This window comes from Dermacentor variabilis, chromosome 4 (genome assembly GCF_050947875.1).
Source record: "Dermacentor variabilis isolate Ectoservices chromosome 4, ASM5094787v1, whole genome shotgun sequence".
Lineage (NCBI taxonomy): Eukaryota > Metazoa > Arthropoda > Arachnida > Ixodida > Ixodidae > Dermacentor > Dermacentor variabilis.
Window position 1 is genome coordinate 178,171,238 of NC_134571.1, and position 61,400 is coordinate 178,232,637.

The window sequence follows — 61,400 nt, forward strand, 5'->3', positions numbered from 1 at the left end:
TTCCATCGTGCATTACAGTGCTTTGGTCAACCACTCCATGTCGGTTCTTTTACGCATTGCAGAATGTGCACAGTGCATTAATTGACACGCTGTCTGGCGTACATTCTTGAGTGCAACTCTTTGCTTAGCAGTTCGCGACCATTTCTTGCTTTGCTTTGGCGAGCATGGTGTCGCAAGTCCTTTTGCTGCAACAGTGCCTGACGAGCCAGCGGGACTGAGTGACTATCGCCGTTCTTTAATGCGTATTAACTCCTTAGGTTGCATTTTCAGTGCTTCGCGGACAAGTCAGTGACGTCACTGATTTTCAGCGTGTCGTAGACAGCACGCATTGAGACGAGCCACACGGACCTTCTCTTGCCGCGGCTGGATTTCCTGCGCGGTGGCCCGTAGTCGGACTGCTGGTCCGATCCCCACCGGTCCATGCGGCCGCTATCCCAATCGCGACCGTCTCGCCGGTCGGGATAACCGCCACTGTAGCTGGGCCCATAGCACGTTGTACCTGTCGACCTTCCGGGGCCCGCCGCCACAGGGGGCAAACCACAGTAAGGGATGATACGAAACTAATGCCGCTACGAAAGTCATCTGCCGTGTCACACGCTATGCTGGGTGAAAGGCCGATTCAGTAACTATGGCATCAGTCTGTGATTGATGGTTTCAGTAAAAAAAAAGGACAGAAGAAACAGTCCTCGAAATTCTCTTCAGTAGCATACTCTCGGAGAAGCATTTACTTGCTTGACAAACAATCGGAATGCACTGCACCAATTACTACTCATAGAGACAGCGGAAGGCTGCTCTGCAGTTTCGCTGAGCAACATAAAACTCATTTCTGGCGTCTTTAAACTATATATAAGTTATAAAATAGTAGTTCAGTTTTATATTGCTGGGCAATATATAACTGAACCAGGCGCGTCTTTAAGGCGTCCTGGCTCTCCGAGAACAATGCCAATCCGAAGTCACAACATGCCGGCATTCCCATGCATACCACAGCGCAGCAGCACTACATTTACTTCTAGGTCCTATAGTGAGAAACTCTATGCTCGAGATCTCGCCATCAGCGAGTGATTCGAGCCACACGTCGTTCCGTTTGCAATGTGCCGCACGAGATCGATTGTTCGTGCCAGCCAATATATAGCGAAATAAAAACACGTATAGAGCTGCACTCAAATTTTGCATTATGGAGTATCGTAATCGTCGGTGAATGCTATTGTGCAGAAACATCTTTACCCGCCGTGGTTGCTCAGTGACTATGGTGTTGGGCTGCTGAGCACGAGGTCGCGGGATGGAATCCCGGCCGCGGCGGCCGCATTTCGATGGCAGCGAAATGCGAAAACACCCGTGTACTTGGATTTATGTGCACGTTAAAGAACCTCAGGTGGTCGACGTTCACTACGGTGAACGTCGACCGATGACGCCACCGATACCATATATGGAAACAAAGCGCTGCATGAGCGGAGGTCTGTCTGCGGCGGCTGCTCTGAATCGCGCCCACGCGTCACCCACGCGCTTCCTCTCGAGAGCTCCCGATTAGCGAGGCAGTCGCGCCACACGTGGCTCCATTCGCCACGTGCCGCACGGGACAGATTGCCAGTGCCAGCCAATATATTCCGAAATGAAAACACGTATAGAGCTACGCTCAAATTTCAGGTAATAAAGTATCGTAATCGTCGGTGATTTTTTTATCTTTCTTGCTGCGTACCATAAAGACGGGAACCACCTATTCTGAGAGATCTAATATTGTGCGGCTCCAATGGCGTCCGAAATTGCTTAATGTTTTGTGTCTGGTTTTCGAGCTGCTGCACCAAGAACTTAAGCCAAATCCCCCCTCCCCTCCCCGCGAGTGTTTCCTATTCTTGTGCTCTCTTTCGTTACATGCACAGGCCTCACAGACGGGAAAAGAAAGCTAGAAATATGGGGTAGGGAACAAGGCACTACTAGCTACGAGAATGTGCTCTCGTTTTCTCGAGCATGCCGGATGGCTGCTCACCTTGTACTGGTGTACATCGGCCCGGCTGGCCCGTACATCATGGGTGGCTGCTGCATGAATTGCGGCGGCATCATGGGCGCCATCATCGGTGGCGGTGATGGAGGGGGCGCGAACATCATTTGCGGTTGCATGGAGGGACCGGCCATTGGCTGGTACATCATCGGCGGCGTCATGGGCCGCATGTCGGGCTGGCTTCCACTGAGGACAAAGCGCCGATTTGTCAGCGTCAAAGTGAGCAAATAGCGAGACGAGTACTTTGTCCATGGGAAATATCTTAATGTTACAATACGTAACTGACACTGAATTTTGAATAAGTGTTTAGCGTTCTAAGGGGGGCGGAAAAGCAATATATGCCAGTTAGTTACGCATGTTAACATTAATTCTTTCCCGCGGACAAAGTGCTTGCATTTCAGTATTTAACAAACGTCTTCAAACACGTGATCGTCCCTCCCTTGTACACTCACTTATTGGATAGCACCGATTGACTGATTGGACTGGACTGGCCTTAGGGGCCTTGAGTGATTCGATTAATCAATCGATCACATCACCCCAGGCTGGTCGATCAAAGGAGCGACCGACCGATCGACCGACCAACCGAACGTACGGATTTGATTGAACTGGAATAACTGGACTGACTGGACAAACTGACATACTGACTGGGCCAGACTGGATCAAGGGGACTGAACTGACCGCTCGATTGCTCTCGCTGACTTGCAGATGACGCTAAGATAAAGGGCAACCAAACGAGATACCATATAGGGTTGTTTTAATTAGGTACTTCCTTAAAGTAATTACAGCAACTAAAGCACTGTATTTAAGCGAACCAGTACTGAGCAGCACATTTCTAGATCTGTATCATAAGAAGCCAACAGACACTGACACCAAGCACAACAAAGGGGAAATTACTTGTGCCTAATGGGGTTGAGACACCAAATGTTGACGCTATAAAATAGCCTGTTGTAGGCTACTTCTGTATGCGAGGACAGCGACAACGAGGTATTGTGCTCTGCAAGCATTCCAAAATAATTTTAATTCAGCTCCAAAAAGTCATTAACAGCTCCTTCTCGTGGTAGAGACTCATCGCTAGCGCGGCTGTTATGACGTGACAGCGGAGGAACGAAAATATTGACGTCGTAGCACACTAGCACAAAAACGTGACGTATGATGAGTAGCGATGAAATGCCGATTACGGAGCCTGCTGAACCGAGCGACCGAGCATAGCCTCCACTATGACCGAGCTACAAGCATATAGAAATCCTTTCTTAATTCAAAGAAGGGGTAAGGCGTGCATACACGGACACAAGAGAAGTGGACAACACGAACGCCGCACGGCGGCCTGCGAACGGCAAATGGCGTGCGGCGAGTTGCCGTGCCGGTAACGTGGACGGGGCTTTACGCGTTGAGGCTCCGAAAGGGACCAGAATATGTGGCATTCGTGTTGTCCACTTCCCTTGTGCCCGTGTCTGAACGCCTTACCCCTTCTTTGCATTATGAATCCTTACCAACTAGCTCAGCTTTCTGTCGTTCTAAAAATTCTTTCTGTATGCTACAGGCTTCTGGAACACTGTAACCGAGCTAACCCTAACCCCTGGCTAACCGAGGCGTTCACAGCGCTGTAGCGGAGAGCAATGGACGCAGCATCTGTGAGTCTGGCACTTGCCTGAGTTCCGCAGCTCGGAGCGGTCTTTCGTTCGCTTGGCGTTTCTTAACGTGTAAAGGCCCGTACACGTTACCGGCACGGCAACTGGTAGCTCGCCGTTTGCCGTTCTTGGGCCGCCGTGCGACAGTGGTCTTGCTCGGGAACGGCCAGATTGCCTTGCCGTAGAGAGGATGGGTTCGGGACACATTTGTGCGGCAGCCCTATGGCGAAGCGGCCAATCAGCGACCGAGGAGTGGTCACTTTGGCACCGACGGCAGCCTCACCGCCGCTGATCGTTCGGGGGCGCTAACATCGTCGCTAGGCCTTTTCCGGTTCACTTCAATGCTAAAGCTGATGTCGCATCGGAATGAATCACCGACTCTCACAAGCCGCAATATTTTGTTACCGTTGTCGCTCGTTGCAATAATTATAATTAACGCGACATGCACTTCGAGTCGCCAGTTGTTTACCTCTGCTGGCAGAGCACGCGTATGCGTGAGCAGACGACGCAGCATAGTTTTACGTCACTATTTCTTGTGACCCACGTGACTTCCTCTCCTACGACGTCATAGCATCACACGGGGCCCAGAAACCGAAACCGAAATCGCTCGGTATAATAATGCTAGTATTAAATTATTTATCCGGTATATATGAATCCCGCGGTGGTGTATCGTGCTTCCTGAAGCAGTACTTAACGCTTGAATCGAAGAACGCATGAACGAACATTTTCATGTATCCACCCCTTTAATAGATAAAATAAAGTAACGATAAATTAATGGAAATTAAAGTGGATGAAGAAACAACTTGCCGCAGGTGGGGAACGATCCCACAACCTTCACATTTCGCGTGCGATGCTCTACCAATTGAGCTACCGCGGCGCCGTTCTCCCAACCACTTTCTCGGGTACTTCTGTTTGCTAGTAGAAACCTGGGAGCGCTAGCCAGCGCCACCACTTATATACCTTGGCGGTGGATGTGGAACATCCTTTTCGCCGCAGGCGTCACGAGAACGTGACATTTTTGGGTGAAGTCCCCCCAAAATGCGAAGGTTGTGCATCGTTCCCCACCTGCGGCAGGTTGTTTTTTCATGCACATTCATTTCCATTAATTTATCGTTTCTTTATTTCATTTATTAAGCACAAGTAATTTCACCTTTGTTGTCTTTGGTGTCAGTGTTCGTTGGCTTCTTAAGATATGAATAATAAAAGATCGGGCCCCTCGGTTAACCGCCTTTCTTCTCGTTTATTTCTAGATCTGATCACACAAAACACAAACACAAATGTAACGTACAAATTGTAGCCATTGTAAAATGTGCAGGGCGCGTCATTAACCGCTAACTTCATGAAGGTTTTCGTCCACGTAAGCGATATCTAGAGCTTGGCTATATAAAAAAAACGCCTTTTCCGCTTTAGGAAGTTGACGGCGTAGTATACGTTGAGTGCTTTAAATGTATGCGTTGACTTGCATAACATGCGTGGGATTTTCTGCAAAGCGATAAGTACGTATGCAAGAACTTGTGCCCCATTTGACGCACAGCACGAGCTCCGCTTAAACGGCGGTATGCCACTCAACACTCTAATCAACACCATCTAAAAAGAAAACCGGCTTCGACACTTGCCTGCTTTTGGAGATATTCACTCGCGTCTGCGAGCTGATGTCGACGTGGATCCTGTGAAGCGAATGGAGAAAAAAGTCTCAGCATGAAGGAATTGTGATACTTTCATCATATCAATATGAAAAGTTGGTGTTTAGGTTTATTATGCACAAGAAGCATTGTCGAACCTTGGTCCTGCAAGATCGCTGGAAGTTCTCGGCAGATGCGGCCGACTACAACTGATGATGGTCCAACTGAATATTTGCGCTACTTTCGTCTGTAGCCCTCGGCATCGAACTGACATAGGTACCATTGGAGTGGTACGGGCTAGTTGATTACCGTTGCTGCTACTAGTACTGGAACATCCAGAGCGTTCCGGCATTCTTATTTCTCATCTTATGTCACGCCCGTTCCCTTGTGGACAGCTGTCTTGCGGGCCAAGCCTGGTGCGTGCGCAGCGCTTAGAATTGACATTCATGTGTTAATTTTGTGAATAAGTGGTGTAATCGGTGTAAGCCCATGAAAAGTTTTTCAATTTTGCTATTCGCATAACCGTTATTTGGCCTTGAGAACCATGCAATGCGTTTTCACATCCACGTAGTCCATGCGGCTGCGACATTAAGGCGCTGTGATGGCCAGACTGACTCCGCTAAGTGCTTCCGCCTTGAGAAACAAAGGACTTCTCATCTTACACAGCTCTCACTTCGTACATACAGGCAACACGACAAAGCATGCTGATGGCCCTGGCTGCATTTATTGCTCAGTACTGTTAGTATTAAAGCGGCAGATGCTATAAAAACCTTCGTGCAAACCGTGCCTGATACGTCTGCGTGCACTATGTTTTAAACTCTTCGATGACCTAAACCTTGATTTCGCGAGGCAGACGCGCAACGTCTAAGTCAAAGAATGGGCTAATATATCAGAAAAATTTTGATCTTCGTTTGAAATCTACCGTATTTCTCCACTGCAAAGCCAACTAATTCGGTACGAGTGAAAATTTAGAAACGCATTTTCACGTCAGTAGCGTTCATTAAAGAAAACATCTGCGCGTACAGGAGGTTGCTTTCTAGTAAATTTCCTCGCGTTGGTGAGAGAAGCGTCGGCCAAGGGTCGTGAGACGAGGGCAGGCGCATATACTGGTCGCTCGATCCACTGGGCCATCGTGTTAACTCTAAAGCAAACTTGCTGGCTAACCGATTGCGTATTTAGCTTTTTTTTGAGCGTCCGCTTTTGCTCATTGTCACCAAAAGGTTCTAAAATTTCTCTGACGTGGAGTAAAGGCGAAATCTCTTCCGGTATGTTGCCCTTGAAGAAAACTCGGCTCTTATACATGGGAGGGACTCTCATTAAGGTAATTCGGCAAATATAAATATGATTAATGCTCAGGCACATGACATCAAAGCCATGTGCCTGAGCACATGGCATCGTTGATGCCAAATATTCAGCACTTTTCTGCTTACGAATACCACATGGCCAGGGTAAACAATAAGCAACTTTCTTGAAAGTGCACGAATAATTGTAATAGTTGAATCTTTTGTCAAAGCCAAATAAACGTCATATTACTGCATACTACGAAGAAGGTACCTGTCTTTAGGTACTGTTCAATACGGCCACGCTGCCGCACCGAACAACGAACGTTTTACAGCTGTTCATGTGTCGTGTGGGGCTTCAAGTGCTGCCAGCGCATGTACCATAGCGATGGCAAAATTAGAATACAAGCCAGGAGGAAAACTTCAGTTCTGGCTAGCTGGTCCCATTCTGAGACTCTAGACAGCACTGTGCGAAAAAAATTGCGCGAAGGCAGGAAAACGTAGACCAAACACTCGTTTGCAAATATATAAACGGGGCTAGCTAGTGATGCGTAACGGCAAGGCACGCTGGTTGAAAGGTAGAAAAATGTCCCACGACACGCCCAACAGTACCACACGGGACACAAGACACACAGGAAACAAAACGCGACATTTACTGCCTTGTTTCCTCTGTTTATGTTTTGTTCCATCAACGTGTGTTTGCTCAGTGCAGTCCTGCGAGAACCCGCTTTGCCGTAAGCACAGAACTGTTGCGAGTATACTGCTGTTTCAACTACAACACAGTTCCAGCTTTCAGACATCTTCAGCTATTGCTTCACTGTCCTTATTGTCCGTGTGCGTTTTCTCGTCCGCACTTTTACGCGAAGCCTAGTCTCGAGTCCAGGAATGTCTGCGAACGACTTCTCCAGAGCAGAACGTAGGCGCCGACGTTCGTCGTAATCCAACGAACCCTGCCGGCTGTACCGGATCGCTCGTTGAAGTGGCCGCCACGCAGTGTAAATTCTTGCTTCAAGACTGGAAGCAGTTCGGGCGCTTGGACTCACCGTGAGTTACTCATGATTGATGCCGCGGAGTGTTCTTGTCGAGGTGCCGCTGGTCGCTCAAGCCTGGTCTCGCCAGGCGCCGACTAGCGAGCTGTCCTCGTCGGGTCTTCGGACGAAATCGGTCCCCCGCCGCCGTTAACTCCCACTGCCGCCGCCGCCACACCCCAATGCGCGTCTTCGTCTTCTTCTTCAGCGCTTCCATTCTCAAAAGGTGAATGACGTGTGCGACTGCTTACATAATATCTGCTCTGAATTATCAATGTCGCAATTGTTATTTGTTTCCAATTTTACTTTTACCGGTTCTTCATTCGTTCCTGCAACATTGAGTGCGCCCGGTCATCCGATTCATTGGCTCATTCCCCGGTCTTGGTGCGCGACATATTTCAAAGGTTTGTCATTATCATTTTCATCACCAAAAATGATTCATAAATAAAATAAATAGTAAATAAAAATAAATTGAGAGCAGGCGCTAACTTTATTTTTATTGCGATAACAATCGTGCGGACGCTCCTGCCACGCTCGCGGCCATTGTGTTATTTTACGGTAGACGATCCCAGCCATAGATTTTCGTGCCAGCCTGGAAGTGAGGGGAAGTACATGACTGCCTGAAGTTCCCCGGGATTAAAATGTCTTTGCAGCTTGATTATTGTAAGCAACATATCGCATTACGGCTGAAACAATTTGCAATGATTACGCGAATGCACAGATAACGATCTTCCTTGCTTTATTTAGAAAACTATGATTCCTTGCTAATTCAGAAAGACAAAGCCTGCTAATAACGTAAAAGACATGTCGGAAGGCAGAAGCATGAATATTAGAGAAACCGTGAACTAACCATCAGTCCCCACGCAGCTCGATATATATATATATATATATATATATATATAGTGCTGTACAAAGTTTACCATGTTACACAATATTGAAGGCACAAGAAATACAAAGCAATATCTGAAGCCACACGAACACTTGTTACCGCTACCAGAGCAACTGAAAACCGTTTATGACTATATATATATATATATATATATATATATATATATATATATATATATATATATATATGTGTGTGTGTGTGTGTGTGTGTGTGTGTGTGTGTGTGTGTGTGTGTGTGTGTGTGTGTGTGTGTGTGTGTGTGTGTGCGGGCGTGCGTGCGTGCGCACTCTCTCGAGGACCTGCTAAGGCCTGTGGGTGCACTCATTTCGTAGTCACTGCAATTTGTTTCGCCAATGATTCCATTGGTGGAAATGACCTTTTAGCGATTTCCACGGTATTGTGTCCATTTATGGCGACTGCATCCATCGCTCCCCGAGGTCGACAATTTTCTGTAGCATGGTGACAAGGAGCGTGAAATTGACAAAAAGCGTGTCTCGTGTTTCGTTGTTCTCTGGTCGTCACTCATTTTCTCACTAGCTAAACAACTGAGCCGATCAAATTGCCCGTCTACTCAATAACAAGTAGGTGCAAGCACGCGCTACATTTCTAGAGTTCGAGCTCGTAGTTTTTTTTAGGAAACTCTTTAGCCTTGGCGGCGTGGCTATGGTGTTGGGCTGCTGAGCACGAGGTCGCGGGATCGAATCCTGGCCACGGCGGCCGCATTACGATGGGGGCGAAATGCGAAAACACCCGTGTGCTTAGATTTAGGTGCACGTTAAAGGACCCCAGGTGGTCGAAATTTCCGGAGTCCTCCGCTACGGCGTGCCTCATAACCAGAAAGTGGTTTTGGCACGTAAAACCCCATAATTTAATTTTTTTTAGCCTTGGCGGCCTGCAACTCGCTGCGGGTGGCTTGGGAGGACGCAGAACTGGAACTTGCGTTGCGTGCACATCAAACAGAGCCTTCCTCGGTCGAACCTTGTGTTCGAGTGCGGGCACAAAAATATAATGTACTATGCATTGCGCGAAGCGCCTGACGAGACGCTGGCCTCAGCATATCTGATGGAATAGCCGCATCTGGAGGAAAAATTAATTGGCATACGCAACTGTAGTCGGCGTCAACGCAGAGCCAATCCTTCATTATTTCTAGAGAATGGTTTTATGAATAATGTAAATGGCTGTGTAGACAACGTTTATGCAACAAATATATGCTGTAGTATTCATATCTGTAATCGATAAGACAGAATGTTCGTAATGGTAAGATATGAAATTGAAAGCAAACTAAAACCCAGTGGCCAACATCCAGTGACATATAGCTGCAGCGGCTACCCCGTCGCCCCTGTGGCACATAATGTTAGATTGCGCAATCCATAGAGTCGGCGCTCTTAAATGGCGTCGCCCGCCAGCCCGCTTTTGCAAAAAAAAAGGTGGCTGCATTCGGAGAAAAATGCTTCGAATTAAGAAATATATCAGCGCATCCTATCTTCCCATGGCGAGGCTGAAGACTTCCTGCTGAGTGCACTCCGATATGTCCAGAGGTCGGAGCATCTGCACGTCTCATAGCATCGTTCTATTATCGAGGTTTCATTTATTGCACCCTTGCTAACTATAGCAGTTCACCGTGCTTCCACTCCTTCTCTCCTTGTCCCTCTTTAAATTATAAAGCTAACGAATAAGTGTCCCAATAGCATATCTGAGATCGAGTTTCTAAAATGGCTTTGGCTTCGTGTATTGTTCTAATAATTCACACTACGGCTCCGGTGCGAGCCGCACGCACTAAGGTTACCCTGAGAGGCCGCGTAGGTGCGGATGGCGTTGTTGCAGTTGTTGCGAGCTTCTCTTTGATTCGGAAATGCATTCGGTACAAAGGGGAATATATAACTTAGAAGTACAGAGCTCGGATATGTGAAGCGTCTGAAAATAGCTTTAGGCAGCGCCAAAACAGACGTCGATTCGAGCTGTCCGGACTGTAATGAGATCTATTGTTCCTTAGCGCACATGCTCTGGCAATGCCCCGCGTTACCTAACGGCGCTCTATCCAGCGAAGCCGACTGGGAAGAGGCACTCCGGAGCCCATCGCTCCAGAGACAACTAGAGGCAATCCAGAGGGCCCGAGAAAGGGCGGAACATCACGGTATTCCTGCCCCGACTTGGACGCGGCCAGGGGCTTCCGCGGGTCCCCGATAGGGGCCTCCGCTGAAGCTCCTCAGGATCAAATAAAGTTCATTGTCTGTCTGTCTGTCTGCCACGTAGGTTGAAAGAACAAAAGTAATGCGGTTTGCCGTCGCTTGGAGATACTGAAACAGTTTTTTTCCATTCCACCTAATTAAATACTTAGTCCAAATTAATTAACCAATTAAGTTGTCATATATCTTAATTAGGTGAAAAGCGTCGATGAGTAAAGTGTAGGGCGGCACGAAAAACTCCCGCTACAGGTTTTTGTTGCTGAATACGTGCTACTCAAAAGTGTTTTCCCGAGCCTGAAAGTAGGCCGCAAATACACGCAAAACTGCCGCGTGTCTGGTCGCTCGAGGCTCATTGCGTGTATTCGCGGGTTTCTTTCACGCTCGGAGAAACACTTTTATGTAGCACGTATTGGGCAGCAGAAAGCTGTATCGGGATTTTTCATGTGGCTCTACAATTTTCTCAATGACACTTTTCATCTACTTATAATACTTAAGAAATTATTATTAATCAGGGCTAATTATCTGATTAGGTGGAATGCAATAAATAATCAGAGTATCCCCAAGCGACGGTAAACAACGTTACCTTGGTTTTGTCCAGCTACGTGGCATCCGCATATTTTTAAGCTCTGACTAAAGTTACCTGCGACACCCTGTATGTATATATTATACAGCGCCCCTGTCCTCGATATGCGACTTCCAAGGATTGGTACAAATGGGCGAACAATTTTTCTTATTTTCAGGAGTCGTGTCTCTGTCACCGGACAGGGCACACATGCCTACACGTGGCGAACAGAATTACTAAACGTAAACCCGGCCTTAAGGAACAGGAACTAGCTAGTATAACACAGGTAACTATTCATTCAAGAATTATGTACGCGTACCCGAACTTGCGTCTCACCAAATCGCAAGAAAATAATTTAGAAGCCATGATCCGCAGGTTTCACAGAGTAGAGCGCAGAGTTGCGCCCTCTGCCAAGCGCTCGGACTGAAGAATCTCCGCGACGCACAACACGCTAGAAGAAAAAAAGAAAAGATGATGCGCACAAAAAGCCTTAACACTATCGACTAGCGACGCCTACCCACGGTCGCGCTATCCTGAGAAGCCTGTGGTACGAGCCTCGACATCTGCCTGATGTCCAGCGAGCTCCCCCACCGTGGACAATATTCAGAACAGCAAGGTTAGGTCCGCACAGCCAAGTCTGCCTGCTGTGTGGTAGTGGAGGCTGTTGCTTTCCTTTTAGTGAAGCTCTGGCGGAGAACACGGCTGGTGCTGTTGCTTGGCACGAAGCCGCTCGAGCAGAGCTGCATGCGCTTTTTTCGTTATCTTCTAGTTTATGTCGCAGTTCGGCGCGAGTTCTGTCGCGCGAGTTCTGCGACCTCAGTTTCGACATTGTCTTTCAATGGAACGGCATTGTCTTTCAATGAGAAGGTGGCATCGGTGTGGCATGAGGCCAAGCGTTCGCAGGTTTGTAAGCGCTTGGTTGAATCAGATTGGGCGCTCCAGCGTAGATGACGTTGGAGCCGCTTCCTCCCAATGTCGGTTGTGCGCAATTTGAAACCATCTCGTTCGTGGCTTCTTTTGGGCGGCGAGTGGAGTTACTTAGTGATTTTTGCGTCGGAATTCAGTTTCGCTGGACAGTTCGGGTCGGTCGCCGTGTGAACTTCTTCACAGTTGTGGAACTTGGGCGTTGTCTGTTTTCATTCATACATGCCTTGCTGCATGTAGGACACACACCGCTTCGTTCGGACAGATATCCTTTTAATGCGTGAGCATTCTTTTGCGTGTATTCCAGCGAAATCTCTCCCTCACCCGAAAAGTGTAATGCCTTGTATCTGCACAAAAATGCGTAATTTGCGAAGACAATTAATCGTTATAATATTGTAAGTGTAGATTATTGGTAGTTTTGTAAGCAATAAGGAACAACTGAAACCGAAATAAGGAAGAAATTGATCACAGAGAGTTCGTTAGTGAAAACTTTATTGAGCTCTGGTAATTGTGTTCTTCTGTGGCTGGGGGGTCTTCAGCCGCTGCTTCGTGCGTCCTCTTGATCACAGAGAAAACCATTCTCGTGAAGCCGCTTTAAAAGCTTACTTTCCCGCATTGCGACTGTATTTGCAGAGAAGCCAACTTTGGGGCTGCTTAGTATAAAAAGTCATTGATACATGTAATAATAATAATAATAATAATAATAATAATAATAATAATAATAATAATAATAATAATAATAATAATAATAATAATAATAATAAATGATTGGTGGCGTTAAAAAGACTGGTGACGTCGCCGTTACCATGTCAAGGTTGTAACCAAAAAGGAAGTCAAAATAAAATGAAGAAAGGGAATGTGCTACAGAAACTCCGAGAATTGTCTACTAATGCGTAAGCATTCTATGTCTCGGCTGTTACTTCGCTTTTGCTTACTTGCTTTTCCTACCTTATGCATGTGTATTTGTCCCGAATGCGATGGCAGCGATGACACACGAAGTTCGTAAATTAAAACTCGGGTGATGCGGCCGTAATAAACGACAGTGTTAGGGGGCAGCATCATTCAAATATCAACAGGCAGGTCCCACGTTTTCCTATTGGTCGCATGTCAAGGATGCGTTGGTGTTCACAGTCAATCTTCTAAATCACGCCTCGGCGCATGTCTCGTTCCGGTGCCTGATAGACTTGTACTGGTATCTGTCCGTGGTTCATGTCTAGGTGGGCTTAAGAAGACCATTTGCCAGCCTTTTGTCATAAACGAGCAATTGTAAGATGTTAGACAATGGTTGCGACGTGTACGTCAAAGGTATGGTGTTGACGGCAGCGGATGTAGCCTTCACGAAGTTGCGGTGGAGGTTCTCGATTGGTATAGTCGTGAGCGCCACATTTATCAGTGGATGTCACGACTAGCACGAAAGTTTCCGGCGGTGCTTCCTTCTTAGGCCGTGTTTGGCTGCGCTTACGCTGTTGAACTTTCCACGCTCCTTCGTCACCGTCATTGTTGAACGAGTCCTATGAGTCCGACGTCTAGACGTCATATACTCCATCTCAGCAGTTTTTTGTAGCACTGGAGAAGCTGCATATCTGCTTAGCCAATAGAAAGGCTGACTGTCCCTTAAGATGTGCTCATCCGCGCTGCGTCGTCTGCTCAGCGTCTGCTTGCCATCCTTTCGATACATCCTCAATTATTGGTAGAGTGACGCAACAAATGTCTTGGTGCTGTAACTACAGGCTGCGTTTCCATGAATCCTACAGCGGGGCTTCGCTTCATCGGTATGCTTTCTGAGCACTTCAGTGCTGCCTCCTTAGCTAGTTTTGGTAAGAGCGAACGCCCTGATAAATATTCATACGCGCCACACCGTCTGCTTGGCGTCTCTTAGGTGTTTGCTCGTCACCGTCATGACGTGTCATACTAGAGCGGAATAGTAAATTAATGATGCTGTGCAGAATTAGGCCTTCGTAGGGTTCCGCGTCGTCAACGCATCAGCAGCGCTAATGCTGTGGCGCCACCTGCTCAATGGAAATCAAACTACCTTTACTGCTCGGTGCCGCCTCTGTAGTCCTAGCAGTGTGAAAACGAACAGCTGAATTCAATAATAACGAAAATAAATGCTTAATGCTTTGTTCTCAGCGTGAGATGAGAGTAGACGATGATGGATTTTACCGTTTATTTGCTGCTGTAAGGGTGGACAGCCAGTAACAAGTGCTTATTGGGATAGAACCCGGCGGTCTAGGCTGCATTGGGAGCTGCAGTGTTGCCGTGGAATCACGGTTAGGGTGGCTATTAATGTTAACGGTGGCACGGCTGCTGGAGAATTCGGCCTGCAATCCCAATTCGCCCTTATTGCTGGTTGTCCGCCCTGACAGCAACAAACAAATGGTAAAATACATCATCATTTACTCTCATCTCACGCTGAAGACAAAGAATTAGGTATCTATTGTCGTTATTATTGAGATCAGCTGTTCGTTTTGACGCTGCTCGGACTACAAAGGTAGCGCCGGGCAGTAAAGGCTACGGTGTGCCAAGCGCATTTTCGTATCGAGTTTTCTATGCCGATCCCAGAAAACAGTCCCTGACTGGTGACGCCGCCGACGACGTTACGCTATGGGTACCGGGAGGAAGCGACGGACACATCGAGACAACGCTGCAAGAAGCGGTCAACGCCATCGAGGAGCAGCTGGGCGGGTCTGGACTCGTTTGCTCTCCGGCCAAGTCAGAACTGCTGGTGATTCCACCGACAGGAGCGGGCAGGAAAAGAAAGAACATGGAAGTCAAGTACGAGCGACCAAAGATCACGGTCAAGACAGCGGGAGGACAAGTGATACCGGAGGTCGAGAAGATTAGAGTGCTCGGGCTGCTCATCCAGCGAAATCGAGTCAACGGTGAAACGGTCAACAAGCTCGCGGGCAAAGCGGCCGCGGCAATGAGACTCATCAAGAGGGTGTCCAACAGAAGAGCGGGGATGAAGGAGGAGAGCCTGACTAGTCTCGTTCAATCCTTCGCAGTTAGCCACATAACGTACGTGGCCGCCTTCCACAACTGGAGGCCGAGCGAACGTAACAAGATAGACGCCACCATACGCAAGGCGTATAAGGCGGCACTCGGCCTTCTCGGAAGCACGAGCACCGAAAAATTCATGGCGCTGGGAGTCCACAACACGCTGGACGAAATAGCCGAAGCACAGAGAACGGCGCAACTCGAGCGTCTCTCTGAAACAAGAACCGGAAGAAAGATACTGCGGGACCTTGGCCTCGAGCCGAGGGAAGGCGAGCAGCAGAAAGACGTGCTTATACCGGATAGCATCAACAGAAAGCTCAGGGTCTGCCCGATCCCGAGGAACGTGAACCCCGAGCACAACAAGGAGCGGAGGTTGGCGAGGGCCAGGGCTCTTGTGGACCTCCACGCCAGAGAAGAAGGCGCCATCTACGTGGACGCGGCGGAGTATCGAGGGAGCAGCGACGCATACGCGGTGGTGCCTGTCGGGGCATCGACGGGTGCAACGAAGACCGCGGCGAGCGTCCGGACTAGAGAGGCACACCGGGCGGAGGAGGTGGCCATCGCCTTGGCCGTCTCCGACCCCGGATGCACTACAGTGTTGTGTGACTCTAGAACGGCAGTGAAGAACTACGCCAACGGTAGGGTATGTAGTGAGGCTGCGCGCATACTGCGCAAGGCCGAAGACATCGGACGCAAAAGCGCTGTGGTGATCAAGTGGTTTCCGGCCCACATGGGCAGTGACGTGTCGGAACGCGGGAACGTGAACCACAACGAGACGGCCAACTCGGCCGTGCGAGGACTAACCAACCGCGCAGCTGCAAGCACGGCCGACTCGGAGTGTTGGTCGCGGTGCAGTGCCAAGGACAAGATGACCACCTTCAACGAAATAGTGAAGTGGTACAGACTTAACAGACAGACTATGCCGCCACCTCACCCGGGGCTTACCCGGGAGGAGGCAGTGTTATACAGGCAATTACAGACGGGGTCCCTGCTCACCCCGGTGCTAGCTAAGCACGTGTGTCCGAGCGTGTACGCGAGTGACGTGTGTAGACTGTGCGCTAAGGAGAGAGCCACCGCGGCTCTCATCCTTTGGGACTGTAGTAGAAATCTACGAGAAGCCAGTGAGAAGACGACGATCCCGCCGCGGCTAGAGGCTGCAACGAGGACCTATGACCAAGATACACAACTAAAGGCCGTCCAGCAGGTCTCGGCAGCTCTAGAGAGGCAGCGACCTCGCGAAACCGAGGAGAAGGGGGGAGCACCCCCAGGAAGGGGATGGCGGCCCTCTCGGATCCGCGGAAGTAGCGAGGAACCAAGACCTCGAGGAGCACAATGCACGAGACTGACGTAGTGGCCGCGTCGCGGTAAAAGCTTGTCCTCCCTGCGTGGAGGGAGCCTAACCGACTCTGCAGGCATATTTACTAAAGTTGTTCTCTCTCTCTCTCTCTCTGGTGGAGCTCACCATTTTGATGCACGCGGCTAGCCGTATCTTTGCTTTATCCAGCGGCCATGCGGGTTGTAACCGCCATGGTAGTTCGCGTGTATACGTCATGCATGAGCAAAGGGCCTAACATATTACGTATCCCTGTGACGTATCAAGTGTCAAACAAAAGCAAGCCTTCTAATCCCGCCAGTAATCATGAAAGTGAAGCCCGGAACTATATTCTGCTGTACAAAGATATTGCCTGTGTACAACTCGCACCTTGGACCATGCTGCGAGTCATTTGTGTGAGAGAGTATAGCTTCTCAGCTGACCATGTGCAGGAAAACACATCCTCAGCTAAGACATGGGCAGTCTCAAATACGACCAATACAGACTGCTCTAGTCGTCGTGGCGTTGTCACATCAGATTGTTGGCTTGAGAATGTCGGTGCTGCTTGCGCTTGCGCGTCGTCTGCGCCGCTGCAAGGGGCGGACACGTCTTCGTAGACCAATGACGGGAAATAGCCGTCACGCGTTTGTTTCAATACCGCGCCGGCCGTCGTTGACAGGCTTGCAGTGCGGAGGGAGGATTACATCACGCAGCCAGCCTTAGCAATTGAATGCTCTCTGAAGTGGTGGTGGCGAGGCACGTGACCTGCGTCGAGATGATGGAGCAGGAATTGAGCTTTGCTGAGGCGTTCGGTTTCCAGTAGCTATGGCTGTCGTTATTATTCGGTGCGAGCTTAATCAGCTGGCCACCCGTGGCTCTGCCTACAGAGAGGGAACACTAAATCTAACGGCGCAGTTTGACGTGCGATCACTTGTTGGGCCATCAGGTTTGGCTTCAATCACGTTGCGGTATGCTCCCTCCTACCTTTTTCCTTCCTTTATGTAGAGCGGTCTCTGTCACGACGGTGGCGGCTACGGCTGCGTTCATTCGGCTGCCGTTAGTTGTTTGATCTTTGGCGTTCGCGTCTGTGTTGTTGATCACCGGTAGAGTGCTCAAAGCGTTCTTCAAGGGTTTCAGCAGAGCGTCCAGTTGTAGATGCTCCTGGAACGCCCTCTGGACGCTGCGTAGCCGCTTCTTCGCTCATGTTCAAGATTCAGTCATCGTTTGGCGACATCACAGTTGATCGCGCAGGGTGTTGTTCATGTGGTCGACAGGTTGGAGTAGCTTCGGTGCCATGGACTGGGCTGTCGATGCCGCCGGGGCCATGCAGTAGGCTTAGCAAGGCCACCCGCTGGTACGAAAAAGCGGCCCTAAGACAGCTGATGAGCAACGCGACTTTTCGAGACATGGATGACGCGACTGCGCAGAAGAAGCTAATCGACAGAAGAAAGTGAAACGTGAATAGCGCGCCAAACAGTCGAAGAGAGTCGTAGCGCCACGAACAGACGTGCGCTCGCATCCGAATTGAAATTTGATCCTCGTCTAAGTGTAGAAAAATTATCTGTGGGTGAAGTGTGGGAAACCGTTCACGTGGTGCATATATATATATATATATATATATATATATATATATATATATATATATATCATATGTAGGGCACCTAGGATATAGGACACACTTTTTATATGTATAGGCTGTGTGTTGAGCAGCCGCCTTGACAACACTATGAAGTGCGGTAAACGCGGTTTAAATCATGGATTCGGTCAAAGAGGTGCGACAGAATGGTGATCAATGTTTCTCGCATTTACTGCTAAATCACCAGGAAACTTCTTTTGCTCCTAGTTTATACTTTGTTTCTTCACTATCTTTTCCTGCCTTTCTATGGTTTAAAAATCCATCTTCCGCATTATAAACCTTCATTTGGTAGATGGCGCTCCATCGTGTCTCTTTCGGTTCAGTCTCGTTATTAGCGCTGTTTGCTTTGGGAGTCATGTACCAAATAGATCAACAATGGACGTAATTGTCTCAAGCGACCACGCCTACGTCTTCGGCTGGGGGCGCAGAGTGGAAATGACAGTAAGGTCGCTAGATAAAACTGTACGCTGTAAGTTTACGCTGTAACTGTACGCTGTAGCTTTACGCTGTAACGTAAAGCTATTCCAAACTTTTCCATTCCAATTCTGCAATCAGCCGTCCGCGATTGGTCAAAAACTTTTTTGAACCACCCCCACTTCGCCTGTCTGTCACGCGACGTCACGAAAACCGCGATAGGTTCCCATCTGACATAATGTGCGCTCACTGATTATGCACGATTTGACCGAACAAAAGAAAAACAGTTATCTCTGATTCGACGCCTTTTCGCCGTTAGACCTCAGCTACTGGTCAAAAGCTTTAGGGCTGCGCCCACTTCACCTGCATGCCACGCGACGTCACAAAACCGCAAGAACTCACGCGTCAAAGTGACGTGTACGCGTTAAAGATGCATTAATATGCCGAACAAAACTGAATTTTCTTCTGAATAGCCACAGACTGCTCCATTCCGAAAGCAATAAAAGATGGCTGCTGCCGATCGTTCAGGCACTCGCTACTCACACCTGACGGAGAGCATGGATTTATTTGCGTACAATAAAACTTTTTGCGTGACCGTATAACGTTTTCGAGCACTTTCGGCACCTTTACGACCTCGCTTCGCCAACTCTTCTTTGCTGACGATCCGTTTTAGCAGCATTCTTAACCTTCTGTTGCATGACGCCGCGATTTTCGACCAGCCGCCGCAAGCTAAGTAAGGGAAAGCGGACCAATCGCCCACGCCGCCACCACCCTCTTCATCCGGTTATCGATTTTGAGAGCACTTGCTTGGCCACAAGGGGCGTGCTCCTCGCCCCTTGTGAGCGAATTAGATAAGACAAGCCGCTCAGTGCAGGCAATGTTATTTGTTTTTCAAGCAACCAAAAGTGACCTTCTATAAATGAGGAGACAGTTCGATTGGTGTCTTTAGACAACTCTGCGGGTCAGCGTCCGATGCTTGCGTCGGCGGTTACCCAAATTTGACGCCAGGAGAGTGGAATAAAAAGATAGTGGGATAGTTGTACGTTATAGGGCCCCAGATTTGCTCTTTTTTGTCTAGGGACCTTCAATGATAGTTGTGTGTGTGTGTGTGTGAAGTGACTTTTAAGGAGAATGGAAAAAATAAGTGCAGTGCCGTAACTGTCTCTCACAGGAGGACACCTCAACAGCAGTGCAGGGGGAAAGGAGTATCGGGAGAAAAAGATCAAGAGAGAGGAAGGGAGATGGAGGCAAAAAAACAACAACATAAGCGAACGCGGGGCTCAGAGCCGCGCTGTTAGTTGCGTCACACTCAACGCGCTAGCTGTCACAAGGGAAGAATTCGAGCGCAATCCCCTTACCACGGCTACTACGGTGCAGTTTTTGCCACTGTCGTAGACTATACCATCTTCAGGATCAGCCCACGAAAACAACTAGACACAAAGAAATGATGGCGCTTAATTTCCTAAGAAGGCTAAACGCCTAAAAAACCGAGGTCCTTGATGTGTGAGGCGTACCGCTCGGCATTTTGCACTCGGATTGTGCACGACGCAGTCCAACGACGTCAGAATTTCGAGATGCTCGGATCGGTAACGCAGCGTGTTATTTGGAGGTATATATTCTGATGCGAAAGCGTGAAATGGCACACTGGGCGAAAAAGCCGGCGTCTGGCGCCTGTAGGAGAGAAACGGACGAGAAATTCCCACAGGCTGCGACGCCACGTCACGAGCGGGCCTCGACACTGCAGAGTGGGTTAAAGGCAACGCCTGCTGCCTCGACAGCGCGACAGCCGCTGCGTTAGGGTAACGGGCTGCTGGAAGCCGGCGCGTGGTCCGTATCGCGCTCTCACCCACTCGGGGCTTAGCTGCTGCGAGTGCTCGCCGGACGTCGGTGGCAGACTGCCTCGAAGGAGCACTCAGCGACATTCAGTTGCACGTTGAATGCGAAGAAGTGCTTAGGTGTCCTCGGATTTCTTCTGTTTAAGGGCCGACACACCGCCCACAGCTCAGCAGTCCCGGCCACAGGACGAGGCCTCGCAGCATCCGTCGCACGGCGACGTCGTTCCGCGGCATGATCGTCGGTCAGCCTTCTTAGGCCGAGTCATGTGTGACGAGCCATCTATACACCACGTCGTTTTCAGCACTGCGGCAGCGTGTACCTCGGTAATAATATTTTAGCGCGCAACGCAGCGTTGAAAATAGCGCTTGCGCATCGTTTAACTCAGTGGCGGCATGATGTTCGAATTAGTGCCACTCCACTGACCTGCAATTCCTCTTCTCCAACCAATCAGTGGCGCTCCAACATTCTCTCCTCTACGGCCGGAGCTCTTCCTTAAAGCGAATGTTCACCCTCCTTTCCAGAACGGCGAGGTGGTGGAGGAGATTTTGCGTCATACCCCATTCGCAAAGAACCGTTTCCCTTTCTGCAAAATCTTTCCGTACTTAAAATTAATAAATCATCAGTGGCAGTCAAATTTACCAACACCACTACGTTAACAGCACACTATTGGAACTTGCCAAGGGTAGTCAAAGTAGCGTTATTCCGGTGCAACGTGCACGCACTTATTGCACATAAGCAACTACTGTCCTATCCTGGAACACCAAGAGAACGCACTGACTACAGACTTCGAAGTCCTTTAATATTGTGTCTCTATTTACAATGAATTTGTGACTTGCGCGAATTTTAACAAAGAGGGTGCACTATCTGCTCCTCTTTGGTTGCAGGGACCGGCCTAGGCCTCTTTTTCTAGTTTGATCAGTTCGAGGATGCCGTCCTGCATTTCTCTCACAGCCTGGTACTCGGTGAGGCCCAGACGGCGCTTGTTGGAGATGTCGTAGACGCCGCCCTCGCTCTCCGTGTGCTCTCCTCGAGTACCTGCAGTGATAAGAGCAGGGCACAACAGTTACAAGAAAGAAATAAATAAGACGAGATAAAAGATGGTGTTGATTGGGCAAATCATTGAAAAGTATGAACGATGTCAGGGCATAAAGAAAATTTTCATCCATCGAATTTTCTGTTCCATGTGAGGTGATAGCTGTAACCACAACACACAGAGTATGTATGTATGTATGTATGTATGTATGTATGTATGTATGTATGTATGTATGTATGTATGTATGTATGTATGTATGTATGTATGTATGTATGTATGTATGTATGTATGTATGTATGTATGTATGTATGTATGTATGTATGTATGTATGTATGTATGTATGTATGTATGTATGTATGTATGTATGTATGTATGTATGTATGTATGTATGTATGTATGTATGTATGTATGTATGTATGTATGTATGTATGTATGTATGTATGTATGTATGTATGTATGTATGTATGTATGTATGTATGTATGTATGTATGTATGTATGTATGTATGTATGTATGTATGTATGTATGTATGTATTGTAACTGATACGAAAGGCGCGGACAAGAAAGAAGACGAAGAGAACGAGGAGCTTGAGAGGCCCGGCTGCGCTACGATCACGCTACTATAATCGTCCATGTCCTGTAAATAAAACCGTTTCTTCGACGTCTTCGTCCGTCCTTCCGGCGAAGGGGCGCGCATCTCTCAGTTGCAGAACAGAACTTGTCGGGGCAGCAGTTAGAATGGGCCGTTGTTCGTCTGCGTCGTGGGACATATTCAGCTCCGGTGGATTTGGTGGGAGTCCAGCAAGGCGACGGCTCCGTCGAAGAACTTGTGGTTCAGCCTCCGTTTTCGGGTGTCGATTACCCAGCACCTTCCACCACAACTGTTACGACGTTATTACCTTTCGTCGAGTAGGCGGCGAGTGGCTTCATCTCCTTGGTGTTTGTGCTGTGAGTGTTTTGTTGGCTGGGAAAGTGTTTATGTCGGAATTCTTTGTTGTTTCTCGTTGCTCGCACGATGTTATTCTTGGTATCCATTTTCTTGAACAGTGCGGCGCTTCCGTGGTCTGTAGTGGGGAAACATCATTGAACAAGTTATTTATATCACCACATTCCGAACAAAGCTCGGGTGGTCAAGACAGGGACACAGACACACTCAGTGTTCTTGAAGAAGTGATTGCACCATCGAGGTGCCTGACGCCCGTTCGTGTTTCGATAACTAGTGTTGATGCTGATTGTGTTCACCTTGTAGTTAGGCCTCTCCGCATAGACTGTGCTAAAAAAGATATACTTGTGCCCTGCTCTGTCGTGTGCATGACGAAAGGAGTCGCCACATTGTGGGCGCTGAACCGTTCCGCCACGCCGGTTGTCCTTCCTCGTGGTATGAAAATCGCTCTCTTCGATAAAGCCGCATGTAGCTCATAGCGGCACTAACTACGGACGTCTCTACAGCTTGCTCTCCTTGCGATAATCGCTATTCTGAAGAGCTAATGCTTGGCATGAATAGCAAGGCTTTCGGTACATCGGAACGGCAAGCACTAGTACAGGTCCTTGCCAAGCATGAGGCTGCATTCGGCTTCACGCATGGAGATGCACTCCTTCATTTACCGTCGTCCCGCGCTCGTCACAGAATAGATACCGGCTCAGCACACCCCATCCGCCAGAAGCCCTACCGAGTGTCATCGTCTGAGCGCAAAATTATTGCAGAGCAAGTCAAGGAGATGATGAACAAAGGTGTCGTACAAGAGTCGTCTAGTCCATGGGCAGCCCCAGTAATCCTGGTCCGAAAAAAAGATGGCTCCTGGAGATTCTGCGTGGATTACAGACATCTAAACGCAGTGACGAAGAAGGATGTCTATCCACTACCGCGAATCGATGACGTCATTGATTGCTTACACGCTGCTTCTTACTTCTCAACACTTGATTTGCGATCGGGGTATTGGCAAATACCTATGGACCCTACCGACAAGGAAAATACTGCTTTCGTGACTCCAGATGGCCTATTCGAATTTAATGTTATACCTTTTGGCCTTTGCAACGCTCCTGTCACCTTTGAAAGATTCATGAACGCAGTACTGCGTGGTCTAAAGTGGGAGATATGTATGTGTTATCTCGATGATGTTGTAATCTTTGGCCGCACGTTTGAAGAACATAACGAACACCTCAGCCTCGTTCTCGACTGCATTGAGAAAGCTGGACTGGTTCTAAACTCAAAAAAGTGTTGGTTCGGCGAACGTCAAACACTGGTCCTGGGACACTTAGTCGACAAGGATGGCGTCAGACCCGATCCTCGCAAGATTGAAGCGGTGAGCTCCTTCAAACCACCGCAGCCAGCACGTGAACTTTGCTCATTCATTGACCTATGTTCGTATTTTCGTCGTTTTGTTCCCCGGTTTGCCGACATCGTTTACCCGTTGACAAGTATTTTGCGACGAAATGCATCCTTCCATTGGACACCTTAGTGTGACGCATCATTCTCTCAACTGAAGCTTATACTAATGTCAGCACCCCTCTTGCGTCACTTCGATCCATCTTGCCCGACTGAAGTTCACACTGATGCTAGTGGAATTGGGATAGGAGCGGTGCTTGTACAACGTCACAGTGGCGCAGAACATGTTGTCGCATATGCCAGCCGTTGCCTGAGCAAATCTGAAAGAAATTATACGGTTGCGGAACAGGAATGCCTGGCAGCTGTTTTCGCCATACAAACGTTTCGGTGTTATCTTTACGGTAGACCATTCAAGGTTATCACCCGCCACCATTCTTTATGCTGGCTGGTCGGTTTGCGTGATCCCTCTGGTCGCCTCGCACGTTCGGCGCTGCGCCTCCAGGAGTACGACTTTGTGGTATCGTACAAGAGTCGCCGTCGTCACGCTGACGTAGACTGCCTCTCTCGGATTCCTCTTGCGACTACCGACTGCGATGCTGAGAATTTTGACGACTGTCTCGCTGCTGTTACTTCTACGTTTCCTGACGCGGCAGACTGTTAGTGAGAACAACGGAATGATCTTACCCTCGACCCGTATTTTGTCGCCCCCCGTACTTCTCTCTAGGGCTGCGGTCGCTTTAGTGTCCGTGATAAGTTGCTCTACAAAGCTAATTATTCCGGGAATGGAGCGCGTTTTCTTCTCCTTGTCCCTGAGAGTCTCCGCTCCGACGTTCTACGCGCCATGCATGACAATATGACCTCCGGCCGTTTCGGCTTCGTACGAACGCTGCACCGCACGCAGGAGCGCTTTTACTGGCCCAAGATGTACGAAACAACCAAGCGCTATGTCGCTAGTTGTGAAACATGCCAACGTCACAAGCGACCGACCACCGCAGCCCCGGGCCCCCTTCGGACATTGACACAGCCCAGTACGCCGTTCGAGCAAGTAGGCATTGACCTTTTGGGTCCATTCTCGTTATCTAACAACAAGAACCGTTGGATAATTGTCTGCGTAGACCATCTTACACGGTATGCAGAAACTGCAGCCATACCGTCTTCCACCGCTGCTTGCGTGGCGGTCTTCCTGCTGCGTTCCGTGGTCCTTCGTCATTGCCCACCACGTGTTATCATGAGCGACCGTGGTCGCGAGTTCACTGCTGATGCCATTGAAGAGTTATTTCGTTTGTGCACGTCACAGTTCCGCCATTCCACGCCGTATCATCCACAGAACAATGGCCTCGTTGAAAGGACAAACAGAACGCTGACCAACATGCTTGCCATGTACGTCTCCTCCAATCATAAGAACTGGGATGACGTGCTTCCGTTGATCACTTACGCATACAACACGACGAAACACGAAACCACGAACTATAGCCCATTTCATCTCCTGTATGCGAGGTTACCGTGAAGCCCTCTGGACACTTTCTTACCCTTCGTACTGCACAGTGACGATTCTGTATCGAAGACATTGTGTCTCGCCGAAGAAGCCCGTCGAATAGCTCGTCTTCGTAATCTGGACTCGCAATGTCGTTCGAAAGAGCGATACGACGACCGTCACGTACAAGTATCATTGGAAAAAGGTGACTTGGTCCTTCTTTGGACACCGCGACGCAAGCGTGGATTGTGCCAAAAGTTCTTGTCGCAATATTCAGGCCCATCTGTAGTTGTGGACCGCCTGAGCGAACTCACTTAGGTCATTGCTCGCCTCCTGTGCAATGGTCGGCGATAAAGCAGAACTCAGCTGACTCATATTGCTCGCCTGAAGCCTTTTTACGCTGCTTGCCCATCCTGACTACCCCCACGGGCTTCGTCTGCTTGCGGGGAAATGTAACGGATACGAAAGGCGTGGTCAAGAAGAAAGAAGACGAAGAGAACGAGGAGTTTGAGAGGCCGGGCTGCGCTACGATCACGCTACGATCATCGTCCATCTCCTGTAAATAAAACTATCTCTTCGCAACTCTTCGTAACAATATGTATGTATGTATGTATGTATGTATGTATGTATGTATGTATGTATGTATGTATGTATGTATGTATGTATGTATGTATGTATGTATGTATGTATGTATGTATGTATGTATGTATGTATGTATGTATGTATGTATGTATGTATGTATGTATGTATGTATGTATGTATGTATGTATGTATGTATGTATGTATGTATGTATGTATGTATGTATCTGTCTGTCTGTCTGTCTGTCTGTCTGTCTGTCTGTCTGTCTGTCTGTCTGTCTGTCTGTCTGTCTGTCTGTCTGTCTGTCTATCTATCTATCTATCTATCTATCTATCTATCTATCTATCTATCTATCTATCTATCTATCTATCTATCTATCTATCTATCTATCGTATTTGCACGATTCTGCCGCGTACATAAAGTAACGAAACCCGAGTCGACGCGTATCGAGATGAAACGATCTTATGGAACATACAAAGACATGCAGACATGCACATAGCTAAATTTTTACTGGTAGTCGCTATCACAGTCCGACGACACATCATTTTCGTTGTCTGCCGACCACAGAACGCCATCTTCAGTTCAGGCCGCATTCCACGCACCGCGGATCCGCCTTGCGATATCTCCGAGCAACAGCAAATCAAGGCTTAAAAAACAACGTCCATTCGATGGCAGTGTGGCAACTACATTGCGTAGAAATTTTTTTAGTAAGAATCGATTTCATTTTTGATTTTACTTAGAATTAATTACGATTGTAGCGTGCAGGAAAATTTTAACGCACGTTTTCTTCAATAAAGATGCGTGTTAGAATCGCGCAAATACGGGCATCTATCTATTATGAGACAGCACTCGAGGAACGACCTAGGCTGAACCGCCGTTTCCGAGTTCCAAGGTGCAGCGTACGTATGGGCGAACAGAGCGCGCGCAGAAGTCATGATGTGGATACAGGTGATCCGCTTATCTTCGCACTGTTGTTTTTCTACTGCTATCAGCAGCGTTATGACGCTTCTGTTATTTCACGAAGGGGCACTGCGGCATGAGATAACAGTTACGTAACCAATTTGGTAAGCTGTTGCGTAGGGGATAAGTTCTAGGATAGGTTCCGCAATTGTTCCGCTGCACTCCAGTCGACTCCAGTCGATTTGCAGCGTTCTGAGACGCATTATTCTATAGTTTCGAATTCTAAGCCACGAAATTTTATTCGGTGGCGACCAACCGTGTTTTCACTATGGTCACCGCAATGTTTACCTTTCTTTGGCGAACAAGACTGTGCCGAATAAAGACTTCCTTCAATTAGTCATCCTTCAGAGTCTGTCTGTGGGTGTACTTGATTTACATGTCGCTTTCACGGGTAAATTAACATTACGGAGCGGGAGGAACCGAACGGTTGCTGTATTTTTTCCCCTAATATTGAGCATCATTAGGCGCTGAACATTTCAAATAGAGTCTGGAATTATGAGATAAGGAGGGCTAGCCGCTTCTCCTATTCATTTATATTCGCCATAACGTTCGAATAAGTAGCGCTGATAAGAAGCAGGTCGTGAAATTTTTAATACATCTTTTGCTCAAAAGGGTGGTGTCATACACGAAAGAGCGGCCTCTCTTAAGGCAACGCCGTTCCTACGGACGCGTCCGAGGCAACTAACGCAACATTGGTTAACGAATAGCTATGTCAGGCAGGCTGCCAAAAGTGGTGGCGTTCACTCAACTACGCGCGTTTTGGAAGAGTTATTTATGATTTTCTTCTGGGCAGAACACTACACGCACAGTAACATTCTCAGTTGCTGTTACCCACGTTACATACAACTTAGAAACCTAACAAACGCAGTGTACAACAAACACGCTTTTACGACTCCTTCACGAGTGCACAACGTCGTCAGCGGCAGTATAAAGCGACAAGGTGTTGAAGTATGTAACGTTTAAAAAAATTCCGCGAGCCTCCGGTTTGAGTACGGAATGAAACAACCAGAAATGTGGTGCCATTGTTCGCTATGAATATGCTGCATGTTTGTAAACAATCAGAGCGTCGCTCTTTGCGAAACGTGTGTAGCAGGAAGCGGCGTACTGATTAACAGCCGCGCCTACTGCCTCGTCCTCACCGTTCGCGCATCAATGTGTAATTTGTATGGTTGTTTGCCAATAAACACAACAGTGCAGTGTCTTGTCAGCTGTGCCTGGTTTGCTTGAGGTCTTATCAGCGAGCCATGGACACATAAAGTTATGCAGATCCAACACACTGGGGTAATTAGCTTAGACAAAGTAGGCGTTTTCGAGGAACGCTTTTCTCAATTAGAGTTAAGATGCACGCACGCCTGTTACAAATACAACCACGAAACCCAAAGAGGAAGAAAGATCGACGCCGTCAGGACGGAAGCTTCTGGAACGAGCTTCGTCTTCTGTGTGCGTCCCTTAGAACGTTGAATAGGCGGGGCCGTGTCTAACCGCTTTCCTCCTGGGTCTTCAACAAAACCTGACGATAAAGTAGGGAACCTTTCCCCCCAGAAACTCCTCGGTCAACATAAACGTGAGGCGCTTAAGCATAGCCAGACAGTGCCGACCAAAGCCAAACAGTATCGCACGCACTAAGGACCTCGGTGGTTTTGCACGAACTGCTCGCCGCTATAAAGGGCGTGGTTCTGTTCCTTCTGCTGCCTTCTGTCTATGCTGACCCACTTTGCGTTTATGAGCACGTGCTCGCTGGTATCAAAGCTGTGGCATTCCAAGATAGTCAATGGGGCGGAATTTCGTAGGCAGCGTAAACGGCGCAGCGGTGGCGTAGAGATAGAACACCCGCCTCGCGTGCAAGAGGTCCGTGGTTCGAATCCCGGTGCCGGCAACTTCCTACCGGATTAAAAAAAAGAAAAAAGTATCCGCGTGTTGATAAAATTGAACAAACAGGCCTCGAGTGTGGCCTGATCCCGGTGACCAGAACCGGTAACGCACTCCCTCACCAGAGCAGGATTGGCCACCCTAGTGCAGTACTTGGCCACAACCTCCTATATGAACACAACAATCAAACCCCGGCCCTCAGTCCCCAGCAGCTGCGAAGCAACTGACCAGGGCGGCAGTCAGACCTGCGACGCAGCAGAGGGTGCTAAGAATCACTGGCTCCGGACAGGCCGCCATTGGAATATGAACCTGGCAACGTTTAACGCTAGAACGTTATCTAGTGAGGCGAGTCTAGCAGTGCTAGTGGAGGAATTAGAGGGCAGTAAATGGGATATAATACGGCTCAGTGAAGTTAGGAAGCCAAAAGAAGCCTATACAGTGCTAAAAAACGGGCACGTCCTGTGCTACCGGCGCTTAGCGCAGAGAAGAGAACTAGGAGTCGGATTCCTGATTAATCAGAATATAGCTGGTAACATCTTTTGTAAGATTAACACTAAAGGCACAAGTATAGTTGTTGGTTGCCTATATCGAAGCCCCGTATGTGGACACGAATGCATAATTGCCATACAAGAATATTTGCAGCAACATGCTCGTAATTGTCGTGTTATTCTTATGGGTGATTTTAACCTTGCCGACCTTAACTGGTCTACCATGCAGTACACAACAAAGGCTTCAGAAGCCCTTCTCGATATGATGTTAAATTTCAACTTGCGCCAAATTGTGGAATACCCCACAAGGGTGCAAAACGAGTCTCGGAGTATACTTGACCTGATCTTAATAAGTAGTAACTTTCTCTTAGAACAAGTGAAGTTAGAAGTAATAGAAGGAATATCCGATCACAATATTCCGATGTGTATCTTACCACTAGATTACAAAATATCAGTGCAAACCACAGCCCAAACTATAATCAATTTCGACAAAGCAGATGACGCCCACATACAAACCTATTTATCTCACGAATTCCAAGAGTTTTCGGCATTGGCCTCAGATCCTTTGTCAGATATAAATGTTGTCTGGATGCGTTTTAAAGACATAGTGTCCCACTGTGTAACCCATTTTATTCTTGTTAAATCGAAAAAACCCTTGAAAAATAACCCATGGATTACTCGGGAAGTAATACATGCAAAACGCCAACTCAAAAGGTTACGCAAAGCTAGCAAGGCAACAGGCAATACTCCATCTAAGACCCCTAGGCTAGCGCTTGCAGCAAAAAATTTCAAACAGAAATCGAAAGAAGCGAAACACCATTACTTCAACACCGTACTCCCCAGCTTTATAAAGAACAATCCACATAGATTCTGGAACCACTTTCGCCAAAAAAACACACTCATAACTCAGCTCTCGTCAAGTGAAAAAGCGGATAAAGCCAACAGATATAACCAATTCTTTCGTTCGGTCTTCACAAACGATAATGGCGTCATGCCGGACTTAGTTCCACGGACTGTTTCCACTATCGACCCACTCGTTATCACAGACGCTGGTGTTCTTAACCTTCTTCTTGCCCTAGACACTAAAAAAGCATGTGGTCCGGACAATATACCCAACCAATTTCTTAAAAGGTACGCACAGTGGTGCAGCAGATACCTCGGCCTTATTTTCCGTAAATCCCTATCGACATCAAAACTACCCAAAGATTGGAAAATATCTAAAATTATTCCAATCTACAAGTCGGGAGATAAATCCGTTGAATCAAACTTCAGACCAATATCGTTAACGAGCACGGCATGCAAACTACTCGAACATATAATTCTAAAACATTTAACAATTTTTTTTGAAAACGAAGGCATCCTGTCCCCTAACCAGCATGGTTTTCGCAGGGGTTTATCGACCATACCTCAATTAACAGAAGTCATACACGATCTCGCGCTGGGTATTGACAATCATGGCCAAACGGACCTAATCCTACTTGATTTTTCTAAAGCGTTTGATTGTGTTTGTCACACCAAACTAATAAATAAACTAAAAAGCATTATCGGAGACACAGAAATTGTTGCTTGGGTTCGTGGGTTTTTGTTTAATAGGTGTCAGTTTGTTATTTTCGAACATACAACATCAGATATAGTATCAGTTACGTCAGGAGTACCACAGGGCTCCGTGCTTGGGCCCTTGTTATTTCTCGTGTATATTAATGATATAACCACTAACATAGACTGTAAAATAAAGTTATTCGCGGATGACTGTATCATTTATAGAGAAATTAAAAATGATCAAGATCACTACTTTCTTAACAAATCACTTAGTAGTATTACGAAATGGTGCTCAGACTGGCAGATGATAATGTAAAAAAATCAGCATGTATGACCATAACGAGGAAAAAAGAACCTTCAGACTTCTGCTACACCATAAATGGTACAGTTTTGACTAAAGTACAAAAATATAAATATCTAGGCTTAACAATAACGTCAGACCTAAGGTGGGACGAGCATATTCACCACATTACCTCATCTGCTATGCAAAAGTTATTTTTCCTTCGCAGATCACTTCAACTCGCACCCTTGTCAACAAAACTCCTAGCATACAAAACATTTGTGAGGCCGATCCTCGAATACGGAAACACTGTATGGTTCCCTCACACCCAAACTAACATAAAGAAAATAGAAACAGTACAAAGGAACGCCATTCGATTTATCCATAACAAATTTAGACGTGAATGCTCTCCCTCTAACCTTCTAGCAATTTCTGGGCTCCTTACGCACGAAGCACGAGCGAAACAGGCACGTTTGAAATTTCTTTATCAACTTCTGCATAATTCTTTCAAAATTGACATTTCAAATTACATTTCTTATTCACAAACACGACCTACCAGGCACAAACACACAAACACCTTAGTAGAATATAAATGTACTAATAATGTGTTTAAATATTCCTTTTTTCCGGTTGCCATCCGTGAATGGAATATGTTATCGCCTCTCACCACTAACACAGAGTCACTGTCTCAGTTTGAATTAGAAATTGAAAAAATTGTTTAGCAAGTTAAAATTGCTGAGTGCTATTATTGATCGCGCAAACCACCATGTACTTGTGTCCTGTGTATGTAGTCGGGTATGCACTGTAGAATACCTCAATTGCCATTTCTTACTTCTTTTTGAAAGTTCGCATGTACTTTGTTTGGTGTATACATTTTGTAGTAAAAATTGTTCATGTTTTAAGGTGCAAAACTGACGTTATACATGTATTCATACTTAACATTATCAGTGTTCTTTGTTTATGTGCATATATATAGTGCCCTCCTGCTATGGTCTCAGTAGAGACTGGCAGTATTGTAAATAAATAAAATAAATAAAAATACAGGAATTCTATAGCGTTAACAAGAGGGTGGCAGGTCTTGTTGTGAAACTTAATCAGAGGTACAAAATGAAGATTGTACAGGTCTACGCCCCTACATCCAGTCATCATAACCAGGAAGTCTAAAGCTTCTATGAAGACGTGGAATCGGCGATGGGTAGAGTGAAAACTAAATACACTCTACTAATGGGTGACTTTAATGCCAAGGTAGGCAAGAAGCAGGCTGGAGACACGGCAGTGGGGGAATGTGGCATAGGCACTAGGAATAGCAGGGGAGAGTTATTAGTAGAATTTGCGGAACAGAATAATATGAGGATAATGAATACCTTCGTCCGCAAGCTGGATAGCCGAAAGTGGACGTGGAGGAGCCCGAACGGCGAGACTAGAAATGAAATAGACTTCATACTCTGCGCTAACCCTGGCATCATATAAGATGTGGACGTGCTCGGAAAGGTGCGCTGCAGTGACCACAGGATGGTAAGAACTCGAATTTGCCCAGACCTGAGGAGGGAACGGAAGAAACTGGTACATAAGAAGCCGATTAATGAGTTAGCGGTAAGAGGGAAAATAGAGGAATTCCAGATCAAGCTACAGAACAGGTATTCGGCTTTAACTCCAGAAGAGGACCTTAGTGTTGAAGCAATCAACGACAATCTTGTGGGCATCATTAAGCAGTGTGCAATGGAAGTCGGTGGTAACTCCGTTAGGCAGGATACCAGAAAACTCTCGCAGAAGACGTAAGATCTGATCAAGAAACGCCAATGTATTAAAGGATCTAACCCTACAGCTAGAATAGAACTGGCAGAACTTTCGAAGTTAATCAACAAGCGTAAGACAGCTGACATAAGGAAGTATAATATGGATAGAATTGAACATGCTCTCAGGAACGGAGGAATCCTAAAAACAGTGAAGAAGAAACTGGGAATTGGCAGGAATCAGATGTATGCGTTAAGAGACACAGCCGGCAATATCATTACTAATATGGATGAGATAGTTCAAGTGGCTGAGGAGTTCTATAGAGATTTATACAGTACCAGTGGCACCCACGACGATGATGGAAGAGAAAATAGTCTAGAGAAATTCGAAATCCCAAAGGTAACGCCGGAAGAAGTAAAGAAAGCCTTGCGAGATATGCAAAGGGCGAAGGCAGCTGGGGAGGATGAGGTAACAACAGATTTGTTGAAGGATGGTAGACAGATTGTTCTAGAGAAACTGGCCACCCTGTATACTCAATGCCTCATGACCTCGAGCGTACCGGAATCCTGGAAGAACGCTAACATAATCCTAATCCATAAGAAAGCGGACGCCAAAGACTTGAAAAATTATAGACCGATCAGCTTACTGTCCGTTGCCTACAAACTATTTACTAAGGTAATCGCAAATAGAACCAGGAACACCTTAGACTTCTGTCAAGCAAAGGTCCAGGCAGGATTCCGTAAAGGCTACTCAACAATAGATCATATTCACACTATCAATCAGGTGATAGAGAAATGTGCGGAATATAACCAACCCTTATATATAGCTTTTATTGATTACGAGAAAGCGTTTGATTCTGTCGAAACCTCAGCAGTCATGGAGGCATTGCGGGATCAGGGTGCAGACGAGCCGTATGTAAAAATACTGAAAGATATCTATAGCGGCTCCACAGCCACCGTAGTCCTCCATAAAGCAAGCAACAAAATCCCAATAAAGAAAGGCGTCAGGCAGGGAGATACGATATCACCAATGCTATTCGCAGCGTGTTTACAGGAGGTATTCAAAGACCTGGATTGGGAAGAATTGGGGATAAAAGTTAATGGAGAATACCTTAGTCACTTGCGATTCGCTGATGATATTGCCTTGCTTAGTAACTCAGGGGACCAATTGCAATGCATGCTCACTGACCTGGAGAGGCAAAGCAGAAGAGTGGGTCTAAAAATTAATCTGCAGAAAACTAAAGTAATGCTTAACAGTCTCGGAAGAGAACAGCAATTTACAATAGGCAGCGAGGTACTGGAAGTCGTAAAGGAATACATCTACTTAGGGCAGGTAGTGACGGCGGATCCGGATCATGAGAAGGAAATAATCAGAAGAATAAGAATGGGCTGGGGTGCTTTTGGCAAGCGTTCTCAGATCATGAACAGCAGGTTGCCATTATCCCTCAAGAGAAAAGTATATAATACCTGTGTCTTACCAGTACTCACCTACGGGGCAGAAACCTGGAGGCTTACGAAAAGGGTTCTACTCAAATTGAGGACGACGCAACGAGCTATGGAAAGAAGAATGATAGGTGTAACGTTAAGGGATAAGAAAAGAGCAGATTGGGTGAGGGAACAAACGCGAGTTGGTGACATCTTAGTTGAAATCAAGAAAAAGAAATGGACATGGGCAGGACTTGTAATGAGGAGGGAAGATAACCGATGGTCATTAAGGGTTACGGACTGGATCACAAGGGAAGGGAAGCGTAGCAGGGGGCGGGAGAAAGTTAGGTGGGCGGATGAGCTTAAGAAGTTTGCAGGCATGGCATGGCCACAATTAGTACATGACCGGGGTTGTTGGAGAAGTATGGGAGAGGCCTTTGCCCTGCAGTGGGCGTAACCAGGCTGCTGCTGCTGATGATGATGATGTAAATGGCGCCTGGATTGTAACGGTGGTTGAATAGATAAAGTATTCAAAGTAAGGTGTTATTATTCACTCATATTTTAAACTGAAGAGCGATAGGCCACGTCTTAATAATTAACACTTGCTAATAAAGTTAAACGTCTATCGAAAGCGCATCTAAAGTTTCATTATGGCGGCTGGCGTTCCAAACAGTAGACGACGCCGGCGTATTCAGCATGCAATGTTGTTAATGCGGCGGCCCACTTGATATGACCAGGCATCTACCAAATCTTCTCTCCTAAGCAAAAAAAAATGTATATATCTTTATTTCTTATTAGGCACTCAGGAGTAGCTTGCTAATTTACCTTAGGACGTTATCTCTACGGCATAGGCCAAGTAAAATCGCAACGCTTACAAAAAAAATTTCATCAAGTAAATTGCTGTATTATGATGGTACCGATGTTTACACGAAATAGAACGAGCGTGCGTGGAATTTCTGAAAATATACTGGCGCGTAACGCGCATAAGGGTTTATATGCAATAACATACTACATGCCGTTGCAATACAGATGTACAGCCAGTAGAAGCTGTCCGCCATTGATCAAGTACACTTAACCGCATGAGGCCGAAGCTGGCGCGATCAAGTATTGTGCTGAAGTCCCTGCGCTTTTGTAGCTGAAGATATCGCACCACTTGGTTCACAATATTCGGCGAAGTTAAGCTCTATTTGAGCATAACCAAGTAACTTTTGCATCTGTCAATGCTGTCGCGACTGTTCAATACGGTGGCTTAAATCTTCTGGGCAGTGTCTACTCTCTCTGGCCGTTACGAATTCCAGCAGTATGTCATAATATTAAAGTTTTCAGCGTTCTTGCTCAATTTCGCTGCGACAGCTAACTAACTGCCACACTAACTAACGAGGAACTGCAATAACAAACGACCAACATTTTACGCGCTAGCGTACATGCCTATCTGTGAAATCGGCGAGATTAAGTCAGATGCCGCAGAGCTTGGAGAGATAAGCGAGCGTCGGAGGAGGTACAATTTCTGGATAGCACAGCAAAAGACAGACACAAGACGCCGCCTTGCAGGTGGTTTTTTTGGGTACATAAGTACGACGGATCCCCGAAAACACATCTCGTTGTTTATAGTTAGCGCTTGTCTTCATCTTTGCTTCTTGCGTCCGTGTTTTGCTGCGCTATCTAGGTATCATTCCATGATGACCGATGGACAAACCCATATTGCCACCCTCGACGGTAGAGCAGGGCGCTTGGAGGTGGAGAGTAGGAGCGCGCTGCGGAGGGGAGAAGGAGGGTAGAAGGAGGCGCGCTGGGTCAACGCTGGGTTCACCTTCTCTGGCTGTTGCTACGGGCTCTGTGTGCACTATAGTGTTTCTCACTATATTACCTAGAGGGAGATCTGGCGCCACCGTCTATGGAAGTTTTCGAATGAGCACTGTGCCGTCATGGGGACGACGGTACATGGGTATGCGAGGTTTGTGTTTGCTGGTGTTGTAGGGGGCCTCGTCTAAATTAGTATAAAAGGTTTTCATTCACCCATATTACATTTCCCAGTGAAGCTTACTCACCTGCAATGCATAACCAAGCAAAGGAAGAACAGACGACAAACTTTTCCAAGGAGACCGCGAGTCTTTCAAGGCGTCCTGGCTCTACAAGAACGATGCCAATCCGAAGTCACCATACACCAGCATTCCCACGCATACAACCGCGCGGCAGCAGCAGATCTCCCTCTAGGTAATATAGCGAGAAAATCTACTGTATGCGCTACGAACGTACCAAACTCGTTTGGCGATCGAGAGGCCGAGCGAGAACGACGGAGCTGCCACGCAATCGGCGGCACACCTAGCGCGAGTCGGCCGATCCCGAAGTCGTGGGCACGCGCCGGGAACGAGCTGAACGAGACCGGCGAAAGGCGCGTGCTAGGCGGGCCCAGGAGACTTCTGTAGAACGTGCAAGGTGGCTTGCGACAATACCGGCGTGTCGGGCAAGACGGCACAGCTTTAGAAACTCCGCAACATTACCCATGCGCTTGCGCGGAACCCGGGATTACAAAGAGAACGTTTTTTCGTGTACGTATTGGTTTGAAGCATTGATGAACTGTGGAATATAAAGGCCTTGTGACGTTTCCTTTACAGTCACCAGCGGTGCACTGTCGTCGTTTTGACGGTGGCGACACCGCATGGCTTAGACGCAAAACGCGCGGCATGCTGCAGGCTAGTTCGCGTTTCAAACCATTCGTCGCAGCGTATCGACGCTGCTACGTTTCACGTTTTCGCACGAAATGCTCGCCGCAGAAGCGAATGAATGCTCATCGTCCACCGACACGAACGCACAACACGTGCACCCTACCGCAAGAAGCTAAAATCCCAACACCATTGTGGCGCCTTCATTAGTCCCGTTTGCGCGAGTGCGACAGTAGCTTGTCACATTTTTTAGCGCATCGCAGTAATTACTATGTGACAAAGTTTTATTTAGCGCATTGCCACTGATCCTAAACAACCTCGAACTTGTTTACAGCAATTTGGGTTGCATCGGTGATGGGAGGAGAGAACACAATACCAGTTATCTCTGTATCAACCCGACACGCCAGAGTTTACATGCACCACTCGAGACGACTTACCGCGTCTCGAACTGCCTTTCCTAGCACATCAATGGGATTCACGTTTGTAGCGCATTATCGCCGTTCAGATGAATGCGATGCGCTATAAATTTGACGCGCCACTTGCCGCATTCTTGTGAATGCCGCTAGTGAGGCCCCACTGTCGCATAGAGGCAAGTCTAATGGACAGCGGTCTAGTGTGCAGTGTTGGAGTGAGTAGTCGGCATGTGTCCAACCGGTACTCGCGAAGAAAGCTTCGCATTAACCAGCTGGTGACGGTGTAGTAACCATAGTAAATATAACTAATGAGTACTACTACTTCTTGGTTCCCTCTTTTGTTCAGGCAGGGATTGTTGGAAACGTGCTGGCAACAAAGGCCGATATGTTACCACGTCACGTGGTGACTTGTACATTAATTAGTACCAATAGAAAGTTCCCTTTCGGTGTTCTTCAAGCCTGTCCCCATTGTGACGCCGAACACACGTTAATGCCAACCCTTCGAGGCACATCATAAACAAGGGGCCTAAGTGCCATTTAACGGCATGAACAACTAGTGGGGGCCGAAGTTCGTTTGTGTGGCAGTTCTGTCTAGTTTGTTGATTTTCTGCATCGAAGCTTTATAAGCTGCACTGGTCATTTGCGTCCGAGCGCAACAAGGTAGGCGTGTTCATCTGCTATTTATGACTGAGCTGTTAAGCTTGCTACTGAGTAGAGCGTTTACTTTGCTTGTACGACCATCTGCTGGTTTTGTTTTTAGAAGCTGCTGCTACGGCAGACCGGTAAAACATCAAGCGAACGTTTCAAAGTTCGGCCAAATGCGCTTGATTGCGTCGTACCGAAGCGAGACACAGACGTACCTCGCACTTGTAAGTTGTACTTTGCCGCAATTTTCTCCAGCTTCTGTTTATTGGCGGCCAGCTTAGGCAGCTTGATGTGCACACTGGCACGGATGGTGGTGCCCAGGTTGGTGGGGCAGAAGGTCAGGTACCCAAAGCGGTTATCTCGCGAGAAGGGCAGCTTCTTCTCGATCTCCTTGACAGCTTTGACCAGACGACCATAGACCTGAACGAAACAGACAGGAAAGATACATTGACGGCCAGCCTAATGCCCAAGTATGCGAAGAAGTTATTATGGCTACAGAACATCGAGCCATCGATGACTTCACTACTTATGGACGTTTACACAATATCCCAGTGTCATGTTGGAATCGCCAGTTAAAGTTCAGCAGACTACGTTGCTTTGCATGGAGTGTGGTCTGTACGAGACACCAGAAGCATGTGTGGTTTTCCCCTAAGGGTATCATCACTATACGACGGAAGTTTGGCAATGTCAAAAGTCGCTGAAGGCGCTTCATATCTTGCACAGAGAAGCAGTTCTGTCATGTTAGAAACAACCGGATGCAACAAGATTCGTCGGCAGAAAGTGTTGGCGGCAGTGGAAAGTGCCAATGAGAGTTCGATACAGACTTCGTTCTGCAGGACATCATTGCTCGCAAAGGCAGTTTAAGACTACACAAGTGATATGGGCTTCATGCACAACGTGCGATCACGACGCACATAGTGCCCCTTACCTGCTTGAGGTCCCCTCCCTTCTGCATGGAGATGATCCTGAGGTGGTCCTCCTCATTGACCCAGACGAGGAAGGTTTTGTTGTCGTTGTGGTATATGCCTCTTCCTGTAGGCCAGAACCGGCAGGCATTGGCCGCCTGCAGGAAGCGGTCTCCCTCCTTGAAGAGGAAGTGGTCGTCGATGAGCTGCTGCTGAACCTTCTTGCTCATTCCCGTGAGCGGGTAGTAGGTGCCCTTGAGCTCACCGCTAAGAGATGTGAGTGTAGAGCTGACCTTCTTCTCCATTTCCTTGTACTGGGCTTCGGTGAGGCATGGGTTGAACGGGTAACCCTGTGTAAGAGGAGGAAAAATAATGGAGAGTTTAATCTTGCCCGTGAACGTATTAACTTTTGCGGAGCATCGGGATATTGGAGATGAGTACGGCAAAAGTTGATGGTTTCAAATAGCGTGCCCTTCGGGACGTGGTGGACATTCTCTAGTCCCTCATATCCTTTCCGAGTGAATATCCTGGCATTGCCTTACAATGTGCCGATTCACCTCCTGACTTTTGCTGCTAGAGTGACATGCCTCATCCGGCTGCGAATATTTGTTTAGTAGGGTTCTTTTTCCTCATGCAGCCAGCTATAGACTCAAATACCAGGGCACTACACTTCGTGTTATTGTACAGATTGCCTCTCCTGATTTCTTGCATCCCATATTTGTTAACTTCAATACACTTCTTTTGTTTCCCTCCTTTACATCTAATTTACCGTCTCAGTTTCCTATAGTTCGTGTTTGCTGACTCCGCATTGTCTCTGTGCAGCTTAAATTACCCGGCACTTGGCTGCCAACTTTTTTTACCTCTTCCTCCATTCCGTGTCCACGATTTCTAGATACGGATGTCTGTGCGCTTTAGTGCCCATTTGGTTTCCTATATGTTCCTGAGTCTTTCTACAAAACTGATCTTGCTCTGCGCTTCTCTGACTTCAAAAGAAGCGCAGCCGATGTTCCTCTGCATTGCCTAGATGGTAGTTTTACCATGTGCTCCCAATGCCAATTGGTACACTTACCTTTGGTTAGCAACCAACCCCGACATCTCTTAAGCAAGTAATTGTATCTGTGAGCGTTAGCGCTGGCCCAATTACTTCTTTCCAAATTCGTCGCATCCCTTCATATGTAGTAGCCCCAAAGTGGTCCATGTTTTATACGTCTATATTCAGCACCTTCATCCTTACAATATTTTTGTAAATAATTGAGTAGGTATTTTATTTGTGCATGTATCCACCTATGTATTTATGTTACGTGCCTATTGGCAAGACTTGCTGTGGCATTAATACTTGTCTCTTTGTTACGGGTCGTAGTTTCCGATGCCCATGCGCTAAAATTTACGCTTATATACGCCCCTTCAGTACCGTATATATTCCACTGTCGATCTGGATCTGCGTAAATAGCTTAAGCACACCCCTATCCTTGAATAATGTTCAAACGTTTCATTGAAATCACCATATCGATGCGATTACTAGCGGCGCGCGGAAAACTATTGGCTACATCAGGCGCAAGTTATGCTTGTCTAACAAGTTTACGAAATTGTTAGCCTATACTATCCAGCTACGTTCACAAATGGAGCAAGCGTCTTTCATTGGGAACCCGCATCCCTCGTGCCTCATGAACAAGCTAGAATCAGTCCAAAACAATGACTGCGCGCTTCGTTACGAAAAATTATTCTTGGAGATCCACCACCACTAACATTAAAATATCTGTAAATCTGCCCGCGCTAGAAAATCGAAGAGCGAGGGGACTTGTTTTCAATTTCAACAAGCTTGATCCCTGCAGGACGTCTGCCAGCGCATGCCGCATCAGCAAGCCCCCACCCCCCATCGTATCTTCCGGCACCTGGATCATAACTTTAAAGTGCACCCTGTTGTAGCATGCATTAACTTACTGAATGTGTCGCCCCTCTTGCTCGCAATATGTCGCTCGAGCATATTACTTAATGAAATCGTATTGGCTTATATAATGAATTCCTAGAGAAACTAAAACACTTTTTAATTTACATACATAGGTTTCTTCTGCTCATTCTTTAAGGCGTCAGTGTGTTATCGTGATCCACTTCTTGCTTTATCTTTCTTTTCCCCATATTTTAATGTTCCTTGCGCACATGACTTTGTTTTAGATTAAGACCAAGCTCCATACTGCTTTAATATGTTTCTATATTGCTGCGTTCCATTACTGTAACGTGCCGTATTTGTCTGAATGCGCAATTATTTTAGCCGGCTTTATCTACTTGAATTATGTGTTCTAACCATAATTTATTTATTGTAACACTGGTTATTGTTATGATCGTATTGGCGTTCAGGATTTTGGAGGAGTTCTTGTGCTGTGCCCTTGTTTTTGTGCCCATAGGACTTGACACGGAGTTCCAAGTACTGATCTCAGAATTTATTTGATTTGTGCTCTCGTTTTATTCTAACATGTATTATCTTTTTGAATGCGCACTCTGTTTGTCATTGGTATATTTAACATGCAATGCTCGCATGGGTCTTTAAGGTGTCTTGAATTAAAAATTGCTCCGACTGCTCGTGGTCCTTGGGCAGCATGCTTGGCGGCATTTGCATTTTGGAGTTGCCAGTCTGTTCGTCTGGCAACAGAGCGCGACAGCAGCACTGACCTGCAGCGAGCGTCCACAGCGCACCCTGGTGGAGATGACAAACTCGTTCTTGGGGTCCACGTTCACCAGCGTGTTTATGTCGCCAAAGTCCGTGGGCGGGTGCTTGGCGCCAGGAGGGAAGCCCTTGTGGTAGTCGTCGATCACCGGGTTGAACAGGTCGGCGAACACGGTGTACGACTCGGCATCGGGAGCGTACACGCCCACTCCACTGTCCAGGTTCTCCACGCCTGCAAAAGAAAAATAGAGAAATGAAAAACGAAGAGAAAAAAAAAAAGAAACGCGAGAGTGGTGTTGCAAAATATACGCAAAGGAATTCGTTTATGGGAAAACCGCAATCACGAAAGCGAATTGATTAGCAAAGTGGGAGTCGGTGTGCAATAAAAGTTGGCGTTTAATACATGATACTTCTCGTTTGCAGCAATACACTGCATGGCTAAAGATATGGGTTACAAGAAGACCACACAGAAAACAAAGGGTATTTATTAGGAAGATAAATTGTCCTGCATATAGCCGGCGTAAGGTAACAATGAAGCGAAAATTAGCATGAATTTTATGCTTTTTAACGGTACACTTACAATAATTAAAGATCTCAAGTTTTGAGTTGCGTTGATTCGATATAAAATCCACAATTTTGGGTTTTTGTCGGCTTCCTTTTTGAGATATGCTCCGTATTTGCTTAACATAATTGCTCGGTTAAGATTCCCTCTGGGTAGAACGTGAATGTTGAAATTATTTCCTTTCATTTCTGGTGTATTTTATCTTTTACGCTAATCAGTGTTGCTGACTTCGTTATATAGAGGGGGCTGTGGCATCTTGCCAAGCAGCGTTTAACCATAGCCTCCTCTATCGCTGTGAAGGCAAAAAAAAAAAAACAAACTTATTCGTAGTTTTTCTGTCTGAGCTATGGGCGCTTGTCGTGAAGCGTTCTAAGATATCTGCGGAAAGAATCGTGAAACTAAACAGCGCTTGCGTGCTGCGTCCACTGCACGGTAGCATCTAGTCCGCCATGACCTTGGAACGGAGTTCCAAGGTCCTGGCGTTATTAAGGAAATGTCCTGTATTTTTTTCGAGAGGTTACTGTACGTTTAGCATGTCAGAAAGAGATGGAAGTCTTACGCGCACATATGCGACAGGAAGGATGCATAATCATAGCACGCTCGCCAGGAGCCTGTTTTTCATTTCTGCACCGAGCAGCAAAAGCTTCATAAAGCGAGAGCTGTGGAGAAATCTTTTTTTTCTGAGGGGAGGGGGGGGGGGAGGGGGTGCATCCGCCATTGAACAGAAATGGACATGGTTCGTCGACCTGGAATAGGGGAACCTTACTCAGAAACACATGTATATGCCTTTGCTGTAGTGGTAAAAGGAAGAAAGAAAAAGTGCATCAGGTGATACTTAGCAAACGATATTTTATAGACACATCAGGAAGGTATGTTAAAATTCGCGCTTCTGCAGTAATCGTTGTCATAATAACGACTAGTGGCTCTTAGCGGCGCTGTTGCCTGCTGTGCTGTCGTATTATATGTGTGCAAAGTGCGCTACAAAGCTGAATGCCGACATTGTGATTCACTATTCCTTGAGCGGCCGGAGTGCTCTGTGCTCACGTGTCTGCTGCTCTGGGCTCAGTACTCTATTCTGCATCGCTACGAAGCATTTGGCGGAATTGAAGGCGCTGACAATTAAGGGAGTCACGACGTAGTTGGTAGCACCCAACACTGTAACGTTTCGCAGTTTAACCTATTTGCGCTCATGTCTTAACTTGCGCCAGCCAGCGTGTGGGAAGTAGTAAACAGTAACTAATATCTTAGTAAGGAAGATGAAACATCCTTGGTGACTTTCGTGATATTAAATAATAATTATATGTAATATTATGAGCACTAAATATTGCTGTTAAATTTATTAATATTATGAAAACCAACTACCTCAGGCCATTTCACCGATATTGTTCTTACCACAATCAGAAGTATTCTAATATACCACTGATAATAAAGATTACACTAAATTGTACGCTTAAATGAAAAGGTCGCATGAACGAACCATAGACGAGGCTTAAAACCCGTCCAACTAAATGTTCCCAGTCGCTTCGACACCTCGCGTGGGGTCCCCAGCTTAAGCAAGCGCCTTTATCAAGCAGCAATCTCCCTCGGTTCGTGCTCACGCTATGGTGAGGCGGAAACGGTCTCGTTACTGGGGTTGTTCCCTATACACGTTGAGGTTGTGCTTCTCAACATATTTATTTTAGATTGTTTGCGGGAAATTATACCGAATTTAGTATATGGTTGAAAGAGTGCCAGCTTTCTGCATACGTTGGTGTTCCTTGGCCATCATTCGCCCTTGCTCCATAAAACCCCATATATCGTTCTTTCTATATAATCGAAAAGTTGATGAACTGCTCAGGACGCGACCTTTAAGCCTAGGATTAGGTTTCATCGTCTTCTTTCAACTAAAGAGGTAAATGTACCCCGATTCCTATTGTTATACGTATTTGTCTACCGCTGTCATGAAAGGAGCCCTAATGAAATAGATGAAGTAGGGCATTTTAGAGCGCAGCTCTTTGGCGTCCGTTCCTGGGTTTCGCGTCGTCGTCGGCCTCGTAACCAGCTCCGCCCCCCTTTCATCCCCCCAGCGCTAGCAGCGACCGACTGATACCGCTGGATGCCGCTGACGCCGCTAGAGAGTCAAGATAACGTGACTGCATAGAACACCGTCGCCGCCATGCAGAAAGAGGAGGAAAGGTCTATCTCTTCCCTCCTCCCTTTATCGTGTTGTCCGCTTGCTGCGCGCGCTTCTGCCCCCATCGTTTGCCGCTGGGTGTACACGCCGCCCCCTCCCCCCTCTTCCTGCGAGTCTCCGGTTGTCATAGCGCCGGCTCGAACTTAATTCCTTTCTTCGCTCCTCCGCCAATGCAACCCCTGTGCGGTGGCAATCAGAGAGCCAGATCGGTGGCGGCGGATCTGTATATGTGCACCGCCCGAGCCGAAATTGCCGCTGCCGTTCGCCCTGTGCGGTGGCAATCAGAGAGCCAGATCGGTGGCGGCTTGACATAAAGACAAACAGCAATTTCCTAACACTTATGCGGGAGAACATCCCGTTCCTCTCGCTCGTAACGCGTCCCACGGCTGTGACAACCTCGCGAGGCACTTGTATAGATCTCGTCTTTGAGAATCAAGCATTGGTGTACCAAGTCGAACATATATCAGTCTATTTCTCCGACCACAAAGCTTCCTTCATGGCTGTCAAGAACTGTTAGTGGAGTCTTTGTTAAAGGAATACGTGTGAAAAATAAAAAAAAAAATTCTGTGATAGCGCATACATGTGTTGCTCGATTTCTTTGCCTCAATCTATCGAAAAGGTGAAACAGCTCATTTGCTGCGCTCGAATTTCGCATTAGGAAGTAACGTAATCGTCGGTAATTTTTTTAAATATTTCAGGCATTTTACATGAATTTGGAAAGAGCCTCTGTACCATCTATACCACGGTATCATGGTGTCATACTAAGATGTAATAACCTAGTGAGAAAAAAGAAAGTAGGTGATCCTAATGTTTGTCTTAGGTGTTTCTTAGTGGCGCTCGCACCTGAGCGTTGCTGTTTGTTAGGCCAACTTTAGGCGAACGCACCGCACGAACCGAACTCGGAGGCAAGTGTTTTCCATTGATTAGCTGGTTAAATAACATGCGACGTTCTTGTATGTGACGTCATTAGAGAGGTCATTGCTTCCGCTTTCTACTTCCGGGTTACCAGGAATTCCGCCGAAATCGCGCTCACGTGGTGGGTCTCTAAGATCTACGATTCCGTGCTTTTGGTGTGCGGTAATCGGTCATTTCTAATTAGTGCTAATTATTCCAGACACTTCCGTAACACACCTTGTAACTAAACTTACGGTCTGGTATCGTATATATAATGAAACCCATGAATCTTGTGCTGTACTATTTTTTTCTATTTCTTTTCTGATTTATTTTGAATTTCCTCTCTGGTGGTCTCAGGGAGTGAACCGAAAGCGCTGCGCAAGAAACAAGAGTGTCACTCGATGTTCGTGCCACTAAAGAAAGAAAGGCCTTCACAGGCGGGCTGATAGATTTCACAACCTATAGCTAGCATTTGAATATCAAACTGCACTAAAATCACAGAAGTTGTGATCGGCTTCCTGACCCCTCCGGATGAAAACATTAATAAATCTGGCCACCCTTTCCACACGTCGTCGGTTAAGCGGGGTGCGTAGCACGTGTTGACCCTGTCGTGACAACGCCACTGTCCCTCTTTCTTCTCGAGGCTGGGCGACGAAACGGGCTAAGCGCTTACCAGACTGGATGACATCCAAAAGGGTGGCACCCATCGCAGTCTTGCGGGTCTTCAGCTTGTCGAAGACGTCTTTGGTGAGGTACTTCTTCAGCAGGGAGTGGCAGTCGCTGGCACCCTGGAGCTTCTTGAAGCCGGCCTCCAGCTTGTCTAGGGTCGCCTGGTCCACCTTTCCCCCACCTTTGCTCTTGCCATGGCCGCCACCGAAACTCCTGCACGCGACAGCACAGCATGTAAGACTACGGCGGCGACTGTCAGCAGCCATGCTGTCATTCTCGCCACCCTATGAAATGGCAAATAGGTTAACGGGACACTTCTGGGTAGCCGTCTTGTTAAGCACTGCTGTAGTCACGATGAGTAGATTGGCTTATGCGTGCCAGGCCTTGCTGGCACGCTCATTGGCTACTGTTATGCATATTGGCTCTCCTCGCGCAGGTCCGAGGACCATTGACGTCCTGACAGTCTTACGCAAGCTCTATAAAAACGTGTTCGGTGCGTTTTGCGTACTTTACACTGTCCGACAGCGCTCCTAACACCAAGGAAGCTGTTATGAACAGAACACGCTGCTGTAGCTACATGCTTTCTGTCGACACTTCATTTTCATTGATTTCAAGCCGCGAAGCATTATACCAAAACAAGAGCGCACTGAAAAGGTGATAACTTGCCTTTGCCGACTGAATTGCCTATTATGTCCGCACGATAACAGTTCCACATGTTAACTGCTGAATATAAATAAAAAATAAATGCTTTTAAATAGGAGATCCTTTGATCTTGCCAATTTATGCCACCAATAGCAGATGTGTGTTCTCTTAACGTTATGTTTAGATGCGTCACAAGTTGAAAAGACGCTGCGCAGGCGTGTAAACGGAAGGGCTAACACGCACGATGGAAGAAACACGAGCGTTAGCTTATAACTTGTCATAAGTGTCGGAAGTTAGTGCCCGTGTCTTTCTTTCATTGTAGCTGTCCGCGCTTCGCGCCTCTTAACTCTGAACCCAAAATCAATGTATTTGGTACACTGACTGTGTAGTCGTAGTACTATGCAACTAAAGGATCATATTGACATTGGACGCTTTCATTGTCTTACAATGTAATGAAGTGGATTTACAGAATTTTCGCTCCCAGATATATGTCCTCATTGATGGCTAACGGAATATGAAATGTCACGCTTTATTAATAAATCAGTCTTGTAGACTGTTAAAGGACTGTAACCATGTCAGTTAAGATAATTGCCTTAATATTTAGCAGGGTTACCTTATTTTTATGGTATGTTTTACGGCTCATGGTAACTTAAGTAGGTTTTCAGTTGAGTACGTTTTATTTTCCTATAAACACGTGGCATCTATTTTTGTGGTGCTATACTATGCTTTGTGGTATATATTTTTTTCTTCTTTCGTCCATGCAGTCATGCCAAGGGCAGCAAGGCTGATGCTCTGATTTTTACCAAATTGATTTGAATACGAGTAAGTTTGAATCGGGATAACGTCGGTCACTCACCATGCTCCAACCGTGAAGGGTATCACGGCCTGCTTGAGGAACATGCGAGAGAACATGGCTCCGCTTGAGTGGATCCTGCGTCAGTGCGTTATGCAGGGCACACAGGGTTGAAACCTCGAAGTTGGGCAACAATGAGGCTTAGCTGAAGTTCTCCTCTGATAACTGTTCAGGCTTGTTCAGCTACTTAGATATGTAGTATGGTGATCGCCATGACAATGTTCTCACACTGATCGTACATTCAGTACTGGCATATAGCCAACGCGAAAGTGAGAAAGAAAAGAATAAAAGAAGGGTTACACTAGCTGCCTCCCCATAGTAACGTGTTCCTGCAGATAGTGGCGTTTCACACTCGATGCACTGATTGCACTCGAGTATTCATGCTCTTTCTTAACAGCGTTTAAGGAAGTTGGAGACTGTACTTGCTGAAACGTTATTGTATTATTTGGTTGCGTTGTTCCCTTATTTGGAACTTTTTTTCTCACTTTGATTACGTCGGAAAAGATACATATTCTGGAGCACGTATATCTGTTGAACATTACCCAAAAACATTTTTGATACAACTTGTCGCTGTAATGGCCTAGAATGTGCCATGGTTTGAGAACTGTTTCGGCGTTACAGCTCCCTTACATATTATGACATTTCATTTACAGAAAGGAAAAAAAATATAGGATTTGTGGAATACATGGTGAATGGATAAGTGCTGAATGACAATGAGATCTCAGAAAAGGATCATTGGGGATCGTTAAGACGCATGTGTTTGACCTTTGCATGCAGAACGTCAGCTTAGTCTTGAAGGGAGCCAGCAGTGTCAAGCGGGCCATGCATCTGTCATAACTGAGAATAGGCATAGCGAACAGCCAATAACAGTGGTTCCTTGCTCACTAAACATAAAGCAGTTGTGACGACCACATAAGATAAAGTCGGTGCTCTTGTATTTCTTGCTTGTGATACAAATTCAAGAAAATATTTCCGCACGTTGTTTTGTTATTTTTTACAGAGGTGGTCAACAAAAGCTGTACTAATGTTGTACACGTGTTAATATTATTGTATTCTTGTCTTACAAGCGGTCTCCCGGCAGTTTGTACTTTCAAAAAAGTAACCGGCGCTGCTGTTATTTGATAGCATAATCGACAAAGATATAACGCCACCATGCTGTCGTGAGGAACTCGTTGACGGGGTGTTGTGTCACACATACGACAGGAGCTGCAACAAGTATACTTCACGTGCGTCGCATATTGTTGCCTGATAGGTGGACTCGGAGTGAATTGTCTGTCACGTAAAGCCATTGCGTCCGAAATACAACCGGCAGTCTAGAGGCTTATATTAGCTCTGTTTCAAAGTGAAAGCCGATTGAGTTTCAAATTTTCGAAGCATTCCCCCACTTGTGAAGAGCACCTTGTTGAAATCATGGGTTACAAAAATCGGGGAACGGAGGAGGGCTCTATAATTGCTCTAGAAATTACCCTGTGCCCAAAGGCGTTGGACATTACATTTTACGTCTGACTACATTACGTGTGTACATGTATGCACCTATATCAGCACATTTGCTGCATATTTAGTCAACTCTTCGTAAGGAAAGGTGATTCTTTGTTACATTATAGTGTGTATAATGTAGGGATGCATTCCGCTCTATGCACCCTGGTCGCCTAATTGCATTAACGAGAAAGGCAATGACGGCGCGCGAAAATCAATGTCATAGGATAAGACATCGCTACAAAATCGTGGCTCATATCTGCATAATGCAAGCATACAACTCAAAGCACCAAAGTAAGGGGAATGAAAAGGCTTATTGAGCCTAAGATGATGGCTTTTCACAATTAGGCAAATAAATGCTAACAGCCGCTCCCTCTACAACGGGCGCCATGACGCGACCTTGACGAAGTGTGACCTTGAAACGGCAGTCTTGGTTCTGGTGAATCAAACGACGAAATAAAAAGATCACCAGGTTGTGCAGCGAGGGTATTGTGCCTAGCTGTTCTTTGTTATTACATTCAAGCTCCGTCGAACTCCTATTGAGGATGTTGTACAGTCAGCCGCCGTATAAAACTTCCGTATTTAAAATGCGTCGCTGAACTTCGTCTTTTCTTATGCGCGCTTGTGCGTTATGCTAATTACGCCCATCAGAATTTACGCGTTGTGGTAGTGACAGACAACCAGGTGCCGATATCATGACGAAGCTTTGGCTTTGTAAGTGTTGTGTACCACTGCCAGATAGCTATGGCTAATAAATAATACATCAATAATGCATTGGCTGGGACCTGCTGTTACTAAACATTCTAACGCAATAACAAATAGTTATGTTAACACAGACCCTGATCTATGTGGCCTATTCCTGCAATTGCGATCGAGTTTCCTCTCCTGAAATACCGTAGCAGCCAACAACGTAGAATGTGCGGTGTTTGGCCACTGAGTGTTACTAAACGCGCACAACAGATGCCATAAGAGGCTGCTCGACAGCGTTCGTAGTCGCCAGTGGAGGCTCACCTGCGCCAGGAAGCAGTGGGGAAGAAGATGCCGCCGTCGACCTCGGCTCTGTCACGGGCCCACAAGAGCGGCGGCTGCCCCGGCGTGTCTCGATCGTAGACGGCGCGGCGGTGCCAGGGGCCAGAACCTCGCCCACGCGTCGTCACCGGAGCCCACGCCCCCGGGGTTCGCGCACGCCAAGCGACGGTTCGCTCGCGCAATCCGGGCAGAAAGACGCCGTCTTCGTCGTCGTCCTCTTTGACATCGCGCCAGCTCGTGGGGCCGGAGTAGGCGAGATGGAATCGCCCAGAAATAAACGACGCCACGGCGTTGCTGCTCAAGCGAAGCGTGGAATCAAAATTTTTTGAAGACCACCATGCATGTCACAATGACTGTCGCCACAAATACTGAAAAGGAAAAAAAGAAGGCTGAGGTAGACAGCACCACTGGATTCGTGAAATGCGCGCGAGTTTGCGGTAGACATGGGGTTTTTCACGGGAAAACTTCAAGGCTGCAATAGCTAGGCCGAAGCTTCAAAGGACGAAAGACGGCACAGAGGGAGAGAGAAAAGAAAGGTCAGGAAGACGAAGAGACGCAAGACATGAAAATAGTCTGCGTCAGTGTTTTCAGTCTTCCCACGTTTTTTACTTCTACAGCGAAGCTTTATACCTGTAACCGCCAAGAAAATTTTCGTGTCGTAAGCAAAAAAAGAAAAAAAAAACTCCCCATACGTGGGCGATCGCGGAGATAGTGCCGTTATGGGCCGACCCGCGGTGGAGGTGAAGCAGGAGTTAAGCACTCCCCATACGTGGTCCGATCCCGAAGATAGTGCCATGCCGGGCCGACCCGCGGCGGAGGTGCAGTTCGCCATTAAGGGGCCCACATACACAGCTTCGCTGGTCATCCTACTTCACAGAGTGCATGGACACTGAGATTTTTTTTTTGTCAACGTGGTATTTTTTTACAGCGAAGCTGTCTCTAGATGGCTAGGATTCAGGAATTTTTTTCTGTGCACAATAACTGTAATCATCAATGGCTCATACCCCCGTAAGCATTCATACTCCTGTAAGCAAGCAAAACATGCCATGGCTTGTAGTACCTTAAGGCAGAAGCTACAAGCACTCACCAAAGTGAAGCGAACAGCGCCTAAATTCTTTCTAATCACACACACAACATACAGAACAGCATGTCCAAAACTGCCATCCTCAATGGCTCATACCACCGTGAGCAATGACTCATACCCCGGTAAGCAAGCAAAAAATGCAATGACTCATAATCCTGGAAGGTTCATGGACGGATGAATGAAAAAACTTTATTGTGAGTCCTGAGATAGGCGATTATCACGCAGCGGGCAGCTCCCACGTTGGGATGGGCAGGTCGAACCTGGCTGTCGCGTGGTTTATGGCTACTCACTTTGTGTGAATTAGCTGCGATGACACTACCCCTGTTGTCGTTGTCAGTGATTTCAACGTGGATGTGTCGATACCGAAAAGGGAGTGGTTTACGTGTTCCGTGTTGCAGACATATCTCTTGCGATGCCACACCCATCCGGGTCAACGAACCGCCCAGCGGTGTACGTGCATCGATTTGACATATTCATTGAATGTGATTGTATTGGCGAGTGAAATAATGGCCGCCGATGAAGACAATAAGTGAGTGTGCGCACCTTTCGTCAGGACGACCATCTCTCAAGACAATAAATGAGCTCGTACCTTTGTTTAAAATTAAGTGTCACCTCGGTGTCACGTGTTAAACAGCTTCGCTGGTCAACCACCTCCAGAGTAGAATGGCTCACGCGTTTTTTGTCAGCAAATTTTCCAGTACAAATGTCAAAAATTTTTCTAAAAGAACCATTTAATGTGGTACAATTTATGCTGATGGTACGTGTGTGTATGCTACCACGCGCCAGTAATAATTGGCAATTTTTGACATTCTTAAGTTATTTATGGCGCAAGGAAGTCAATGGCGTGACGACGACGTTATGTCACCGAATAATAGAGTGTTTTAGTTGAGCGTCTTTACGGTACGCTCCGCTCCGAGCTGCCCCGCTAAGCCACAGCGGAGCGGCGGGCGATTTTCACGTTTTAGTTACATGTTTAGCGTAGCGGAGCGAACCTTTCGTAGTTGCAGCGCCCCCTGGCCAAATTCAGGGTAATGAAAGAAAAGAAAAAACACCTTATGATCACTCTTATGCAGTAAAACGTATATATGTATATATATATAACTATTCATCCATGAAGTGTCTAGACGTGCGCTTGTAATGCGTTACCGGTCCATTTTATCCAATGCAAAATAAAGCGCCGTCTTGGGGAACGCCACGTGTTAGCCAGCGCGCTTGCTTTTTGCATCCAATCCAATCCGTTCTGACGCCAACGCTAGCCAAAGCACTGCGAGGCATGCTCCGCTCAGGCAGCTTCTAAGCGGACCGTGTTCCTCGCTCCGCTAGCCCGCTTACGGCTAAGCGGACGGCGCATGCGCATTCGCGCTTCCGCTCCGCTTAATTGCTTAGCGGAGCGTAAACGCGCTCAACTAAAACTCTCTAATAATGCGATATTGCGACGACGTTCGCGCATCAACAACGACCGGACAAAGACACGCCTTCAACAACGATGTCGGCAGGTGGACGACAAAAACGACGACGGCGACGGGAGCATGCTGACGATGACGGAACAACGACGATGGCGGCGGGAGGACGCCAGTCACGAAGACGGCACTTCTTCGTGTGACATTTAGGACCGTCAAGTGCTGCTTCACGAGGGGAGCGCTTAAAATCACTGCTCTGTTAAAAGCCGCACTGCGAACGATTGGAGATGATTTTTGGGATATCTTATTGAGCAGTTATCCGCGGTTACGGTGTATACTCAGAAACGACAAACTTCAAAAAAGCTGATATGTGTCGATTTGAGTCTCTCTACGCTAAACTCCAATATATTTATCTTCTGATCGTTCTCATAAAAACCACTTAACATGCTCGTTTTCACACCATATTTCCCACTCGGTTCCATACCAAATTGCCGATGATGCTGATAACGACAAGCTCCAAAAGTACAGCACATACCCACTGTAGGTGATCATAAAGAACAGGGCCCTTCAATTTACTTTTTTTGCGCAGTAAAGCCTATTGCGAGTTCTCATTATGTACTACTCTCATGCGTTACGAAAACACCTGCTATGAGAGCTGTTCCGCGCTTGCCGGAAACTTGCGTAGCCTCCCGCGAGGCGTATGCTCGGCTCGCGGCGTGTTGGCAGTCTGGGCTACCTTTCTCGGTCCTTGTGCTGAACACACGACCAAGCGATGTGTGCTGTTCATAACTGTGACCAGCGATGTCATAACCAAGGCCGATATGTTCTCTCGTTACGTTAGTAAAGACATCGCATGAGCTGCTATCTCATCTGTCAGCTAGAATGACGCACGGATACGCGTGTATTCCTGTCCCCACATCATAACGTGATCGGTTATCGAATAGCCTACGGTGATGACAACTTCCTGTTAAGGGTCCCATCGTTCTCATCGCATGGGGCTGCGTGCCTCGGTTGGCACACCACCGTCAGCACAATGGATACGTGCCCTGTATCCTTGGTCCGTATCCTTGATGATATTCAGACCGTCCTTATTTCTTTTTCCTGTTATGTTGATTATGGCGATGCTAACCTGAAATTTATTGGGCAGTAAAGGCTACGGAAGGTTAGCTTATAATCTGCCGACGTTGCCAGTTGCAATATTTGAGTTTCTTGCCTTATCTTTCCCGTAGCCCCGAACCCTTCTCCTAAAATGGAGTGGCTGGCAAGAGGCACGTGACACACACCAACCTTTCGACCTTTTTTCAATAGTTCTTCTCGGTCTCTCTTGTTTTTGTTTCCGAGTAATGACACTGGCACACTACAGGGGGATCGAGCCTGAAGCAGGTGGTTATAAAAGGACTATAATTATTGCCATGCTTTGTACACAATTAAACTTATAACAATAATGTATGGGTGCAAATGATTTCTCGTCATGTAACAGGGTGTCTACCAACCAGGAAAACCGGGAAAATCGGTAATTCTCAGGGATTATGAATAGTCTGAAAATAATAGGGGAAGTCTCAGGGGAATTGTGCTTTGATGTGGAAAAATTAGCTGTAATTTTATTGAAAAGGAGCGAAAGTCGCTCTACTGCTGGCTCTAGCAACAGACTGGAATCTTAACGAATCGTCTGCTGGAGCCGGCTGTAAGAGTTGTCATTGTACAGTCAACGACCGATTTTCCGGACGCCCGCTCTTTGCGACATGCCCGACAATTCCGACGGCTTCGTGTCACCTCCTCGTGCCCCATAGAGTCAATGCATAAGAACGTATAAAATTTCGGACACAAAAAGCCTTCGCCGTTCGATTTTCCGGATTTTTTTGCCATGACCTCAGGTCCGAAACGGCATTAATCAAAGCCACCACCACTGCCATTTTGATTATCTCGCCGCCTCGAACCGGGTCTCGCACGCAGATCCGCTGGCAGCCTTACCCACCGACGGGGCAACGCTAGGCGTAGCTACTTCGAAGTTCGGTACGGGTAGCAATACGCCGCCAATGGCGCCGATTCAGGCATTGTAATGCTCACCAATGGGTTCAAAACTCGGAAAGCATGACGTGTTGAATTGTGCCAGTTTCCGAAAGCAAGCTTCGCTTCAATACGGAAATGTTAAACGGTGAAACATACGTGTTGTATTGCGGTGAAGCTTAAGTGTGGGAAGGGGCAATTGTCACGGGACTCGGTATGTATTCCTGAATTATACACGCATGCATTCGCCATCTCCTGTCCTAGTACGCGGACAGATATGTCTAAAAAGTGTGTTAGCAAGCCTTCAGAGCTTTTTGGGACGTTCGTGTGGTGATTTGGTTTAATAAAGGCGGTAAAAGTATTTTTTTCTTTTTTTGCGAGCGTTAATGCCTCAGCGCATACAGGGGTATGAGATGCGGGCGAATAAGGATGAATAAATGAATGAAAAAACATGCATGCTTCTTCCGTACATGCATGTAAAAGACATGCATTCATTTTTTCGAACTGCCCGACTTTTCGGTTGTTTTCGCGGCCCCTCCAGAGTCCGAAAAATGTGACGACTGTAGTGTTTAACAAACAGTCCGTGGGGCGAACGCGTGGCGGAAGGAGGACGAGAACACAAAGGATCAACGAACTGAGGAATGAAAGGAAAAGGAGGTATGCTGCCGCCTCTTTGAAGGAGCATGAGCTCAAAAAACAAAGTGTTGGCTGACGCCGAGATGCAAGTGCCCCTCATCCAAACCAAAATAAACTCTTTAAATCAGTGAAACGCAACGCAGCCTCATCGTGTGCGGGCTGAGAGTGTCAGGACAGTTGAGTTTGACTTTCGAGCTGCTGAGAGAGAATCTCACTTGTGATCAAGTTCGGGCGTCGTACCAATGAGCGCTTGCTATCATTTGATAGAAATAGCTCGCATTTGGAAACATCTGCTTCTGAATGCGTCACTTTTTGTCCATATTTGAGAATTTCCAAATCGATTTGCAATTGGCTTTACCCTTTTTTCGAAGCTATTTGATTAATTGTGCATATTACTAACCCCTCCCTTCTGTTTTCTGTTTAAATAAAATAAACACTACTCTGTACTATTCAAACTGGCTTAGGTCGTTTTTTTATATTTTTAACATGCTTACTAGAAAGAGAGAGCATCGGGCGACATTGCATCAACCCGTATTGACATAAAACAAAGTCCTGTGTCACTCAAGAAATTTTAGCAAGGCATTCAGGGAAAACCTGGAAAACTCAGGGAATTTGGCAACGTCAATTTGATAGACATCTTGTACGATAACTTGAAGTCGCACAAAGAATAATTTGAGATAATTAGGTATATTTAAAGCAATGATTAAAAAGAAAAAGAAAAGTGGGAGACATTTTCTCTAATTTAACATGGGAGTCGCTAGTGCGACGGGTAGAGTTGTCAATAGACAGTTTTAGTACTGCGCACGTTGCATACGCAACGGCGTTGCGTACGTAAGATCACTACGTTCTACAAGTGCGCATGTGCAGAAGGCAACACGAAAGGTACGTGACGCGTACGCGGCCGCTGCGTACGCAAGCATCCGATTCTTGCGTGCGTACGTAGGAAGCCTTGCGGGCTGCTCTCATGGTTCTCGTTTGTTCGGGAAAGCACGAGACAAAAGAGTTTCGCAAAATGGTAGCGTCAAAGGCGACCAGCAGAAGGCTGCACTTTTGAGTGCCCTGCGATTTGGATTTGCCGTGGGAAGTGAACGCGCAGAAGCCGTTCCCGGATCTTGCACGCTGAGAATGCATAACAAAAATACGAACTTTGTTTTTGAGAAAGTGTTCAGTGTGCGCTGTTTGCGCGAAAGGCTCGACCTCCTGTTGGCGCAGGTCGTCGCAAATGACCGTGCCAGGCCCAGAAAGCGAGTACTCGGTCTTCATCTTTCTCGATATGATTCGTGTATTGCATCTGTATTCAATGTACTCTCTTAAAGGCCTATATTTAGTTCGACGTAGCGTGAACGCCCCCTCACGTTACACCACGCTGGCGAAATCAACAGCTTCTGTAGTTCGACCGACGCTTCGACGTACTGGCGCACGCGGCCAACTCACTCCGACGCGCTTGTCGCCTAATGCTCGCCCGCTTACGTACGTAGGCATTTCGCACTACTAGAAGCCCTAACGTGACACGCGCTCCTACGTTCTGCAAAGCGCTTGCGTGCTGCGTACGTATCGTCATGGCGTAGTACTAAAACTGTCTAATAGTAGGAAGATCGTTGGTGTAGCTGAAGCTCGAGGAAGACCCACCAAGAGAGCGAATCACAAGCGAACTTAAGGAAAGCCGCAGCCGTTGAACGGTTACTTCTGAACACAACATTTTTGGGGTGAGAATTGGTAGCAGAATACAAAAGCAAAAGAGAAGTTCAGAGTAATCTTGTTTATCCCACAGATGACACAGGGGGGACACCTATACAGCAGACTTGAGCGAATAAAAGTTTTACAGTGACATAAGGCCAGCGAAGTTTTGAACCAGAAAATATCTTGGGTAAACGCAATTAGTTTTCCTAGTAGCATATCAAGAAACGGCCAGCAGACAATGTGGCAGTAGACTCTGCCAAATCTCGAATAACCTGTTATGACAAACCAAAATTAGTTTCGGAATTGTGTTCTGCTAGCCGGCGACCGTCTCCCTTGAGCCAAGGGACATCGAACGCGCGCATCGAGTAGGCCGCATTCATACTAGCAAATATAAAGTTTGATAGTAAAGTTAGTGCATTGCAAGGACAGACAACGTGCGCCGGCGTGCGTAGCGAAGCTAAAGAAAATTCCGCATCTGGGTAAATTTTATGTTCCAATACTCATATAGCACGTAAGTGCCTCGTACAATGTGACAAAGTCCAGAAATAACAAAAACCCTTTAGTCTTCGCTACACCAAACTCATCATCACTAAAGACAATTTAGTTTTCGACCATCAAATTCAAAAGGTAGTTCAACTACGTCGATAGCTATCGCCTCTCGATGCACCTAGCACCGACTGACTACCTAAACCGGTGCACCACGAACCCACCTGTCGGTTATCTATACTAACACAAAAAGAATTTTACCGAAACGGGATTGATTGTCACACATTATTGACACCGCTAAATGCGATCTTGTTGGCATCTGTGAAGCGTGGCAGAACCCTCTTGCTGACAGCTCAGAGCTTACTCGTTTTCGTGATTTTGATCTATTCCCTCGAGACCATGCTAGTAAACGAGGTGGTGGCGTGCTAACAGCTTTTCGTAAGAACTTACAACGTAGTGTTAGGGACATCCCTTCAGTAATAGAAATACTGTTTGTTTCTGGTAGCGCTACTAACCCACCCACCGTTGTAGAATTTCCTCCGGTGCGAGCGAGGCTGAAGCGAGCGAACGAGCAGGCTGGCAGGTTAAAAGGAGGGCACGCGTGCGGAGTGCGCGCTCCCGAACTTGGGCGCGCAGCCGTCAGAACGCGCAGCGATAGCTTCATCGCCACTCCCCTAGTTTCTGGACTTTTTCAATCGACTGTACACGTAATATCTCCCACGCTGTCGTTTGTTGGCTTCTTATGATATCAATAATAAACATCGGGCGCTCGGTTTCCTTTTGTCTCGCTCACAGACTAAACGGTGAAGACGAACATGGAAAAAAATTGCCTGGGTTGCGATCATAAACGCTTAACCATAAAACTGGGGAGAGACTATAACGAAAAACATGAACCAATACCATCAGAACTTGTGAAAATGAATAAACAGTAAAGGTATAAGATCTAAGAAAACACAGAGAGGAAAATGGAGGCGTTTCTTACAATACTCTGGGAATGAAAGGAAATGATAGATGTGAGCAGCGGGAGATAAGATAGGCGCGGCAAAAAAAAAAAAAAAAATTGGATTGGAAAGCGGAAACCGCGCAAGTGGTGGAACAAGGAAATAAGACAAACTATAGAAGAGAGTAAGCAGCCGTCAAGGGATCATCGAGAAGCCAAACTGCTGTATTTACAGAAATAAGTGCTCCTTAGATGGACCAAATCAACGCTCAGAAAACAAAAAGGGGGCTGTGTGAGCTTGTGCAAGAGAAAAGGAAACGCACAAGTGAACGTTGGGTGCAAAGCATTGGCAAAAGAATCAACGACGCACGAAAAAGGTTCTGGCACTGTGTAAGAGCACTCGGAGCTCTAACAAAAAATTCGCAAACGGCTATGGACACGGTAAAATCTTCGAAGGAACCGATACGCTGGGGCACATCACAGACACTGTTAGGACTAACTTCGGCCCTGTCTTTCCATCTGTTCCTGCTTCCTTCCTTCCTTCCGACTTCGGCACAAAATAAAGCAAAGTTCAGACCCAAACAGATCCAGCATCACCAAAGAAGCCCGAGAGATCAAAATTTAGCATAGAAGGCTTTTGAAATAAAAAAGCACAAGAAAATGTATCTCATAACACGGCCGAAGGAACCGACCAAATTCCGACACAGTTAATAAAAAAAAACATTGGTCCAGAAAGCAAGACACTGCTGATGAATGCAGTATAGCAAGTGATTAGATCGAAGAAAATTCTACTTGGATGGCTGGAAAGCAAGATGCACCTCACCTGCAAAGGCAAAGGTGATAAGGATGAGTTCGTAGAGGACATTTACGGTAACGTCAGTGGTATATAGATTGACAATCAGGCATTACGATCTTTAATGAAGAGACGTGTAATTACGTGGTATCAATCCAACAGCAAGTCATACCTATAGCCAAGCAACATAAATACATCTTCGAAGGAAAGACTTACTCATGCACCCGCCAAGATAACCTTAAAATAAAGGGGAAGTGGAATGCAGCATTAATGAATAAATGTGAGGTAGTGCATGGAATCTAGAAAGGAGTAATGGTGCCAGCGCTGATTTTCGGAAGTGCCAATCTGTGGTTCAAATTGAATATCTTGTCGGCGTTGCAAGTTAACCAAAGATCGGTAGGCCGGCTGGCTTAGGGAGCCTATGGTAGAACCACAAATGTGGCAGTGCAGGGTGATATACGTTGGGCCTATTTTGAAGTCAGTGAAGCGCAGAGCAATATTAGTTTCGAAGAAAGACTCAGGAAGAAGAATCAAATTAAATGAGTAGTGCACAAGTACCTCTACCTGAAAAGCCTGGACACAGGATTGAGAGGTCGAGAAAGTTGGCCACCAAGCACAGGGTAATTGAAAGTGTAACTAGGCAGCCAGGAGTCATCAGAACGAAAGAGAGAAAAAGATGACCGCGAATTGGATGCAAAGAATGAAAACAGAAATGGCCATGGAGATGTGCAAGAATAGGAAAAAAATAAATACCAAGTGAAAATCTGCGCGATAACATAAATGGAAGTGCCTTGCTAATTGAGGCTCGGATTGGTTGCCAAAGGAAAAAAAAAACATACGAGAAGACATATTCGCAACAAGATGAAGCATGTGTATGCGCCGCAACAAAGAATCCGGAGACCACTTGGCACATCCTAATGGACTGCGAAGGGATTCACCCAGTGAGACTTGGAGGTAACGTACACCTTCCGGAAGCACTTGGATCTAAAGTGGACAGATGGCATTAACAGGTGAGCAGTCGAGATAAGTGAGAGACGTTTAGAGTATTGGGGTAAAATGAGCAGGGAGAAAATTGATACGACCCGATCCGTTACAGGCATAAGTAGCGGTACAAGGTAGATAGAGACGTTTTGAAAAAAAAAAAAAGATTACGAAGATGTACACAAAAATGGTAGAATAAAAAAAAACATTTACAGTATACCTGATGAAATGAAGCAGGCTAGGTGACTACTTATCACCGCCCCGTTTCAAAGAGGATGCCAATAAAGTATCATCATCATCATCTTCTTCTTCTTCGGAACAAGAGGGAAGAGCGAGAGAAGCGTCCTGCTGCAGAGCACACCTTGTACATTACGCGAGCGCGCGCACTTGTTTGCTCGCCATTCGTGTCGATGGTCTCGCGCGGACTTCGCGGTGCCGCCGCTAGATGGCCCAGCGTGTCCAGACGAAAGCGCAAGAGAGGAGTCCCGTTGAAATGCACGCCTCATACAGGACGCGCTTCTTAGTTTCCTTGAGGACATGAGGCTGGTGTAAGCTGTAAAATGCGCCGCCTGCCTGCCGGTGTGACCTTGATGTGCTGCGAGCGCAACGACCTCGATTCTCTCTCTTCTGTCCTATTTATCCTACTTATGTTCTTCCCCCACTTTCAAATGCACTGATACGTACTCCTGAAAGGACTGCAGAAAACTGCGCCTGTTTCTTTCTACAATCTCTCTCTCTCTTTTTCTCTCGGGTAACGCAGTGCGTTGCGTTGCTACACTGCGACAACGCTAATCGCGTTATAGTTGACAACCATCGGGAGATCGGTGGTGCAGGAATTTTTAAAATAAATTGCTCTATAAAACCACGTCTGTAATCGCGGACAACATTCCGTGGCAATAAAGGGAAAGCTACGGCAGAGGAGCTTCTGCACACGTCTTACCGCGCCAAGTAGTACGGCAGCGGTTGACAGCGTTTTTTATTTCTCGGAACAGACGCTCAATCGACGTAGCTTCCAGGTGCGATGGTTTCGCGTTTGTCAAGACGCGGAAGGAAAAAAGCCGCAAGTGAATTCTTAGACTAATGTTTCTTTTTTAGGAGTTGTAGATAAGATTCTTATGCGTTCTCTACCCCAGCTTAAACTAAGGCACATGAAAATGTGAGCCCTGATTCAGAAGCGCTCTTAACAGTGCGCGCTCTGCCTCCGTAGCTTTCCCTTCATTGCCACAGAAAATTGTTCGTGAATATAGCACGACTGGAAAGTGCAGCCGCGCAGAGGAAACGGTCGAATCGCTCCCCCTTACAATGCGCCACTTTCTAAAACATCGGGCGTTCTAACCTGCAACGGGAAGCCACGAGAGCGTACCGCAAGCGCCCTCAAAGTCTGCGTGGCAGCGAGAAGTGCGTTCGTATGCGAACACAGCGCTACACGTTGTGGTTGCGTACTGTACGTAAACATGCGCACTTGTGATGCGCAACTGCCTTGCGGACGCAAGGTTCTTGCATACGTTAAAGTTGCCTAATGTAAAGGGCGGCCGCTCAAGGTTGATGCAGGAAAGGAGTAACACAAAGAGAAGACATCACAATTAACATCTATCAGGTCAAATAAATTTCTAACATCTCATTGACGCTCTTACTTTCCCTACTTCAGCCTCCTTTTGGTTTGTTGATTGGTTCCCTCTAAATATGCCCCAGACCTACAAAGTAGGATTGGGAAGGATTGGGTGGGTTTAGACAGATTATTAGTAAAACCTAAAAACACTCATGATACATTTCTGAAGTTTTTGAAAGATCA

General features: G+C 46.8%; 1 protein-coding gene across 1 annotated transcript; it reads right to left on the bottom strand.

Annotated features, from left to right (window-relative positions):
- Positions 1 to 21,087: 21,087 nt before the first annotated feature.
- Positions 21,088 to 49,849, bottom strand: LOC142579970 (arginine kinase Lit v 2.0101-like). Its single transcript, XM_075690662.1, has 7 exons — positions 49,584 to 49,849; positions 47,100 to 47,174; positions 45,606 to 45,814; positions 41,309 to 41,535; positions 38,665 to 38,991; positions 37,952 to 38,156; positions 21,088 to 21,344 (listed from the first exon to the last, which is right to left on the bottom strand). Exons 2-7 carry the CDS (start codon positions 47,153 to 47,155, stop codon positions 21,202 to 21,204), a joined length of 1,167 nt encoding a protein of 388 aa, XP_075546777.1. The 5' UTR covers positions 47,156 to 47,174; positions 49,584 to 49,849; the 3' UTR covers positions 21,088 to 21,201.
- Between the last annotated feature and the right edge of the window lie 11,551 nt (positions 49,850 to 61,400).

What these genes read in the sequence shown, in the direction of transcription:
- LOC142579970 (XM_075690662.1), bottom strand. Translation starts at nt 47,155, where the DNA reads ATGTTCTCTCGCATGTTCCTCAAGCAGGCCGTGATACCCTTCACGGTT. An exon ending in CCCTTCACGGTTGGAGCATG is followed by an intron (nt 45,815 to 47,099) that starts GTGAGTGACCGA and finishes TGTCGCGTGCAG; the next exon opens with GAGTTTCGGTGGCGGCCATG. An exon ending in GTACAACTTACAAGTGCGAG is followed by an intron (nt 21,345 to 37,951) that starts GTACGTCTGTGT and finishes TTATCACTGCAG; the next exon opens with GTACTCGAGGAGAGCACACG.